Raw genomic sequence first — 70,103 nt, 5'->3', positions numbered from 1 at the left:
TACACTGTTAAATAAAATAAAAAATAATTTAAATGAATGTTAAACTGTAAAAAAAGGTAGGAAAAAAACAAATAAAAACAGTCCTAGGACGGAGCGGCGTTAAATTTCGCCAGCGTCCCCGTTGCCAGGACAACCTACATATCAGGTCACATACATATATGTATGTATGTGACCTGTAATTGTGTCTGTAACAAATTATTTGACTTTTGAACACGCCATAAATATTTCAGACAGTACACTGATGGACTAGGTAATACCAAAAGCTTCTGAAGGAATAGCGTTTAATTTAAAAGGACCATACTTTCAGTATGAAGTTATGAAATTAAAACAGAGCTTTCTGATGCCCTCACCAACCAAGAATGAAGGATAAGTTGAATGACACACAAGAGCTTAACATTAATACAATTAACATGAGCTAACGTGCCTGAAGAAAATGGTGCCTAAACGCAACAACAACACAAACAATGGCCTTCACCAAACTTGCTGCAAGTTTGGGGACATTGAGATCCAACAGCGTGTGAGCTGTGAGGGCCCCTGGTAATGAATGAGAAGACAGAAAACTGGGACTTGCCTAAGGCTGAAACAGGGCTACACTGAGACAGGGCCTTAGCCAGTCTCCCATGGCATCGCTTACAGGGAGAAGAGAAATCGGGGGTTTAGCACTACAGCCACCAGCGGCCCGGCGGTTATACAACTGTACCTAGACGCCATGTACAGAGCATCAATAATACAAAATAAAAAACAATACACTGCTTACAGCCTAAATAAAAAAATGTACCAATATTTAATATTTTAACTCAAAAAGCACATTTCTGTTGAAATTTTTCATCTTCAGCACAATCAACCTGTGGAGTACAAACCTGCGACCTGTGACGTCTCTTTTCCCACTAGCAAAGAAGAGTCTTACATTTTTGCCACATTTTATTACAGTACAGTTTTACAACAATACATACAGTATACCACTTCAACTATTTATGAACATGAAAGAGAATGAATACATAAACAGTTATCTGAAGCCCTCACCAAACAAAGTTGGGGACACAAAGTCCAACAGCACTGCGTGCTGTGAAGGCCTCACCGTTTAGCTAGCTTTAGGATGTATAGAAATGTATTTACATAAAACTTGCCTTGATAAAGGGTGGGAATTCCCCACATACTACAAACCATATATACTATACTTCTATACACCTGAATGAAACATGAGAAGGAAAAAAGCCACAGAACATGGTTTGAAACAATAGATCATAGTCTTGGTTAAGTACAGTGTAAATGTTTCCTATGCACTCTGTAATGCTATTATAGCTCTTTTGTTTGCCGTTTATTCAGTGTCTCTTCCTCATCGCTCAGTAGCAGATTAAACAGTACATTGGGGTATGATAATACCAATACTGGTTTGTCTACTAGCAGCTGAGGACATTAGAAAAGGGTTGAGTGTCCAAACCTATTGAAGAGAGGATGGCAGGCTTCAGTAGCGGGCTCCAGGAGACATGACAGGGGGTCTCATACCCATGGGAGGAGGTGGAGGGGCTCCCTGGTACCCTGGGGGAACCACTGGAGGGGCCTGTCCATATGGAGGCATCCCTCCTGACATCGCCTGGGGTGAACCACCATACTGGCCTGCGAAGAACCACCATACTGGCCTGCGAAAACACAGGTTTTCTGTAGCAAACATCATGTGGATTTTACTTCATACAGCCATGCTAGCGACTCCATGAGGATGTACTTATGCCACATTTATGTCATATGGGATTGATGGTAGGGATAGGAAAGATTCCCATGTTGACGTCTGCCAAGTGTTTGCCATCAAGTCATATGATTAGAGCTGCTTGTGTGGGGATTAAAGTATTGGTCATTGACAATCCAACACCGTATTCATAAAATGTAGCTTGAATCACATTGAACAAACTTTTGCTCATGCGAGGTGTCCACATTTGTTTGATTTTCAGGCCCTCCTATGAATCGCCACCTTAACGTGGTGGAGGAGTTTGAGTGGCTCAGTGATCCTGGGAGCTATGTTGTCCGGGGCATCAGCCCCTGGTAGGGTCTCCCAAGGCAAACAGGTCTCGGGGGAGAGCCCAGACTAAGAGCGGTTCAATAAACCCTGATGATAAGCAGCCCACGGACTGAAGCTACCTTGCCCGGACAAGGGAAACCGGGGCACCCTCCCGGAGCCAGACCCGAGGGGGAGCTCGTCGGCGAGCGTCTGGTGGCCGGGCTTTCGCCCATGGGGCCCGGTCGGGCTCATCCCGAAAAAACATCATGGAGCAGCAGTCACCCTGTGGACCCACCACCCGCAGGGAGAATTATCGGGGTCGGGTGCTATGTAGACCGGGCGACGGGCCAGGCGGGAGACCTGGGCGGGCCGATCGCAGGCTTCCCTCTCACCCGCAACACTTTCCAGCTCATTCTGGGGGATCCCAAAGGCGTTCCAAGGCCAGCCGGGAGATATAATCCCTCCAGCGTGTCCTCGGTCTTCCCCGGGGCCTCCTACCAGTTGGACGTGCCCGGAAAACCTCTAATGGGAGGCGTCCAGGAGGCATCCTGACTAGATGCCCGAACCACCTCAGCTGACTCCTTTCGACACAAAGGAGCAGCGACTCGACTCCAAGCTCCCCCCTGATGTCCGAGCTCCTTACCCTATCTCTAAGGCTGAGCCCGGCCACCCTACGGAGGAAGCTCATTTCGGCCGCTTGTATCCGAGATCTCGTTCTTTCGGTCACGACCCAGAGTTCGTGACCATAGGTGAGGGTTGGAACGTAGACCGACCAGTAAATGGAGAGCTTTGCCTTCCGGCTCAGCTCCCTCTTCACCAAGACGGACCGGTACAGCGCCTGTTTTACTGCTGCAGCCGCACCGATCCGCCTGTCGATCTCCCGCTCCACCTTACCCTCACTCGTGAACAAGACCCCGAGATACTTGAACTCCTTCGCTTGGGGTAAGTAGTTTGCCCCCACCTGGAGTGAGCAATCCGCCGGTTTCCGGCAGAGCACCATGGCCTCAGATTTGGAGGTGCTAACTCTCATCCCTGCCGCTTCGCACTCGGCTGCAAAACGCCCCAGTGAATGCTGGAGGTCACGGTCCGAGGAGGCAAACAGGACCACATCATCCCGAACCGGATCCTCTCCGACCCCTGGCTGTGCCTAGATATCCTGTCCATGAAGGTCACAAACAGGACCGGTGATAAAGGGCAGCCCTGGCGGAGGCCAACACCCACCGGGAACGTGTCTGACTTACTACCGAGGAGACGAACACAGCTCCTACTGCAGGCGTACAGAGACCGGATGGCCCGTGCCAACGGGTCCGGCACCCCATACTCCCGCAGCACCCCTCACAAAAAACCCGCGAGGGACCCGGTCGAAAGCCTTCTCCAGGTCTACAAAGCACATGTAAACTGGTTGGGCAAACTCCCAGGACCCCTCCAGTAATCTTGCGAGGGTAAAGAGCTGGTCCACTGTTCCACGACCTGGACGGAATCTGCACTGTTCGTCTTGAATCCGAGGTTCGACAAGCGGTCGGAGCCTCCTCTCCAGCACCCTTTTCCTGGGAGGCTGAGCAGTGTGATACCACGATAGTTCGAGCACACTCTCCGGTCCCCCTTCTTGAAGATGGGAACCACCACCCCGGTCTGCCAGTCCATGGGCACTGTTCCCGACCCCCATGCGACACTGAAAAGGCGTGTCAACCAAGACAGCCCAACAATGTCCAGCGCTTTCAGCATCTCAGGGCGGATCTCATCTACCCCTGGCGCCTTGCCACTAAGGAGCTTTTTGACTACCTTAGCGACCTCTGCCAGGGATATGGGTGAAACCACCCCAAAGTCTTCCGGCGCTGCCCCCTCTCCGGGGGACATGTTGGCCGGGTTTAGGAGTTCCTCAAAGTGCTCTTTCCACCGCCCGACGATGTCCCCATTCCGGGTCAGCAGTTTCCCCCCCCCCCCTGCTGAGAACAGCCTGGGGTAGACCCTGCTTTCCCTTCCTGAGCCGTCGGATGGTTTGCCAGAACTTCCTTGAGGCCAACCGAAAGTCCTTCTCCATGGCCTCCCCGAACTCCTCCCATGCCCGAGTTTGAGCCTCTGCGACCATCGCAGCTGCAGCCCTTCTGGCCCGCCGGTACCCGTCAGCTGCTTCAGGAGACCCCTGGGCCAGCCAGGCCCGAAAGGCCTCCTTCAGTTTGACGGCTTCCCTCACCCCCGGTGTCCACCACCGGGTTCTCAGGTTGCCGCCACGACAGGCACCGATGACCTTCCGGCCACAGCCCCGAGCAGCCGCGTCCACAATAGAGGCTTTGAACAAGGTCCACTCGGATTCCATGTCCCCAGCCTCCCTCGGGATTTGTGAGAAGTTCTTCCGGAGGTGGGAGTTGAAGACCTCCCGGACAGGATCCTCTGCCAGACGTTCCCAGTTCACCCTCACTACACGTTTGGGCTTGCCAGGTCTTTTTAGCCGACTCCCCCGCCATCTGATCCAACTCACCACCAGATGGTGATCAGTTGACAGCTCTGCTCCTCTCTTCACCAGAGTGTCCAAGACATACGGCCGCAGATCAGATGATACGATTACAAAGTCGATCATTGATCTCCGGCCTAAGGTGTTCTGGTACCAGGTACACTTATGAGCCACCTTATGTTCGAACATGGTGTTCGTTATGGACAAACTGTGGCTAGCACAGAAGTCCAACAACAAAACACCATTCGGGTTCAGATCGGGCAAGCCGTTCCTCCCAATCACGCCCCGCCAGGTTTCTCTGTCATTGTCCACGTGAGCGTTGAAGTCTCCCAGGAGAACTATGGAGTCGGCAGGCGGCGCCCTTTCCAGGACCCCTTCCACCGACTCCAAAAAGGCTGGATACTCCGAAATGCTGTTCGGTGCATAAACACAAACAACAGTCAGAGCCTTACTCCCCGCAACCCGTAGGCGCAGGGAGGCGACCCTCTCGTTCCCCGGGGAAAACTCCAACACAGCGGCGCTCAGCCGGGGGCTCGTGAGTATCCCCACTCCCGCCCGGCGCCTCTGACCATGGGCAACTCTAGTAAAGGACAAAGTCCAACCCTTCTCCAGGAGCTTGGTTCCAGAGCCCATGCTGTGCGTGGAGGTGAGCCCAACTATATCTAGCTGGTACCGCTCCACCGCCTGCACCAGCTCCGGCTCTTTCCCCGCTAGTGAGGTGACGTTCCACGTCCCTAGAGCTAGTCTATGCCGCCGGTGATCGGCCCGCCCAGGTCTCCCACCTGGCCCGCCGCCCGGTCTACATAGCACCCGACCCTGATAATTCTCCCTGCGGGTGGTGGGTCCACAGGGTGACTGCTGCTCCATGGCTCCCCTCCTGGGTCTGGCTCTGGGAGCGTGCCCCGGTTTCCCTTGTCCGGGCAAGGTAGCTTCAGACCGTGGGCTGCTATTCATCAGGGTTTATTGAACCGCTCTTAGTCTGGGCTCTCCCCCGAGACCTGTTTGCCTTGGGAGACCCTACCAGGGGCTGATGCCCCGGACAACATAGCTCCCAGGATCACTGAGCCACTCAAACTCCTCCACCACGTTAAGGTGGCGATTCATAGGAGGAGGTTATTTCAACCCCCACAAACTAAAACACTTTGTCAAATATAATAGAATGAACTGCTTAAGTACACCACAGCAGGCAAACTATACCCAAAGGTGTGCATGCTAATTGTAAAAGTGCATGTTGTCATGGCGTACTTGTGACGTGATAGGGACCAGAGCTTTATGGGAGGCAGACTGAGAGTCTGCACTTGATGAGGCTGCCCATCTGCAGCACAGGAAAGGAGTAAATAAGCAACGTAAATAAAAGTCATTCTTCAGTTAAAGGAGCGGCTTTGAAAGGTCTCCTATATTTCAGACTGTGTGAGCACAGAGAGTTACTTAAGCATCCCGTATTCAACAGGAGACGGTAATGTTCTGCAACATCACAGATGAAAAGTGGTACATGGTGACATAAAGAATTTACCTGTCCAGCAATGGGGAAAAGAGCCTTTGTGACATCCGGCTGGGCTGAGGGGGCAGTGGCAGCAGGAGCATGTCAGCAGCATGTTTACAACAGGGGGAACCTGAGCCATGTGTGGGATGCCTCGGCGGTGGCCCACAGGAGGAGGCATGCCTGACACCAGCAGGACAAATACTTACATAACGGGATCAGTAAAGCCTCACTACAACACTGTATTTACAAATTTCATTAACAAACTATTTTAACGTAACAGAAACAATACCTGTTTCAATAGTACGTTCTATTTTTATTAATATTTTAGTAAAAGAACCTGGCTATATTGGGAACATCTTAATCACAATATTAAATGGCATTTACACTTTTTTTACACCTTGTCTTTGAAACATTTAGGAAGAAACTTTGGTTGAATTCATTTGTTCTAGCAAATACCCTCCATGCCATAAATCTCAAGCTCAATATCTGTTCTTCCAGGTATCGTATTAAGAACTCCATCAATTGTCTCTTTATGTACCTACGATCGAAGTGACAGTCAGACACTGGTAGTGTAACCTCTATGAGATGTCTCCAGGTCAAATGAATCTCATGGAGCTGGGCAGGCTTGTGGTAACCGCAGTTTATTCAGCATCTCTTTAACATACCTGCATTCATCACAAAGGACCACACAGTTGTGTCATGTCGTGTGGACAACAGCGCATGCTCAGTCTAGAAAGACGGCATCACGCTAGTGTTAGCTAGCTGTATTGGAGACATTCTTTACTGACAAAACACGTACAAAACGAATAGTTAACTTAATGAAAACATGGTGAATATAATACAAGACAATTACTATACAAACAAATAAAGCCAGCTCAACTTTTATGTACCTTCCTAATTAGTTAACACTATATTGTCCACAGACATTCATTGGCAAGTTACCTATGTGTGAATCCTCCGTTGCTCTGAGGATTACGCAGAGTCCTTTGCGTCTGTTATTCAGCGCAAGTACATATACAGCAGGTTAGTTTTCCCATTTAGCGGGATTTAACTTGAACCTTTTCAACTATGTTACATACACCCCTCTTAAATCTTGCTAAATTGGGGCACATACAAAAATAAATGTAAAAAATACAATTTACAAAGGGATCAGCAAGGGATCGGCCAATCCCCTTACCAACACAGACCCAAAAGATGCCGTGTACACCTCTCATTTTGTAAACACTGCTCTATGACAGACAACTGTAAGATACCTCAGTTAAGTGTAAAACAACTCAAGTTAGTCTGAATTATATCCAGAAAACATATTCCTAACAAAAGAAAACAAAGAGTCAACTGATGACACCGAATCATCTACAATCTGTTCGTTCATTTCACAAATGAGCCGAACTGGAGGTTTTACAGGTCTACCTGTCCTAGTGCAAAGTGGAGGCGGTTGTGCGCAAACTACCTGGTCCTGTGTGAGTGCACCTAGCTGTGTGTCATTTGCCTGTTTAGGGGAGGGGATCTGTAGAGCTTCCTCTGCTGAGGGTGCATCCTGGAACACCACACATTCAGCAGGGGGCCCAGGGGAAGGAAACTGTGCAGCTTGTACTGAAGGATCCAAGGTATTCAAAACCTCATACATAGCATGTGGGACCACAGTCACTCCAGTCTGAGGGTGGGGCACTCACATCCACAACAGAAGAATAATCGGATTGGCTGGCTGTAGCATCCCCATCACTGGCATCATCCATTTGTAGGAGGCAGTCAATTGTCTTTGTCACACTGTCCTGTACGGCAACAGTAACCATTGTCCACTTCCAGCAACTGAAGAGCAGCTTGACTCCAAGGTGTCGTCACAGGAGGTAGGAGGTTTCTATGGAGTAGGAGGTTTCTATGGACCTTTTCCCCTGATGTTGCAGGATCTCTGATGCTTTAAACATTGATTCCAGGCCTCACAGATGCCACTTCATAAACAGTGGATTCCCATTTCTCTGCAATTTTCCTCTCTCACCGCGATTTGCAAGCAAGACTCTGTCACCAACCGTGAGGGGTGACCCTTTTGCTTTGCGGTTGTAGTTTTTTGCCTGACGAGTCTGTTCTGTCCGACTGTTCAGCCTGGCAATGCGTGCAGCTTCAGGCAGGTCACGTTTCAAGCGAGAGACAAACTCATGCTGGTCAACTACTGCACCATTTGGGAGGGCATGCTGTAATACAACAACAGGCAGACGCGGAATCCTCCCAAACATCAGAAAGAAAGGCGCAAAACCTGTTGTCTCATGTTCAGTGCAGTTGTAGCAGAACGTCAGCATCTGAAGCATTTGTGGCCACCTGGCTTTGGACTGGGGCGGTAGGGCTCTTATCATGTTTCCAAGAGTCCTGTTGTATCGCTCGACAACTCCATTCCCCATAGGATGGTTAGGGGTGGTATGTGACTTTTGAATACCAGCCATCCCCAGAAGCTCTTTAGTGAGATGACTCTCAAAGTTGGCTCCCTGATCCGAATGGATGCGTTTAGGGAAACCATATATGCAGAAAAAGTCATTCCATAGACGCCGGGCAACCTGCTTCGCTGACTGATTTTTACAGGGGAATGCGTGTGCCATTTTGGAAAAGTGATCTGTGACAACCAAAACATCAGTCTGCTCAGCAGTCTAAAAGTCAATACACACTAGTTCCATTGGTTCAGAGGTGCAAATGCTTTCAAGTGGAGCACGTCCATTAGGCTCTGGGCTCTTTCCAACCACACAGCGAAAGCAGTTTCTCACATGATCAGTGATGTCACTTTCCATCCCTATCCAAAAGAACCTCTGCCTGGCGAGAGAAAGTGTGCGTGCTTGTCCTTGATGACCAGATGAGTCGTGGAGGCCATGGAGGACTTGGGCTTTCAGGGAGTCTGGGACAACAACCTGGTGAATGGTCATGTTCATTTGTCGGTCTTTCTTCACCTTGTACAAGATGCCATCCTTTATGGAGAGCTTGGGCCATTGTCTCAACAGTTTCATCACGGCACGAGACTCACCAGCACGTTCCCGCCTAGAGGGCCTCCTGTGACGCTGGACATAGAAGAAAGCTCTGCTTAAGACATCATCCTGTTCTTGCAGGTTAACCAGTTCACTTCTTGGTATCGAATCAATCTGGCTGACGTCAGCAAGCTGGAGACTAGCTGGTTCCGTGCCTCTCACTTGACTGACACCTCCGGAGTCATGTGCATCCAACACAGCCGAGACATCCTGTGAAGACAGGGACCCCTGAGGAGGCGGTGGAGTGACAGTAGCTCCCTCCTCGGACTGATCCACAGCCAATTGGCAGTTAGTAGTACATCTGAATGCATCTTGTACTGTCCTAGCCACCATTCCACTTACATGGTTCAGTAACAAGGCATATGGTTCAGTTACCAAGCGGTGGCCTATGCATGACTGGACAAATGGTTCCCTACTCAGTGCATCGGCAACCACATTCTTTGTGCCAGGGACATAATTTAGGTCAAAACTGTATGCTGCAAGCTTTGAAACCCATCTTTGTTCACATGCATCTAACCTAGGCTTAGTCAAGATGTATGTCAATGGATTATTATCCGTCCAGACTGAGAAACATCGCCCTTTCAACCAATGGCTAAATTTGTCACAGACTGCCCATTTAAGAGCGAGAAATTCCAGCCGATGTGCTGGATAGTTCAGCTGGGAGTGTGACAATCTTTCCATCAGGAGGCAACTGTGAGAGTACAGCTCCTAGACCATCAAAGGAGGCATCAATAGCGAGGATGAATGGTGCATCAAAATCTGGATCGGCCAACGTGACACTGTGCACAAAGCTCATGTTTCAAAGATCTGAATGCTTCCCTGCACTCACCAGTCGTCGGTCGGGGACAGTTTAACATGGCCTCTTTTGAATTTTGGTTTATGGCCTCTCCCTCTTTTGTGTGGTGTGGCAGGCTCAGCAACAAGGTTGAACAGTGGCTTAGCTTTAGCTGAACATCCCTCAATAAAATAATGATAGTAGTGTAAGATTCGTGTTCAAAGGTCCGGGTCCCGTGGCCGCAGGAAATTCAGGATTCGAGTTAAAGTTTAACAATATTTAATGGCAAAAATAATACTCATGTAGCGTTCACGATCGTGGGGCCAGAAAGGAGGAACTCTCCACAGACGGAGTGCAGCTCCCAGGGAGCCACAGACCGGGGCTGTCTCGAGTCTCCAGACCAGTAGAACCATGTCCCCAGAACAAATGCTCGGTCGTTAGTATGGTCATGCAAATGAATTCACACCTAAAGGTTAGTTCCATTGGTCAGTTCAAAGGATGCCGCCATTCTGTTCGCTACGCCAATTTAGTAAACAGGCGAGGTCAAAGCTCACTCTTCCGGTCAAGGACAGGAAGTTCCCCTTCACAATAAAACCCTATTATCCTGCCTTCCGAATAAAAGCAACACATTAGGTTTCAATCGGCATCCATTTTAACTATTGTCTAAACAATAAAACATTCATTCATTCTCATGCATCATACAGTTAATCATTACATTTGTCATTAAAACAGAATAATAAAACAGTGATCCTCTCTTATGTTTCATAATACATTCCTCCAGAATATTCCTCATAATATCCCAAATTAATTATCATATCTTTCTTTATGTATTAATTTAAAACATAAACTTCTCTTATCTACATGTGCAAATATATATAAAATCCACTACAACCTAACAGTAGAGAACCATTCCCAAGAAATATCTGATTTTCTTAGCACAAGGTGTTTTCCCATCACATTCCATCAGGTCAGCTTCCCGCACATCATTTATAGCCTGCACTTTACTTGGATCCGTCTCCACATATGATATGTCCCAGAAACTTGATCGACCGGCGAAGAAAGTGGCACTTCTTAGGCGAGAGCTTCAAGTTGTTAGCAGCAAGGCGTGAGAAAACCATCTGCAGACGCTCAAGAGCAACCTGTTCTGATGGAGCAAAAACCATAAGGTCATCCAGGTAGCATAACAGGCTTGTGAAGTTCTTATCACCAAAGATGGACATCATCATTCGCATGAAAGTGGCAGGACTGTTCGTCAGGCCCTGGGGCATCCTGTTATACTCATGGAGACCGAACGGGGAGGAAAACGCTGTGTATTTCTTGTCGTCCTCGTGCATTCTAACATTGTAGAACCCTGATGTTAGGTCCATTGTGGAGAAGAACACATTGCCACCAAGTGCAGCAAGGGCGTCTGTCTGATGAGGCAACGGATGTGCGTCTTTCACTGTTCTTGCGTTCTGGTGATCTGCTGATACAAAACAACACACCCACCAGGAGGGGACGACGTGAGTTAAAGATGGCGGCTGGTCTCCCGCGTCATAAAACAACACTGCGGCGTTCAGGCGCCCCCTGGTGGCCTCAAACTATTGTATATTTGTTATTAACCATATTTGTACCATATTGTTTTACTATTCAACTCCAAAGTGAAAATATTGGTAACGTAGGTTACTAGCATTCACAATTTCAAGTTAAAGCACATAATTTACACGTATAAAAATAACCTAATATGTCAAAGAAAAAAACGTCTTAATAAAAACCCGTTTCCCTTCAAAGTGTAAAGCTTGGCCCAGGAACAGGGAAGTCGGACATAATTGAGAACGTACACAGATGACGCATGCGCACAAGGTACATCAACGAGAATACCTTTAATACTACTGCTGCAGTTGCTTATGCTGCTACAATTTCACTATCAGTCGGAGAGCCACACGTCAACTATAATCTCTGTCAACACAGCACAGCTCAACTCTAGAAACACGTCCTTGTTTTTTTGTTTTGTTTTTGTTGCCATTTTAGCCAGCTGCTCTCAAGCTCCGTGACATCATGTTTACCTCCCAGACCTCGTCCTTCCAGGATTCAATTGACGTGGAAGAGAGAGATGACTTTGACAACGAGGAAATTTCTGGATACAGTCAGAAAATTCATTTGAACTGCTACTACACCATCTATCTTTATCAGGGCACAAGGTAATGCTCGATACTGCTCGTCCCAGTTTCTGTTTTCCAAAAGATAACAGCTCGGTTGCAACTTTCTGTCTGTGAAGGAGATTTGCAAGGAGCGTTACGTCACGGTGACATGTTATACGTATTATGTAATCTTTTTTAAATTTTTTTATCGTTTGAGTTACATGTTATTCTTCACAGTAATCCTACAAATATTGTAATTCTACAGGACATCACACTGTTACTTAATACAACAAGCTCCCTGGTGTGAGTGTCCCTTTCTGTATCACAGTTCAAATTATTATACGGTCAATGATTCAATTCAATTCAATTCAGTTTATTTTGTATAGCCCAATATCACAAATTACAAATTTGCCTCAGAGGGCTTTACAATCTGTACACATACGACATCCCTGTCCCAGGACCTCACATCGGATCAGGAAAAACTCCCCAAAAATAACCTTTCACAGGGAAAAAAGGGAAGAAACCTTCAGGAGAGCAACAGAGGAGGATCCCTCTCCCCGGATGGACAGATGCAATAGATGTCATGTGTACAGAATGAAGAGCATTTACAAAGTTACATAAACACATTACATGAATATGACAATGTATGATTCCTACCTCCTCTAAAGCACTGTTGAGTATTTGTAGTCCTTTGTTGTTCCTGAACCTGCTGACGGTGACACTCATACAGGTAAAACCAGATATGCACTTCAATCTAACCAGGTGATGAGTAAACTGTCAATTGTTGTAGATCTAAGGCTTCTGGGGAAAATGGGGCATGGAACCAGAGACGAGCAGACTCCACAACCAGTCAGGATGACTTTAGGTAACAAAGGAGCCATCCGCCTACCTTCTCGTTACTTTCAGTGGTCGTTTCTCTTTGGCTTTCACTGTTGTGCATTGGTGTATCCACGGGCTGCGTCCGGACATCCACTCTACATGGAATCAATGCTGTTTTCATTTGTGATTTTGTTCTGATTGGTCATTGTTGTACTGCTGAGTGACATGGCCTTCAGGTCTCTCCCAATTTGAACCTGTCTCCACTTCCAAGTGTCGAGTGGAGTTGGCAGTGTTGAAGCAAAATGGCAAAAATACGTTCTGCTTGTGACTGTGAGCTATGTGACTCAGTTGTGTGTGGTTTGTGGCTAATGCTCATCAGCTTTCTCCATCTGTTCTCCATTGACTTTGGTGGCTTCCGAATTCCTCATTGTCTCCACTGCCCGCTCGTATCCACACTGATCTTTCTGCCCTGCCCACAGCCTGACACTTATTGACAGCAGCCTTCCATCGGAGGCAGAACCTGAGCTGCAGACTTACATTTCAAGGAGGCTCAGCAAAGGTGCCCTGCTCGGAGGCATGAGCAACATCGCCACTGTTGAACTCAGGTGACAACAATTTTCCCTCCCAACTTTTTGCATCAGCAATGCTACATACTAACCAATAGGAACAGACGACTCAACATCATGTTCCTTCCTCTAGGACTGATGCAACACATGTTATAATGGATGATCTGTTTGCTTACATCACAGTAATACAATACATTCAGCTGGAAATGAAGGTTCAGAGGTGGACAAAATAAGTTGATTACCCACAAATATTTTTATTATTGTTATTGTATGTACTCTCCCCAGTATCCCAGAGCAGGCAGTGGGCTGCTACTGCTGTCTCCTGGAGCAGGAAAGGTCTCCTGAACAGCCTGATGCTGACGGAAACGGATATGTCATCTGCTTCATGGGCGGCTCTGAAAAAGGACTGAACTTATATCCTTTGTGCACAGTTGTCTATCGCATAGTGTCCTCATGAAATCATCCTTAATTATTAGCATCATGCAAGGTCCTGCAGCCTTAATTGTATACATAATCCTTGTTCTTTTCTGCATTGTTGTGCCTCCACATTGTTGTAACTTTGACCAGATAAACAGGCCACAGCATAAATTCCTTGACCCAATACACATTTAGATTAGAACTTGATAAATACGTCCAAGGCCTGCATAGCAGCCTGCAAACCCCAGAGGTATGTGGCTGTAAGAACAGTGTAAAGACGTTATATGTTTCCCATTACAATATTAATGCAATATTGATTTGCGTGGGTGGTGCATGTTTGTGTGTCAGCTGCAGAACCTGGAGACAGAGGTGCGTCCGTATCTGAGCCGGTGGTACGAGGAGTCTGTGATGCACATTTATCGGGTGGTGCAGCTGGTCCAGAGCAACATCAGCTTCTTGCTGCATGCTGTGAGTCCCTTTTCTTACCTCGAGAGCATGCCCAATAAAAATGAAGAGAACCTATTTTCTCTCCTGTAAGAAAATAGTCGACAGTGGACCTTTACAATGAAACAAGTATTCTTTGCTAATTGTACTGGTTTGAGCCATAGCAAAGGTTCCTGAGCCTCAGTAAATCATAGAATGCACCTTGGTTAAGGGAAAAAGTGGATCACTGTATTTTTGGGGGGAAATGTCCTTGAAATGCTTATTTACCATATCATTTAAAATACTGCTATCCAATTTATTTATTTCATCATTCACATTCTGTGTGAGTGCATGACCTAACTGTTCTCCAGAACAAAGCGTTTCAGCCATTAAATGTTCTGTACACAGGCGCTGAGTCACACACTTGTGGAGCTCAATAATTCCGATGAGAGGACAAAGGCTGACGTGTCCAGGTGAGTTTGGTGACGTCCCCCGTAACCACACTACCTCTTTAAGACTGCTACACACATAGCAGGTTTCTTGTTTATTTCCATGTCGTACACCATGTAATTAATATATTTGGTATGTTAGATGTTAAATGCCTGTTGTATTCTGTACCAGGTTCATCAAAGCAGCCGGTTTACAGGGTCTGTCCCAACAAGACACAACAACAGCTTCTCTGTGTACGGCTATCTCAGAGGACACGCACTGTGACCTGGTCATAGACTGCTCCACCAGCCCACCCACACTCTTTAACACAGGTAAGCCCTGACACAAACCAGATGAGGACACCTCATTTTGTATCTCCATCCTGTCGAAGTGTCCAATGAAGATGTTTTCTCCCCCAGTCAGTAATCGCTTCTGTGATGACTGGACTCAGGCATTTCTAAACGCTGCGGAGCGTTGTAATCCTTTCCTGCTCAGGCAGATTCTGGAGAACTTCAAACTAAAGGTCAGAAAACATGCACTTAGACAGACTATAACATTTGTAGGTTGAGTGCAGCATACCTTTTTGTATTTTCTGTATAATTTATTTGGACTAGCACATATAGAAATCGAATCAAACTATATAAAAATCCCTCTCGCCCACAAGATTGAGAAATGTTGGACTACAGCTCTCAGTTCCTCTTAGCAGATACACAGTACAACATTGTCTTTCTTCTACTCAGCTGCCTGTCCTTTTAAATTGCTTCCCTTTTTTAAACATCTTGTTTCCTCCTCTCTACCAACCACCACTCGCACTCCGCAGGCCATCCAGGACATGAACAACCTGAAGCGCTTTGTGCGGCAGGCAGAGATGAGTCACTACGCCCTGTTTCGCTGCTGCCTGTTCCTCCAGGGCTGCGGCAATGGGGATGTGTTGCTGCAGAATGCCAGGGCGGAGCACAGCGACCTGCCTGAAGCCTGCAGCATCATCGGCGTGCTGGAGGAGTTCCTCAAGGAGCAATCCCAGGCCCGGGCCCAGGCCTGATACCATTGCAATGCCCAAGTTGTGCTGCTGGCAAGACCGGCACAAAGCAAATCACCTGTTCAGCTCTAAACCTAAAAACACATCCTATGTTCTAATCTGCTTTGGCAGATTCAAAATGTAAATGCTTCTATGCTTCCAACAACAAATGTGTATTTCTTTGGGGGTTAATACTAGTTAATTGAGATATGTAACATCATTTATTTTAACAATGGAGGTCAGTGGAGATGATGGTGAAACTGAATTGATAATGTGTGCAGATCAGTTTAGATCTAGGTGTAGAGTGGCACATTCCCATCATTTTACTCTTGTAAATGTTAGTGCTCTGAGTGTTTCACAATACTTTGAACCAAATATTATTACTAGTGTGGAATTATCTATTACTTATTTAATATCCAAATGTTTTAGTATTGTTGTTGTTGGTACTTGTTTCGTTTAATAAGAAACACATTGAGAATGCACAAATCACTTTCATGCATTGCTTGTAACATAGGCCTTGTTTGTGCTTACATTTAAACACAATACATGCACTACAATATAATTTGTCTCAAGAAAACTGCTACTGTACATACATATGACTGAAATGATATTAGATGTAATCCTTCTGTGAATACAGTGTTCTAGATAGTGTCATTTTTGGATATCATTTTCTGTTTACAAACATCCTAATTGCATTCACCAGCTGAAGACTACATTTACTAAGCATTTGTATAGTTTCAAAGGTTGTACAATATTAATACCCACAGAAAAAAAAGTTTGAAACAGAAGAAATTCAAATGTAGAATAAAAGATGTATAAAAGTGCTTACAGTAGATGTTGTCATGCATTTGTTTTATTTTCCTTTCACTGTACCTGCAAGTTTTGATGTTCATTACACATACTAAAGGCTTTTAGCTCAAATCAGTCCAAAGGGTGTAATACAGCAATATGCTGTGTTTAAACTGTCAAGCAGGTGACATTTAAGTCTTTTGACTATTGTGAACCATAGTGTGACTGTGACCTGACCACACTGCGTATGTGTTAACATGTCTGTGCAGTCTTCTCTAAAGTTATAAATGACTGTTGTTCTTGGTCTTGAATAGAAGCTGAAATAAATACCACAGACAGTTGAAACTATTTATTGTGGTTGTACACGCGTGTGTGTGTGTGTATATATATATATAAAGTTACAGAAAAACAGGCAGCAACAGTCCGCTGTGTCTGGTTCTAAAGTTCCGTTGTTTGGTGACTGAGTCGGTGCTGCTGCTCCCTTCTAGTCCATCGCTCGGGTCCTCAAACTGGATCTCATATCCTCCAGTAGACACCGTCCTCCGGCTGCTCCTCTGCAACCACAAACAAACAGCTGAAAGCTTGCGATATAAAGATGATCAAATGTATGCATACATGTGGCTTTTGTTACATTAATCATTATGTGTAAATTTAAACAACTGGCTGTCTCATAAGAACTAGTGAGAAGACAATAACATGGAGCAGGGTTTACCTAAAGTGTGATCAGGCATGCTCCTTGAGCTCGGTACGTCATAGATGCTCTCTGTGGGCTCTGATATGATGGAGATAAAAAATAAATATACATACACACGTATGTATGTATGTATATGTATATATATATTATTTTGGTATAACCAATGTTTTAAAAGTTAGCTGCTGGGGAGAAAAAGAGAAAAAACAAACATGTAATCTCACTTGGATGTTCAGCAGCCCTCCTGTAGGAGAGAGGGAAGTCATACTCGCCCTCATCCATCTCTGTTGAAGTGTTGATCTCACAAACCTCTACAAAGACATGACACATGTTGGACATTTAAACCTCATCATACTGTATGTTATGACATGTTAAACAGTAAATTTGAAGTGTTTCTAAGATCATACTGTTTCTAAGTGGTAGAATGTCGTAGTCTCCTTCTTGTACGTCCTCTGCATGGTTCAACCCACTGGACCGTTGAGGATTGTCGACACTGTGGCCTGAAAACACAGAAGTTGGTGAATAGAAACAACCAAACGATTACTTGTGAAGCAGGAACTGGGCAAATCAATTTAAAGTTCACCATTGTGATGCTGGTAGCTACGGTCTGGAGGTGTGTTTCCGGAAGCAGTCTCCTCGTGGTTTGACTCTTCAGACAGACGGATGAGGGAGGAGATGCTCCTGGTCTCGTGCTGGATGTGGCCTGAAGGAGCCGAGAGGGCCTGAGCAAGGAGCGACTCCATCACACTGTGTGAGGAGACGGGTGTGCTGCTGTTTAGTCTCTCTCGCTGCTCACACACCTCGAGGCTGAGCAGAAGAGAAATGGTCAGTGGCTGGAATGTGGATTATTTCAGTAAAAGTTTAGATCCGCCATAAAAAGGAAAGCCCTCTTCTAGCTTACTGTGTGCTTCTGGAGTATGTAACCCCAGAGGTAGATAGATTCATGGCCTGCCATAGGAGTCCTAACCACTCCTTTCTGAGAGCTGCGGTCTCTGCTGCCTACACACGCACACACACACACACACACACACACACACACACAGTTGACAGGATATGCTTTAAGTTGGCGCCCTTAAAGCAGACCTGCCACACTCATTGTCTGCCAATTGATTGGCTTGCGGTTGAACCACAGCGATGACTCACCAACACCTTCTTCTTTCCATTTGTCATCATGATCTCAAACATAAAGCGCTTGCCATCAACTCTCTGGACCTCTCGCACTGACTGTACCTGGTCCAGGAAGAGGACAGATAAAGACTTAAGACACCAAAGTAGAGACAAAGCAACAGTGGTGGAGGAAGTACGCTGATGTTTTACATAAGTAAAAGTAGCAAAACCTCTCAATCATAACTAACATTCTAATTTTGACTTAAATAACACAAGTATTAGCATCAAAATATATACTTCTGAACAATATATATTGTTGGATTAGAATAAATTAACTGAAGCTGTCAAATAATGTAGTATAGCCGAGGCATGAAGTAACATGAAATGGAATTACTCAAGAACAATTACTTTAAAATATTACTTTGCTTCCACAACTGCAAAGTGGTTTCCCATAAATCAACAGTGATGGTGGAGGACTTACTGTGTAAATGTAGTAATGGCCTCTCAGGTGTGACTGTGAAGAGAGCAACATCAACACAACTGTTTTGTCATTGAGATCTTTAAAAGAAAGAAAAAATAACACTGTAACCTCACTTCAATTGATTATTTTTGGCTCCAGAAATGAGTTGACAAGAAGAGGCTGAATTCACTATTGTGAAGAATACTAGAGCAAATGTCTACTTACAGCGCTGCCGTTCTTCTGTGTATAGAAGAACAAGGTTGTATTTTGAAGCCTGAACCAATATGTCACCCATCTCAATTTCTACAGACAGAAAAAGTAGATGTCTGGCCACACAAAGTCCCTTTTTATAAACACAAGATAGTTTGCCACTTACCAGAGTGTCTTTTCTTTTCTGCAGGAAGCCTTCAAACAATAATGTAGTCCCATCTACAGACATGTTACCCCTCAGTAGATGGACATAAACCCACTGGTAGCCAAAAAAAAAAGAATATCTACCTGTGTGGAGGGACTTCCTGCTGACAGCAGTATCGCTCACTTCTCTATTCTGCCCACAAGAACAGTTAATCTGACATATTTCATACATCTGCTTTTGAAATGACCACGACTGCTCTTGTCAAGGACACACAAACACAACATCAGTGGCTGTAAATGTCATTTATTACAGATATTTAAAACCATTTAATTTCCCTCGATGTTAAATTAGCCGTCATTTCAGCCAATAATAAGCATACACGGCATCAAACAATTCTTTATTGTAAATGCTGGAAAAAGAGTAGAATGAGAAGAAACACTTTCATAATTTTAAAGGTGGGAGAGGTGCACTGAATGGCTCTTGTTAATAGCATAATATGTTGCTCTATGGTGCTTCTAACTTCATAAAAATATAACATGGAGGGACATTTATTTAACTCTATTTGAAAAACAGAAAAATAAAAACAGAAGCAGAAAATCATGACACACCGCTTCAGACATAATACTAAAGCGATAATACTAAATACAAAAATACATGGAAAATGTAAATCCCTCCGTCTGTTCCACGCGGTGCACTCGAAACAGACAACAAAACAGGTTAATAAATTAAAGCACAAAATAAACAAGTGCATGCCAATCATGATCTTTCTAGTGTAAGATGTATCACTAACACCTCTGTCAGGTGTTGCTTCTGGCTTTTGATGCGGTCTATGGGTCCAATCCTAAAATCTTTGAAGAATACATACATAATATACTGCATATACACATCTATTAACAGGTTCAAGTCCCCTTGTGGTGTTGCTGTATATGGCTGCCTCTCTCTGGTCTCCAACCATCTAACTAATAATACTGACCTGAGAAAACAAGGACTGGATCAGCTGGAAACCTCCAGTGACGAGTAATGTCTGGACTAAACTAGACCAACAGATCACAGAACTCAAGTCAGCATTTACAAAAGTGGATGATGGACACGAGACGTAACCGGCTCCTTTTCCCACAACATTTAAATGCATATAAAAATGTACCTACGATTTTGCCCCATTTGTTTCTTGCTCGTGTTGCATTGTGGGAAGGGGATGAGGTGGAGTTGGGGGCTGAGGCAATGGGCCTGGTCGGTTAGACAGCCAGGCTCTTTGAGTCTTTAGAGTGGGGGTAGGGGTGGGGGTGGGGGTGGGGGGCAGAGTCAACAGGGGGAGGAAGGTAGCGGTCTCGTGCCGTCCGATCACCGCTGTTTGATAAGCGCTCTGTACATGGCGAAGCCCAGCACGGCGAACACCGTGGCCCCGACGCTCGCTCTCAGCCAGAAGGTGGAGTTCTTCAGGTCGGCCTGAGCCATGTGCCTGAGAGGAGGGAGCAAGAGACACAGAACAGATGAGGCAAAAAAAGAAAAAGCAGAATATAACTCGAGCTGGGCCATAATTATTATCCATTATGATTATTTATCGTCTCTCAATATAAATCATCCATCGTGATAATCATTGATTAATTGTCTATTTACTATTTATTTATTGAACTACCTGAAAACATGCCCAATTGTGATATACATCGTTATTGAGATATGAAATGACATAAATAAAGGATAGAAGATTTTGGCCATATTTCCCATCCCTAACACAATATAACTCACTCAACTAAAAATCACAGCGAGATCAGTTGCCAAATGACACAACAAAATCATGTGCTCTTCGGGGGCAAACTTCATAAAATCAGGACCATAAATTATGAATATCAGCGCCCTGCGATCCCAACTTGAAACAGGAACACATGCTTTATCTTGACAGTTGGTTGAGTTTTGGTAGACAAAGGAAAGGTGTTGACTATGAGAAGCAGCTACAAGGATTTTCACTGGGAGGCAGAAAACTAGAAGAACACAGACCTGCCTCACCAAACACAGATCCAACATAAACACTGGGGACCTTTTCAGACTACAATATATACAAGCAATGAAAAATGGCAATGGAGACAGCGACCTGACCTACTGTGGCTGAATAAGGAAGTTGAATCCATCAAACGCATGCTCGCTGGTCCCCCCCACCCCCCCTCTCTCGCTTCTGCCTTTACCTTTCTGGGGGAATTAGCTGTTCAGCAGAAACCTCCATAAAGTTGGACCCCTCCACGTTGAAGACGGCTGAAAGCTGCTGCGTCAGCTGAAATCCTCCTCTGCCCCCCACAGGCGCCCCCCACACCCAGCCTCCACCCAGCCCAGCAGCCTTCAACACACGGTTGCTTGTGTTGTGCTCATACATAAACACACACTAAAGATACAGCAGGTAGAGCTGGGTGATACTTCAATTTAATATTTTCATCAGTGAATAATTGGTTTCTTGATTAATTAATTAGTCTATACAAACAAAAATAGTGAGTAATGTCCACCAGTAAGTTGTCAGAGCCTGATGTGACATCTTCAAATGTGTTATTTAGTCTGACCAATGATTTAACACCAACTATATTCAGTGTATTATCCTGGCAAATATTCACATTGATGCTGAAACCAGAGAATTGTGTGGATTCTGTCTAGAAAATGACTTCAAAAGATCAGAATTGTTTCAGGTTGTTTATGTCATTTGACACATATGACTGTGTGTGTGTGTGTGTGTGTGTGTATATATATATATATATATATATATATATATATATATATATCATGGAGATTTTGGTTGAAGGAGATTCAGTTACTGCATTATATTATTCTGGGCAGAGGAAGTTTAGATTAATATTTTGTTTAAGTATCAATAGTTAAACCAACAATACTGTAAGTTTGCAAAAATAATATGGGGTGAAATCTGATCTGATCCATATCACTCAGCTCTACCAAGCTGGGAACAGAGACCGTAACTGCATATCTGGTCAAACATCACCGCACACACACACGCACACATCAAATTTCTTTGGAAATATAGTTCATCTCCAATTTGTTATCAGTCAGTGTAATCAGTTTATTTCTACTTTCTCTGCCATTATCACTAATCATATACTTGATTTTTTTTTTATTGGTAACAAATTGAAGAGAGAACTGAAATGAAACTAGAGGAAACAGTTGTTATTCCCGCTGCACCAAGTTTCTTAAGTGCCCTCACACATTTTACAATTATAGCGTATCATTTCTGTGAAGATTTCAATATTGCACAATGCTAGACGACTTCCCAGTCAATCAACGCACTATTTAGAAAACACGTTGGGCATTTAATATGGTGTGTCGCCCCCTTGCTCATTAAATGTCATGCTATTGATAGTGCCGATCCCTCCCAGAGATTAAATTAACAGTATCAAGACAAAGGGTGCTGGATGCAACGCTACAGTGAGCAGCACTGCCCGGGTCCATGGACGCCTAAACAAGAGACCTCATTTTAAGCCATTGCTGCAAACACCCAACACTCTTCTGCCCAATCCAACACCATGGACAGCCATTCAAACCCTGTGGTTCAAGAACCCGCCTCCTCTAACTAATTAAAAACACCAAACTCTCAATAATGTAGCGATGGACAGATGAGTGACCGATTCCCAGCGAAGGACCGAGGCATGCCGTTGGTTATCCAGAGAGCAGGTGAGCCATGCAACATAACAGCAAACAGATTAGCAGAGAGTGAACACGTGCAAGAGGAAGAGGATGAGGGGCAGCCAAAAACTTGTGTTTGAACACCTATGGAGTCTAAGGAAAGACACAAAGACAGGAAATACAAGATAGGAAAACAGGATGAAATAACAGGGTGATTGGAACAATAAAATCAAACATTACAAAAACACATTTTGATTTTAAAACATCATCCTGTTACATTTAGGAAGTCTGAACCCAAAGGAGAACAAGTGAACAGTAGTTAATATTATAATTGATTAAAACAAAGGTCCTTTTCAAAATAAAGTGTCTCCCGTGAGTGTAGACTTCAGTATTAAGAACGGAAATGAAGACAAAGGGAGACTGAAAACATCAATGATAATGAGTCAAGCACTCTTTGATAATGGGTTATGGTGGTTGACAAAGAAAATTAAGAATTTTAATACTTAATCACATATCAAACATGCAGACATCAATGACGTTTTCAGTTTGGCTGAAGCACAAACTAAAGAGAACGGCTGGTTTCTCTCTCTGTGCAAATATGTGCCTGTTAGTCAAGATTTACAGTTTGCATATCCACTATATATATATATATATATATATATATATATATATATATATATATATATATATATATATATATATATACATACATACACACACACATATACATACATATATATATACCACTGAATTAAAATATTGTTCAAGTTAACATATTTGTGTTTTATATGGGGGTTAGTATAGGTTAATTTGCACTGCACAAGCAAACAGCATCATGCATGTTCCACACGGATTCCCCACACAGTCACCTCCCTGGCTAGCTGCCTATGCGTTAGCTGGCACAGCACGGTCACACTTCGCTGTGTCACACCGTACAGAGAGCGGGTGGGCCGGCTGCAGCTGGAGCTGGAGCAGAGACCAAAACACCTCACGTGACCAACAGGTTTTAGGCAAATTACAAATAAATGAATGAATTCTGAGCTCACTATCATCCATCTAGGATTCCTCCAAAGTGGCGCTCAAAGTTCTCAGCTAAGAGTTTTCTCCAAAGAGCATTTCTCTCTCCTACGCTAAGAGAGGGGAGAGAGAGCTATCCTGGTGCTGTGGATTACATTGTGTTTGATCAGTGAACTACTCACTATGTCGACAGTGATCGGTTGACAGGTGACAAGACTGTCAGTGAATGTGAAATAAAATATTGATCAGTATTCAGGACCACAAAGAACATTTTCCAAATTATATTTAAGTTCTGATTTGTTTTGCTAGTCAGTTTGAAAAAACAGCAGTAACAATAATGTCTTGGACCAATGGTTGATCTTTTGGTTTGAGAGAATAACATTGAACTATACAACCAAAGATGGTTCAACAAGCGTCACCTTGCTTAGGTAGACCTGAGCAAATCAGTGAAACCCTACGGATGACAGTTAGTGGCAAAGCAAAGGTGGCATTTTTCTAAAAGGAAATCTAAAGAACATGCTTTGTCCCAAGGGATCGCCACCACCATGTTCAATCACATTTTAAAGTCCCTTTCTTCTCTGAAGTGGATATGCAGCGTAAACCTGAGCCCAGGAGAGTACTGAAGGAAAGTGGAGAAGCTGTCACCATCACCAGTGTTAGAGAGCTTGGGTAAAAAATGAGCCTCTCTGTCACCCAGCCTGGAGGTCAGACCCGAGAGTGGAAGACAGAGAGAGGAATGAGTCTATATTAAAACACTAGAGCTTATTCTAGGTATGGACCTGTTGAACATGACCCTGCGGAGTTGGGCCTTAAAACTGCGCAGCAGCTCCAACTTGAGGAGGTTCTGACACAGGCAGTATGTGCACCTGTTGGAGGCGCACATGCAGCGGAGATGGGCATGGCTGCGGAAAGACACACAGAAATGCGTGTATTCACCATCACAGAAAGACAACATGTACCAAACAACATAGGGAGGGATGAGGAGGCCAAATCCATACTAATAACACATACTGTACTTCTGAGCTGAAACCTGCACTGCTGCCATTTACCTTCACTTTTTCATCTCATAACAAAGTAAACAAAATTAAATATATTAAATAAATATCTAGAATTGACGGTCAAGGAGAATAAACACAAGAAGAGGAAAGTATCAATCAGAGAAAACAAACAAAATAAATCCTCAGGGGTAAATAAGGCAAATAAAAAAGCTCTAAAATTCTGTAATTTTTGGTTCTGAGCACTGGAACATTTCTGGAACCAATTTTACCCAACAGTTACATACAAAGCATCAAAACACCACTAAGAACAAAGATGTTTAGCTTTATCTACAGTGTTAGGACATTCTTAATTATTATTTGAACTATTTTAAACCTAAAAATTGAGCCCAGGCGTACTCAGATCCATGATCCACGAGCCATATTTCCATGGTAACAATCAGTGGCACCAATTGATGGGAACATGGCTCATAAGTCATTAATGAGAACGTCCTTAGAGATCGCAGAAACCACATGGAAATATAAAACAGTGAGGACATTGTCAGCTCAGAAGAACTGAGCGCTGCCACATCATGACGACACAGCATCTCAGTCTGCCATTTTATGTTCATGGACTTTTACCGATTGCACTCCTTTTCCCCATGATATACATGTTTTGCTGGAGTTAATGAAGCTCAGAGGTTTGATGAAATAAATGTCTTCACTGCAAATTGGTGCAACCTAAGACGAGATGAACATCTATTTGAACTGTGACTGTTAGTTTGATCTGAGACCTCGTCAGAGCTTACCTTTATAAATGGCCCTTTATCGTAATATTACTTAGTTTCATAAAGGTTGGGATGATGTATGTGTTTTATGAATATATGTAGTCCTGGTAATTAACAATGCTAAATGTGTAAATTATTTTCCACAAGAAAAGAGGTGTAGCTATTTTAACGTTATTTTTTGTCTAACATAAATATATTAAAAAGCACCTCAGGATTGAAGAAGTCCTGAGCTGGGTTGACATCTTAAAAAGGAGCAATGTGTAGGATTTAGTGACATCTAGTGGTGACCTCTGCTCACTTCTCCTTTTACAAGCATGTCAGAACTACGTTGGTGGTAACGTAAACACAAAGTGTTTGGTTTGTCCATTCAGGGCTACTGTACTGGCTACTGTATTGCAAGACATGGCAATGCAACATGGTGGACACCGTGAAGAGGACCTACTCCCAAATAAATAAACTACAATTATGAACTAAGGAAAACAGTTATGAATATTCTAATGAATATTGCAAATAAATCCCTCTAAATCCTACACAATGTTCCTTTGAATAACCAGTTTATATTCACTGTTTGAAGCAGAAATCCTTGAGCCTTATTTAAAGCCATGCCCGAGAATGCAGCAGTTCCAAAGCTTTCATTCAAATGTAGACAAATATGACCTGCTTAAATGAGATTAAGTGGTCACGTCTCATTGAGTGATCTGATCATGAGGAGTTATGACACTGTAGGTTTGATTAGGTTATAGGATTGACCTCAAAGAATTTCAGCCAGGGATTGCATTATTGCACGCACACGACACTAACCTAAAGCATAAGAGACCCAGAATATGCATATTACTGTGGGTAGTGAAGGAAGTCAAAGTCCTCATCTACTGACTGAAGCAGCTGGAGGAGTCTAAAATTCAAGCACCGATTAGAGACCAGCATTAAACTTACTTAGCAAAATAAAGAAGATTACACTTTACACAGCATTGAAGTGGATTAGACGCACACATAGATACAGATGTGCATGGTGGATATGGTTCACTCAGAGGTGTAAAGGGTTAAACTATAGGAGACCACTAAGAGGTTTAATACTCACGGATACATGGCCATGGTGGTGATTCTCGTGTAGATGTCTTTGTTGGGTGCGTCGGTCACGCTGCATGTGAACGGCTGGGGTGGGTGGAGCTTGTGCTTACGGCAGAACTCGTGCGGCGAGAGACTGTAGTGCTGCCGTACTTCGTGCAGGTCCGACTTGGCGGCGACCACCACGCATGGAGTCTTGCTATCGATGAAGTATTGCTGCCAAACACAATCGTTGAATGTTACTAGTTAGACCATACGCAGCAGGACACACAAGCCTAGGTGCATCTGATCAGCATACATACCTTGTACACTTTGGCGCAGTATTCAAAAGAGCTTGGATTGTTGATGTCATACACCAGGCAGACAACATCACAGGCCAGGTCCGCCTCTGACAGGAAGTCAAAATCTGGCATCACCTCATGGAGCTGAAAGCGTGCAGACGAGGAGGAGATTAAAGTGTTGCAGAGTATTAATACTGATACACGATGAAGTGTAATACGCACAGATTATGTAACAGTAATCCGAAATCATCGAAAGATGAGTAAATAGTTCTTACCAGCAGGTACTTCTCCTGACCATAGACATAGGTTGTACTGATGGCATAGAAGGACTTGTGGTCTTCTCTAATCCGCCTCTGTCCCTGTGGTGGACAACAAACAAGGTCAAAAACAGACACCCATCTAGACTATTTACTTTTTTCTAAACATGTAAATACACTGGTTTAAAGAGGGACTTTTCAGCCATAATTTCCACTGACCTGCAGGTTCTTGCCCAGGAAAGCTTGGAGGAAGCCACTCTTCCCGCTGCCTCTGTCCCCCAAGACGTTGCAGCGGAAGACGCTGCGCTGGGTCTGTTTTTTCTGAAGATCGATGCGCTTGTTACGCGTCACTGACAAAACAGGGACGGCAGATTTTCACAAGCAAGAATATACATGATCAACTGTGCTGTAAAATCCATGCAGTTCTTTTGCATTAAACGTGATATAAAAGCAATACTGTATTTTTATCCGCACAGAAATCAGTCTGTCACTATTTACTTGTTTTTGTTAGTCAATCAACATACAGTGCCGCTTCGTTTAAAACACAAAAATAGAGTTGAAAATAATTAAGATCTTTTACCTGTGATGGCTGCAGCCTGGGACTCCTGTTCATAGATGATAGAGTAGCCAAGATAACCGAAGTACTCCAAACTACGCTGTACATCTAAATATGTTGTTAACCTACCACAGAAAAAATTATGAAACCGACAGCATGAGAGATTTACACAAGCATGACTTTGTAAACTGATCCATGTTCTCTACATAATCACAGTACTGTGAGTGTGTCCAGGTTGTATCTGCAGCAGACGTGTTTGAGTATGTTTATTAATAAATGTGTGCCACACTCACGTCCACTGGGAGAGGTATCCCTGGTATGTGATCCATCCCTGTTCATTAGTGCCAACAGTGTGGTTGACATCCGGACCCCAGGGCATGTAGGGAAACACTTTGAACAAGTCCTTCACCTCCTCTGGCGACAGCGCACAATCTCTGTCCTGGATCACACCGAGCGCATAGAATTTATTTTATAAAACACATTTTGCAGAAAAGTGGCTCTCCGTAAAAATATTAACTCGATCTCTAAAAAGAAATAAAAAATAATAAAAAAAGGTATTTAAATTCATTTCTAAATCTTCAACATTTTTACCCACTCACTTTGTCGTGCTTGTCAAAGACACTCTGGAGGAAGAGGTAAGCGTTGTGGTTAAGCTCTGTGGTGCAGTCTGGGGGCATCTTTATCCTTTGGCACAGGGACACACAGAAACAATCATTCAACAGAGCGCTCTGGAGCTTTGAGGCACTCGATTCTGCTTTCAATAGTGACAAAGATAGAAACAATTTGCCTGAATCACTGCAGGTCATATCGGTCAACCAGAGCAACAACGATCGAGAGGAGGAAACGATATGTGATAACAAAATGAGGTCATTTCAAAAGAGGAACATCAATACGATTATAAATGATAACATAAAATCGCCATTATGTCCACACTAAACACACTATTGGAGTGCACTTTTAATAAATTTAACATGAGGGATGCAATGATGTTACTCAAAACAATCATAAATGGCAGGAAAGGGATTTTGTAAAAGGATTTATTTCGCAACATACAAATCCTCAGCATCTATTTCTTTGGGATTATTATTAATATTATTAAGTGTTTTTGTCAAATAGTTCCAACTTCTCAAATGAGAGGATTTTGATTATTTTCTTTGTCGTTTATGATGGTTCGAGACAGTTGTTCAAATCAAAGAAGCAATTATAATACATCTCATTAGGCTGTGGGGAGATTAACCAACTTTCATCACTATCTGACATTTTATAGACAAAGAAAGTTGATTAAGAAAATAACCTGAAAATCATATGACAAAGTAAATAATCATCAGAAGCAGCCCTAAGCGTAGAATTATAATACATGCGTTAGTGATATACTTGGCATACAAATACTGAAATACTTAGTTTGCAATGCTTTTACACCTGGTTAGTGAGAACTGGTCAACTCGTCAGAATAAACCCTCGTAGCATCAATACTGTAAAACCATCAGACAGCTGATTCAGCAAAGACAGCTTCCTCTTTCCTGCCTCCACCGTACCTTGTAAATAACAATAATAATAATATCATAAAAAGACAAATTCCGGTAAGCGCTACAAGATGGACGTGTGGTGCTGAGCTCCTCAGAGACGGTTATTCAATATACCTCCTATTAATATAAAGCCGCTTATATATTATACTAAGTTGAATGTAAGAGGAGGGAGATTTCAAAGGAAGTGTAAGTCTGACAAGAAAATGAATAAAAACAAGAAAACACGGTTGTTACTGAAGTCGGCAATCTAGAAGACGGCGGTAGAGACGACTTAGAATCAGCTGCAGGTGAAGAAGCAACCGTAGTTAACCAAAACGTGCTGCTGGAGGGCCTTGCACAACTGTCTAAGGAGCTGAGAGGATTCAAACAGGATGTGAAACGGGACCTTGGTGAATTTCGAACAGATGTCAAAAAAAACTATAAAGGAACTATAATGACTTTAAAGTTGAAGTCATACTCGAGCTGCAGAGCCAACAATGAAGCATTGCCGAGGCACAAACCCGTATAGTAGACCTGGAATCAGCTTGCCTGGAGATGAAAAACACGCTACTAACTGTGGTGAAACAAAACTTGAGCATGCACAACAAACTTGTTGATCTGGAGAGACGTTCCAGGAGAAGTAATCTTCGTATTTACGGAGTCCCAGAAGATAAAGAAGGAAGATCGGTCATTGAATTTGTAACCGAGCTGTTTAAAAACAATCTTACGCTTCCTGGCGGCTTTGAACTCCAAATTCAGCGGGCTCACAGAGCCCCAATCCCGAAGCCAGCTACGACTACAACCCCCAGATCGATAATAGTTAGCTTTGTACAGTTTAATGTTAAAGAACTGCTACTTAAGAAAGTGTGGCAGCAGAAGATTGAACTGAATGGCAAACGATTGTTCTTCGTCAACGATTACGCAGCCGACATCATGGAAAGACACAAAGCATACGCGCCGATCAAAGCAGTTTTGAAGGAGAAAGGGATCCGGTACCAGACACCCTATACCAAGATGCGGGTGTACTGGGACGAAAGCACCGACGAAGCTGCACGGGACCTGAACAAACGTGGGATAAAGGTGTCGGTGACAGAGAGGGCGAACACCGCGGCGGTGGAGGAGAAGCTGAACAAGCTGTTGCCATGGAAAGTACCGACGCCACTGACAGCGCAGCTCGGCGTACCAGAGAGAAACTCAGCGAGTTCAGACGGAGCAAACCGCCTTAAAACTATGGACTGAAATGAAGTAACAAGGTAAGTAATAAATACTCTAGATCTGAACCGGGTTTGCTCTTTTCTCCGCCTTATACAAACTAAGCTGGGACAAAAACTATGTCACATAGAAACGGACAATAGGAGAGACGGAGCCATATTTTAGCTACTTATACTGCTAACAGCTAATTTCCAACCTGAAGACTGGAGGCTGAGGTTTTTTTTGTTGTTGGAAAGACTTACGACTCAGTTAAATATAAATAGGAAACCGATGGAGGAAGCACTTTATGTTCGTGCCGAATGTTGGACACTCCTAGTATAGGTGGAATATCTGTTTGAAGATATTTTTTCACCACTGGGGAAGGCCCCTACAGTAGAGAGGGACTATATCCTCCTCCCACCAACAAGGGTGGGAGGAGGTGCAACTTAGGTGCAACAGGGTGCAACTTGCCATCCCTTGGGTTCCCTACCCAAGGGATGGCAAGTTGCACCCTTTTCTTCTGAAGTCACCTTGTTTTTTGTTCAAATAATGTTTTTTTGGTTCATGTTTTGTTTTTTTGGGTACGGATTTCAACTTAACCTTAGAAACACAAAATGATAGATAACAATATCCAGATACTGTGGTTGAATGTAAACAGTTTGAATAACCCTGTTAAACGTCGGAAAATAATGACAAAATTAAGGAAGGATAAGGCACGGATTATATATCTACAGGAGACACACTTGTCTAGGCACTTGTCTCTGTCCTTGAAACAGAGGGAATACTAATATGTGGAGGTGACTTTAACATTGTTATGAATAGTAGTCTAGACACAACAAACCATAAGAAAAACCCTAATCATGTCACAAAAACAATTAATACCTTATTCAAAGAATTTGGTATAGTTGATATTTGAAGAGAGCTACATCCAACCAAAAAGGACTATACACACTACTCGGTACCTCACAAAAGTTATGTTAGAATTGATTATTTTTTTATAAATAAAAAGGACATCTACAGAGTTATTGAGTGTGAAATTGGAGCAGCAGATGTGTCAGACCACTGTGCAGAGAAAAAAACATTATGGAGGTTAAATGTTGAAATATTAAATCATAAGTCAGTTGTTGAGGAGATTAAAACATACCAAAGAGAAAATGATAATGGAGAGGTTACCCCACAATCTTGTGGGACGCTCTTAAAGCAGTTATGAGAGGGAAACTTATTTCTAAGACAGCAGCTATTAAGAGAGCTAAAGAAGAAATATATAAGAAAGAAAAGGAAAATTTGCTTGAACTCGAACGACAACATAAAAATACCCGTGATTCGACACTGTTACCAAAAATTAAAGAAATTAGAGACAACATAGATAAACTACTAAATACAGAGATAGAAAAGAAAAAAACTAGATTTCTTCAACAATCTTACTATGAGGTGGGACCAAAAGCAAATAAACTACTGGCAAAAAGACTGCAAAAACAACAGGCTGACAGGACAATCCATAAGATAAGGGATACAGCTACAAATCAAATAGCCTATGAACCCTAGGTGATTGAAAATATTTTCAGGAACTATTATTTAAATCTGTATAGCCAACCTCCATCTGCTGACAAGGAACAAATTAGATCTTTTTTAGACACTGAACCTACCAGTAATTGGGAAAGACCAGAATGACCTCTTGACTTTATCCTTTACAAAATTAGAAATAGAGAAAGCTATGGGTAGATTGAAAACCAATAAATCCCCAGGCACCGATGGTTTACCAGCCGAGTGGTACAAAACATTTAACTATACACTTGCCAATGGGGAACTCCCACCATCTTGGAAAGAGGCTGTAATAACATTGATTCCCAATGGAAAGAACAGTGATACCTGCTCTGGTTACAGACCCATATCAATACTTAATATAGACTATAAATTATATACCTCAATTATTGCAAAAAGATATGAGCATTTCATGAAGGATATTATAGATGAAGACAAGACAGGCTTCATCAAGGGGCATCAAGCCCAAGATAACATAAGGAAAACCCTACATATAATTGAACATATTAACAATAAAAATATCAATGCAGCTCTAATATGTCTTGATGCAGAAAAGGCATTTTACAGTGTAAACTTTCTGTATCAGGTACTTGGACTAAATGAAAAAGCTATTCAATGCGTTAAAACACTCTATCAAAATCCAACAGTAAGGATAAAAATAAATGGTAGTATAGTATATTACTACAACGGTCCACCAGGCAGGGATGTTGTCTTTCACCGACTCTATTCGCAATTGTTATAGAGCCTCTGGCACAAGCAATAAGGCAGAATAAAGACCTTAAAGGGATAAAGGTTGGAAAAGAAGAACACATCATTGGGCTTTTTCTAGATGACGTGATCTGTTACTTAGAAGACCCTGACAAATGCCTGCCTATATTAATCAACCAACTCGAGACGTTCGGCTTCTACTCTGGATATAAACTGAATCTGTTAAAAACAGAGATTTTAACACTAAATTACAAACCATCCGAAATTATACAACACACTCTTAATTTAAATTGGAGTTCGAAAAGAATGACATACCTCGGGGTATCTTTAACAAAAAGTATTGATGATTTATATAAATTCAACTATACCAAAGTAGATCAGGACATTAAGAGTGATATGGAGAGATGGGCTGTTCTCCCACTAGATTTCACTTCACGGATAGATATTATAAAAATGAGCATACTTCCTCTATTTATTTAAATCACTACCAATCGAGATCCCTGAGAAACAATTCAGAGCCTGGGATAAAATCATTTCAAGGTTTATATGGAACGGCCAAAGACCATGAGTCAAATATGAAACACTACAGATTGGGCAAAATAAAGGGGGCATGGCATTACCAAACCTTAGAGCATACTTCCATGCAGCTCAAATTCGACCAGTAATATACTGGTGTACCAACGATTATGAAGCAAAATGGAAAAACCTTGAACAATATGTAGAAGGAAGGGAAATTCAAAGCCTTATTGGAGACAGAAATATAGCAAACGATTTACTTGAACAGATGGATGCTGTCACCCGATTTACATTAGAGATGTGGTTCAAATTGGTACGAAAATATAAATTAGAAGAAGAGCTCAGAATTCTGCGATGGATAGCCTATGATAAACATTTTATTCCAGGTACCCTCAACCAGAGGTTTAAACAATGGATTCCATATGGAATAACAGCAATATGCACAGTTACTAAAGATGGAAATGTTGTGAGTTTCCAGGAGCTGAAAGATAAATATTCATTAAATAACCAGGACCACTTCAGATACCTACAATTAAGGGAGTTTTTTGACAGAGAAATAAAGCACAAAATTAACTTGGCAATTAAAGAATGGCATACTTAGAACCATAATAGGAGTTTACAACTTCAAAGAAATATAGGACCATATCAACTTTATATCAAAATCTGATGGAAAAAATAGGAAATACAACATTTTATGTAAAACTGAAATGGGAACAGGAACTCGGTGTGAATATTACAGAGGATGAATGGTTGAATATTTGGAAGACACAACAATCCTCAACATCTGCACGAACTTGGAGAGAACATTGTTGGAAAAATATAATTAGATTCTTTATTACTCCCCAAATTACAAGCAAATGTCTGTCTATTGTTCAACCATGTTGGAGGGAATGTGGGGCAGTAAATTTAGACCATTGTCATATATTTTGGCTATGCTCAAAAATTGTACAGTTTTGGGGAAATGTCCATAAGGTTACTGTCAAAATTCTAGGCTATGACACACCTAAGTCCTGTACGTTTCTTTACTTTGGTAATATGACATCAGATACCGTGTTAGGGGAAGACAGTTATCTGCTGAAAATTCTGCTAGCAGCTAGTAAAAAGGCTGTTACGAAGAGATGGTACACGATTGAACCACCATCACAAGATGGATGGTTGACAATTGTGACCTAATACATGATATGGAGGTGTTAACTCACAGAATAAGAGCTCAAGAGGAGCAATGTCGTGAGAAGTGGGCGAAATGGACAGTGTTTACACGTCAACGATAACACAAGAAAATAATGCTTGAATGGTTATCAGGATTTATCAAGTTTTTGAGAGGACAGAGCAAACCAGACCCCCTTTATTTTTTGGGTTATTTTTACTTGCTTTTCATTTCTGTATATATATATATATATATATATATATATATATATATATATATTCTATCTGTGGTGAAAAGACCAAATAAAGTGTAAAAAAAACAAAAAAGACAAATAAACTGTATGTCTGCACTCACATGGGGAACAGGTACTCCTGTGTGAGTTCCAGGTCATCGTCATAACCAAACCTCCGCAGCACCGTCCAGGTGGTCTCGTGTCGGCCTCGCTGTATGAAGAGAGTGTGCAGGAACAGGAAGCCTACAACGAAGAGCCAAAGACAGGAGAGTGGATGAGGTCATGTTCATTAACTAAATGGATTAAAAAGATAAGGAGAAAAGAGGGATTGTCGAGGGGACATGGAGAACGATACGCAATGATGTGGCGGAATATGAAAACAAGCAAACCGCAGGGTGTCGGACCTTTAAGTGAAAGTCCGTTGTCCTTGACTCCATCCGTCATGTTCCTCCTGACCACGTTCTTTACATCCTCTAAGGCCTGAGGCGCCAGCGGTGTATTGAAACAGGTTCTCTGTAGACACACGCAACAAGCGAACCATTAACTTGTGTCTCCAGAAAGGTTTTTTCAGCTTTCAGATATGTTACCACCTGCCACCTGAAAGCAGTCGAGACGTTTTACAAGTGATGAAAACGTCCACAGTTTAAAAATCTTAGTACGAAGTGGAAAACATTACCTGGAAGAAGTTGAGCTCGTTGTCATTAAGGATGCCGTCGTTGTCCAGGTCAGACACTTTGAAGATTCTAGTTAAAGACTTAATGCAAGAAGGCTTCAACTGTAAAAGGGAAGAAACATAAATCACTGAGGTGGTCGCATGAACAACATTAAGCTTTGTGGAAGTCAACTTATTCTTATGTAAAGGCAATGTGAGGCCCTCTGCGAGTTGGGTAGCTCATATTATACATTCAAAATGTTTCTTTTTCCCTTTGGCTGGCTGGTAGTGACTGGGGCTCTTCAGTTAACTCAGAGTATATTTGGGGCTCCTGTGTAGCAGTGTTCGATGTCGACTTTGTAGAGCTACTTTTGGACTGAGAGAGAAACATTTTGCCTAATTGGTTTTGCTGAGGATCATTAAGCCGACAACCTCCAAATGTATTCATTACCTTTTAGGACCACCTACAAAACTGGGAACAAAAACATCTTTTTTTATGAATGTTGCCTCTGCTGGCCGATCGTGGAGCCTTTGCTTGAGCTCGACACTGATTTTGACTCAAGGTAAGCCTAAAAATACCCACTAACTGACTTCAATGTCTTTCCTTTTAATAATTTTTGTATTTTCACTGAATTTTATAATGACCTTTGCAAAGACACTATGTAAAAGGCATGTGCAGCCTAACTTCAGGAAGGACCATTTTACACTTCTGCCAGACTAGTTCCACAAAAAGCATTTTGACATGCCACAGTAGAGAAAGCACAAAATAATGACAGCTGAGTTGCACTTTGCTGAGTCCTCTTATACACCTTTTCAGACCTTTTTCAACTCTGAAATGTCTCCTGTATAGAGCTCACCTCCTTCTCCTCTGGGCAGTACAGGGGTCCTGTCGGGTGGAGAACAGCCTTCTGGGCGTAGTAGAACAGCTCAGAGATGTTCTTCAGGTTTTTGGCAGAGCACTGAGGGAAAAGTACATGTGTGTGAATGTGCTGAACAAGAACGAAAATAAATAAATAAATAAATAAATATATATATATATATATATATATATATATATATATATATATATATATATATATATATATATATATATATATATATATATATATATAAAGAACTATAAGAAGAATAAAAAGTATTTCTAAATTGTAAAATATTTGAATGCATTTTTCGCACTGAAAGAAACTTGGAGAAGCAGGACACAACTTGGTCGAACACTGAGTCCACATGAAACATGTTCATACGAGTCTAACTCTCACCAGCCTTCTCTCAAGTCCTCTTGTCTCCGTCTTTTTAACTTTGTAACGAGATGTGTGACTGAGGGAAATTTTGAAAAACAGTAATGCAGAGATGCTTCCTCCGTAACACACAAGCCTCTCAACACACTCACATTCCATCAGTCAGCAGGCCTTGGAGCGACGGGTTCAGCAATGTAAATCTATAAATGACTCAGTCAGAGTGTAAGTGGAGTCCGGAGCTGGAGTGCAGCCCGAGAGCAGCTGAGGGCCAATCGGCCCTGCACACAGCCAGCAGGTCACTCGTATTAGAGTTCATATTTCATCTGACAATTCATCGCTGCTTTGTCAAAGTGCTTTCTTTGACATTTAACTGAGTGCCTGCCTAAACGGATTGAATAGGTTTATATATGCATGTTTTTATTAATCCTTTACCTCTACACAGGTCTCGATATCCTGGTATTGATTCATGATTGGCAGGATGGTCTCCATGCTGCTGTGTTCCACCAGGTCCGACTTGTTGCCCACAAGGATCAACGGTACCCTGAAGAGAAGCCATTCATCACTGCATTATAGAGCTACAACGTTCAGTCAATTCATCAATGAGCTGATAGGAAAATAACAGGCAGCTATTTTGTAAATAGATTAATCATTCAAGCAATCATTTTTCTATATTGCTTGATGTACGCGCAGGTTCTCCAGTGAGGATTTGCTGGTTTTCAAACTGAATATATTTAAGTTTTTAACTGTTGTTTGAATTAAACAAGAAATGTGATGATGTCAACAATGACCCAAGTAAGAAGTGAGGGGCAATTATATATATATATATCTATTATATCTATATCTAGTCATTTTATAGACTAAACAATTAATCGAGAAAACAGTCTGCTGATGAATCGATGAGGAAAATAGTCAGTACTACTACATTATGTTCTCATATAACCCCAGATTGGCTTTTATCACGTTGATGACATCTTTAAACAAAATCATTGCTCAGCACAGCATATCAACAAATCTATATTCATGCATGTAGTGTATAATTGTGCAAAGGCAAAAACAGGACTAACGATACTATATAATAATAATATATAATAAATAAAGTTATTATATTTCATATAGTTTGGCAAGAAGTTTAGTTTGCATCAACTTTTTTTAATGTAAATCTCTGATATGAACCTTGCAGATGCAGCACCATCGAGCTGACGAGACCCACAGTAAACACACAAACACACATCTATCAAAGTGACAAGAACACACACCTGCTATCCTTGTCCGTTCTGTCATTTATTAGTGGAATCCAGTGGCTTGTCACCTAGTGGAGTAAAGCACAACTTCAAACACTGCAGCCGCAGAAACATTCATTAGAATCATAAATACTTTTTCTCAGATTAAGCGGATGACATACTGCAGTTATGTATTTGATTGACTGCGCTGAGAGAAACCAGGCTCACCTTTTCAATGGACTTCTTGTTGTTGACCGAGTAAACTATGCAGATAACATTTGCCTGTCAAGACAAATAGCAATATTAATACTTGGACTACAGACATTACAAGCACAGATGAGTGAGAATTAAGTGAAACCAACCTTCGATATTTCTTGGTACAGCTGCTCGTCTGACTGTTCTGCCTCTGAAAAGGTGTCAAAAAGACACATCAGTACAGAGTTTTACATGTCATCAAGCCTTCCAGTTAAATCAATCTATTGCTATTAATATAGACCAGGTCAACCTCGAAAAAGAGATTTTTAATCTCAATGGGACTCACCTGGTTAAATAAAGGTTTCCATAAAAAATAAAATAGGAGCAGTATTAGAACTATAACATTGTTCTGTATCATAAAAAAATGCATATCTCCATTTTCCAAAATGAAATAAGCATATTGTGTCCATTACTTCTACCGTTAGTTTGAGCCAATAGAAAATCGAATATGATTGTAACATGTATCAATTACTTGATTATTTCTTATGTAAAGCAATTAAATATCATTGTAATTTTCCTCGTCGTGGGATGAATCAAATATTATTTTATTTTATCTTATTTTATTTTTTATTATTATATTATATTATATTATATTATTATTATTATTTTTTTTTTTTTTTTTTATTTTATTTTATTTTATCTTAACATTCAACATTCAATTAAATTATGTTTATAACTATGAAACAGGTCTGATGCATTTAGGTTGAAACGTTTTTTTGAAGATAAATCGTTCCAATAGCATATAAGAGCACAAATCATGCTAAGCAGATGCTTTGTGTGTGTGTGTGTTTGTGTGTGTTTGTGTGCGCATAGTTACCCGAATAGTCCACTATGTGTGTGGGAACCCTCTCTGGGGTGACATCAGCTGGGATGGTGATCTCTTCAGCTCGGAGAGGAACCTGGAAGACAGAGGACAATGATCCAAACTTCTGACAACAAGGAAGCCTCAAGCGATATTACATAAGTCCTGATTTTTCATCCCTTTACTCTCATGGTTCTGATTTCTACAAATAACAGTCAGACAAATCTAAAAATTGAACAGCTACCAGGTTGATTTATACCGTATCTTTGATACATACCTCATCAGGAAACTCCTCACTAACCAGAGACATTATCAGTGATGTCTTCCCCACCTTGGCTGTACGGGCAAAGGGGAAAAATATATTTTATTACAATCTGACGTTACACACTTCTTTTACTGACACTGGGTCATTGTCATGTGACCCCTCTACAATTTGTATTGAGCGGTCTGGGTAATATGTTAAATGGCAGGGCACAGATAAGAGCATCTGAAGAGTTGAGATCTGCAGCAAAGTGCAACGCTTCTCAAACAAACACTCTAAATTCTGTCTCTAAATAGTGTCTGAAATTAAGACCATGATAGGTAGATTGGACAATGAGAGGCACGTTATTCAAGATTTATTGGAATACGTACACATTCACCACATTCCCTTTATAATTATAAAGACACAGCTTCTATCAGCAAAAGAACAAATGCTACGAGAAAACAAGCATAGAATATCAACCAAAACAACAACAAACCATCCACCACGACTATATTATATAGTGATGTCACTATTCATATTAACAGATACATATTTGACAGCCATAGCCTGCTGGGCCTTTTGTATTAGAGGAGTATTTGCAGTAGGGTTGAATGTATTACTTACACATATTTGGCAGAAAATGCCACATATTTGCTTCCACCTTACAAAATGTTAGGAGTAGCTAGTCTGTTTATTATTTTTGTAAATTAAATAACTTTCAGTTAAAGGACAAACTGAAGATCAGTATTCAGGCTGCAACTCTCTCAGTACGTGGCGGTGTAGGCCAACTTGACTGAAATATAAATAGTACTGACAACAGATATGCAAGCTTTAAAGAGAACAAACAGACCAGGTGAAACACAGTTAGGTTAGGTTGGGATCTATTGGCTGTTTGGTTTAATTCTGCCCTTACTCCAGGGTCCTGGGAAAGGTCACGATCTTGTAATTAAATATTATTTACCCATATTCTGTTTAGTATACAGTGCATCTCTGTGCCAACAATAGCTGGAACAATTAGTTGATAAACAGGAATTTTATTGCCAACTATTTTCAAAATGTATTAATTGTTAAGGTCATTATACATTTTTTAAAGTGAATCGCGATATGTTCTGCTTTTATACTGTTAGGGTGTACAAAACAGGTGATTTTAAGACACCACCTCAGACTTTAATAAATTATTGTTGGGGCAATTGTGACTGTCACTGTTTTCTGACATTTGTAGGACCAAACAATTATCAAGAAAACAAATCAACAGATTAATAAACAATTAAAATAAAAATGGTATTCAGTCTTAGAATAAAACTGACTTTATTGTCTTAACCTACTTTTCACAGGTCTATTTTTCTGTTGATTTATGTTACAGGTCCAATACAGAGTTTATATTAAGTATTTAAGGTACAATCTAATCAAGTCCATCACTACAGGGTTGCAATAAACACCACCTTCATAATGCTCATCACAGGAGGGCATTCACAGCCTCTTCCTCAGATTATATCTGGTCATTATAAGTAATGTATAGAGTATAAAGACATGGAAGTACATGGAAACACTCGTGATTAACACTCGTGCACCATGAGATACTATGAACCCCAGGCAGAAATCAAAGCCCTCGATATGTGTTGTTGAATATTGACTTTCCCAGCCCCTCACCGCTCATACATAATCCCAGGTGTGAGTACATTGTTGGATTCACAGGGTTCATCTGTGAATCCAACAATGTACTCATTCAACTGTAGCTTCTAGGTCCCCACTAGCATGTTAGCTGGCTCATAAAGCATTCACCCGCTTCGGGACTAAAAACACTTGTTACTTACGTTCCCCTACAAGTAGTATCCTCACGTCCTTCCTCATGTTTGAGCTTGCTTCCCGCTACAAAAAGGACAGTCTTTATTATCTCGTGAAGTCCTTTGGAGGCCGTCCTCCTCCAGCTGCCTGAACGTCAGGCCCGCGCGGTGAAGTCCTGCCGCTGTCAAATCTTTGTAGGACAAACCGGACGCACAGTTTTAGGTGCTGCTCCGAGGTTTCCACCCGCTTCTACTCAACGTGGGACTAATCAGCTCCTGAGTAAATGCTATGTAAACAGTAGTTTGTGGCACATGTCGTTGTAATTTCATGTCAATCACACACTTTTCGGCGCTTGCATAGCATTTCGCAGTAGCTGGGCAGACCCGACCTCCAACACCCGGCAACTACAGCCAGTCAGAAGGGACAAACTTCAACTAGGATTTAAAAACGCGTTATGCTGCTCTCTGGCGCCAAAAGATTTTACATTCTTATTACATATTTCCTTACAAGTAGAGCAACTGCATATATATTATCAATCATCAACAATAAATTCAAAAAGTTTTTTTTTTTTTTTACTTTTATTAAGAAATAACATTCAGAATAGGATATTCATATTTGTGACATTAGTGAAGGAGAAATAGTCAGTTTAAAGTGAGTGGGTGAAAGTCTCAAATCCATCCTGTGGCACAGAGGACCGTCAGGATGCATTCCCACAACACAAAAATTGAGACTCAGTTCTGATACAACTGATTGGCTACAACAGTCACATTTGTGTTTTCAAACACTGAAGTCTTCTCCCCTTTGTCCTGTTGGCACACCTGTCTGTTGTTCATCTTTTAAATTGAATGTTGGCTTCAACTGGAATGAGAAACGAGGAGTATTAGAGCAACGCTTGAATAAAACATAAATGAGTACAGTATTTAAGTTTTCATGAGGCACACTAACAGCAAGGCTTTACATGGATGTAGTGCCATGGAGCTTTCTACAGACATTTGAGGTCCCCAGAGGATGAATCCTACTATTTTGGTGTGACCCTGGCTGTTCCTTTGCATGCATCCAACCATCCTCTCATACTCCACTGGACAGACTCGAAATGCAACAAGTTTAAGCATCCCCATGACAGGAATGACCATTATGCCCACTTTACACTGTTGACGTGTTTACTGCATTTTGCAGCCTTGCTTACTGGCATAATCCTGCGGGGCCATGGGCCTAGAGAGGACCTGACTGAGGGCATCCAGCCACTCCTTCTGCTCCCCCTCCTGCTCACACATGAAGATAAACCGTCGCTGGGGCGTGTCCACCGTAACGCCACACTTCCACTTTCCCCGACCATGCTGTGGGACACACTCCTTCGCTGAGTAACCTTTGTTCTCTGTGCCGATGAAAATGACCCCCAACTCTTCTGCATCCTGTACTTCACAAGCATGAAAACACATTCAAACATGATGGTGGTTAAAGTGCTGGACAAACATCCTCACAGCGATGCACGGCACATTAGAATGAGAAGTCCTCACCAGCTGGTCTTTGAAGTACAACAGCTTCCTGTTTTGAGAGTCCAAAACAAACCACCTCTTTTTGAACTGCTCCTTTTGCTGTTAAAAAAAACACATTTAATGCTTCATATGAAAAACTACAGTATGAATTGAAACATTTTCTTCTATCTATTCCAATCTATTCTTATGAAAATGTGTTTCAAGCGTGTTTGAATATGTAAGAGGAACCGAAACACACCATCAAGTGTTCTACGACTGTGACTAACTCTGCTGGTAGAAGCAGTTGAGTGCTGACAAAATAAATGTACTAACAAAACCTATAAAAACAGGCATCTGTATATGTTTAACGTGTTCTTCTTTATTAACTTACCAATGGCCCCGTCTTTTCCATGTATCCCTCTTTGAGGTAGTTTCTTGTTATCTTTGGTATCAGCTGACAAAGAGGTGTAAAGGTACACAAGTGTTAAGCTTAAAGCTATAAAAGCTACTTTGCTGAAAGGGAACATTTTCTTAAAATATGTAGAGTGTATTTTAAAGTGCATAAGGAAAACTTTTTGTCTGTTTATTTGGTTATGAGAAGGTTTGATGCTCACTCCTTCGTCGCTTCCAGTCGGGTACGCCATCCTCAGGTATGCATAGCGAGCCGCACGAATGGCGTTGAACCATGTCACTATTTCCTAGAGTAGAAGAAGAGACCCTGAGCGTCTCCACAGCCCTATATGACAATCAGTACAAGACTTGCTGGTTCCTGTTATTTATACTTCAGATGATCATGCAGTCCCACCTCAGGGCTCTTGTGATAAACATAAAGGTTCCTGGTGTGACTGCCGTCTTGATAGATGATCTGCAGCCCTTGAGGATGACCAATCTTCTCCGGTTGAAAGGTGGCGTTGAGGTCCTTGATGGAGATTATGGCTTTTGGTCCTTTGGACTCCTGGATCACAAAACATAGCACATCAGATATTGTAGAAAGGACACAACAACTGGATTCAATTAACATGCAGCTGTTTGTGCACTCGTTTTTTTTAGCCATGATAGCAACATCGGATGGCAGAGTTGGCCTCACAAACTATTCGATGGATTGTCATAACATTTGGTGGAGACATTCATGGCCCCCAGAGGATGAAGTGTAATAACTTCAGTGATCCCCGTCCTTTCCTTTTTGGCCGCGAGGTTAAAATGTAAGTTCCTCCAATACTATTTTTTGTTGTCCTGATACTTTCTAACACACTAATTTGTAAATATCAGCGTCTTATCCAGTTGGAGAAATTGGTAAACATTATACTGACTAAAAATAACCATTGTTACTGTGAGCATTTATCTCAAAGCACCACTGCGCCTCACAGTAAGTTACGGTAGAAAGAGATCCAATCAAATAAATGGGCACACATAATAAATAATAATATAAACTCAACATCTTTACTATGAAAGAATATAAACGGTTTGATTTATGTTGTATGTATAAGTATTATCGTTTCTTCTCTTGTCTTTTGTATGCCTTTGCAACTAAATACCACCGGCCTGTCACATCCCTGGAAAGGTCCTCGGGATCAGATTTGGGATCAGCTCATGACCAACTGTGGTTCAATTGTGTCCGAGCTGCCGGGAACTCACATCTTCCTTGTTGTAGTAGGTCAGGGTGAAATCTCGCTCTGAAAGGACAAACTTCCTCTTCAGAAACTGGGTGTTCTCTTTCCCTTTCTTCCACAGCACCCCTTCGTAGAAACCTGGTATCAGATCCAAGAACATAAACTGAGTCACTGCGTTGTAACGTTTCACAAAGAGTGAGCAGCTTTCACTTCCTGGCTGTTCTGTTTTGCAAAGAACAGGTTTTTCTTGTCAGGTCTGCATGTGTATGAGGAACCACATCAGCTTTACACCAAAAGACTGATTAGGTTTGATGTTCTACGACATGTTAGAAAACAGTGAAAACATCACCTGTGGTGTATGAAATTGGTGGATACTTGGTTTCTCCTGTGAATTCCATCCTTTCATATTTAGCCCGAATCCACTGCTCTCTTAAGACTCTGCGGTGCAAAGGCGAACATAAAAATCATCTTAGACAGGCAAAACACAGAAAGCCGTGAACATACGCTGCAGTCACCACAAGAACGTGATCTTTGATCTCGCAGTTTCCTGAAGAAATTTCCTTCTGGAAAGTTACTTACGCACAGTCATGTTCCTGGGGCCGATAGTAGTACGCGGGAACAGCTTTCTCAAACAGAGCTTTGGCGCTGTCATTGCCATTCGACTTCATGAACTTCCCAGATCCCCCCCCAAAAAACGACACACATGAAGATTACACAGCGACACAATTGAACTGCTATGTTATTACCATAGGAATGACAGCAGAGGTGGGGACCATACCTCCACCAGCTCATCCTCCCAGAAGTCCAGCGTTACGGATTTGACCCGGCTGCACAGGCTGCGATGGATGCCGGAGCAGTTCAGACACACAAACACCCCGAGCTTGTAGGACGCCCACTGTGGATCTGGGGTGTGCAGACAAGGCGGGATTTAGATTCAACACTTTGCAGCCATAACCTCTGCTCCTCACTCTGTGGGCCATGAGTACAATGCATTCCTATGCTGGAAATGTAGTTTCGTGCCAGGTTTTTAAAATTTTTTAAAATAAATCTATTTCGGAATAAACACAAGAGTATATAATAACTTTGAACCAATATCTTGACACAAAGACCTATTAGGCTTATATTATAGTAGTTCATGTATTAAAGTGTGCATTGTTGTTCAATATTATATTAAATCAAACCAGTAGAGGACCTGCCTGGCATGCTTTGACAAAACGACAATCACACTCATCTGAGAGCTTCATAACTGTCAACAATAACAAAACTCTGAAACTGCCTGTTGGATGTTGTTCACTTACAAACTCTGTACCAGGAACGTTTCTGATAAATATATACATGTATGTATATTTGAAATAAGCTTGAAAGAGAAAGCCTAGTAAAGCACATAAAGACGTCTTACCCGGAGCTCCGCAGTCCGCGCACCGGCCGTTGACCGGCCGCTTCAGGAGCTCCAGCAACAGCCTCTTGTTCCGCTCGTGATTCGCCATTTCGGCACCAAGTCAAAGTTTCTTCTCTGAAACGACGATGAATCTGAACTAAACATGGTGGTCACATAGTTGCGCACGGAAGTGTGGTGTTTCTTTCACTCTCTCTCTCTCTCTCAGCGTGAGGACGGAGGTTGTGAGCTGAGAGCGGTGGTGTGTGAGTAAATGGTGTTTTTTGTCTGTTTTTCTTGTTGGAGTGGTCGACAGAAGGCAGTGTATGTTGTAGCGTGTGTGGTAGTGTGTATTGTAGTGTGTGGGGTTATTGTGTGCACGAGGGGGAGACGGAGGTGCTGCAGGACGAGGACGCGACGGAGAGGGACCACCTCTTAGATTTATTTGTTGTTCTATTTAGTTAATGTGTTTACAATGTGTGTGTTTGTTCGTATATTAGTTTTTTTCATGTAAAATAAAGATTTTGTAAAAATCTCTCTCGCTCTCGCGTGCTCTCTCTCGCTCTCACACACACACACACACACAATGCGCTCACAGCCAAATACCAGCCACCCTATAATCACTGAGATCAGGATGGAACGTAATAATGCACATACACGGTGACACCGTTTCTTTATTTAGTTGTCACAACAGATACCCACTGTGAATAATGTGTACTACTTAGGACTGAAAAATACATTTAAAAAAAAAAGAAACTGACGAATACAGCAGATCTTTCACACCGCCTTTACAAATTCTATTTTACACGTTAATCTCTTACATTATTGATACACGCTTCGCAAAATAAACTTCTACGAGATAAAAACACTTTGCGAGATGCAAAGCAAATTAAGAAGAGGCGTCGACGTATAAAACACTATTGTACAAGAAAGACACACGGCTTAATATTATAAAAATCATATAAAGTAAAAATCTTTATTGCATTCTTTGAAAGCACCACAAGATGCGCTGAATGAGACAGCATTTGTGGTCAATTAGCCGTGAGCCCTTCAGGTGAGAATGCCTTCAGAATTCAGTCATTTCCATCTCAGAAGAAATATGTGGAACCCGACTGTCCTCTTTGCACACGCAGCGCTGACCCGCTCATCTAACGTCGAGGTCATGATCATAAAGAGACAAAAGGCAACAGTGAAATATGTTGCTGCCTGACCTCCTCGTATCACAACACTAACTGTAAAAATGTTCCTTCCTACAAGTCTGTAGCCAAAACGCATGGACCTTATAAGTGTTACCACTCGGAAGGGAATGTTTGTTTCGGGCCTCTGTGTGATCAGGAAGACACGTCTGATCTCCTCTCTGCTTCAGGGGAAGTCTTCAGCAAGCTGCTGTTGAGTGCTCTTTTCAAGACCCAGGTGGATCGCATCTAGGTAGTGCAGGAACCTGGAGGGGACATGAACAGCTCAGTTTTCTGTGGACCCATTTCCTCAGACATGGTGGCATTTATACGAGCTGCTTGCATACAATTACAATTCAGTTGACACTTGAACACATGTATTTGTAGCCAGATGCTTGGTTGTGAAACTAAAACTTGTATCATTATACGAGTCGGCTACTGGCTGCCTGTGATGAGGCGTTCCACCACATCCTGCCCACACTTTAAACAAAGATCTGGTGGCACTGGCCAAGTGACAAGCTACGGTTTCCGCATGCTCACCTTCGTTTAACTTTGCCCTGCTCCTTAAGCTGCTCTGATCTGCAGATGGTGCGAAGGGCTGGCAAGTAGTCCAGAGCCGCTGCTGGTCTGTTGGCCGGAGTACCAAACACTCCTCTGAGCATCAAACTCTCCATCACCTCTCTCCTCCGCTGGACCAGCCTGGAACATATCAGTACGCATTACCTTTCTGTGCTCTGGTTTAACTCGCCAGGATTAGAATTCTTACTGCGACCAATATCATGCTGCTGACTGGGCCCCAGTGCGTTTATGTTGTACAGAAGATGATATTAAAGAAAGGCTAGTAGGACTCACTGTGGTTGACTGGGACCGTCCTGAGTGAAGCTGTAACCTTCTTGATGAGCGGCCACAGGGAGGGTGAGTTCTGCTGCAGCCTCCTGTCCCACCTCGCCCTCTAGCTGTTGGACCTTGTCCCAAGCCGCCGCTACTGAAACCTGACACTTGTGGAAGCTCAGAGCCTCCACAGCAGCCGGGATCTCCAAGACGTGCTTTACTCTTTCCCAGCTCCCCCGGTCAATCTCAGCCCTCGACTCGTCCGTCATCCCGTCTTTCACCACTGCACCTACCGGTGACATCCGTTTTGGATTGTCGACCCCTTCTGGATGAACCATCAAAGAGTCCATGTACGACATGTTGTCAAAAAAGTCAGCTATTGATTCTAGACACTGGGAGATCGGGAGATTTTTTACCCGCTCCTCAGGAGTCAGTGGCTTTCTCTTTACCGCCTCTGAAACTAAACTCCTTTTGACGTCCTCTTTTGCCCGAGTGGCGTCCTGCGGCTTGCAGAGAGATAGAAAACTGTCTTCTGAGTCAGAGTGCAGTCCATCCTGGTCGGGTAAACTGTGCCGCTTCTTGCTCTTCCTCATTCTATGGGACATTTTGATTGGACTGCTGTCGTCCGAGCACTCCGCTGACTCCGCCGCATGCAGCGATCCTGCATGTGGAGGCATCTCTTTTGGATTAGCAGAAGTATGGTCTTGCGATGCAGAAACAAATTGCCCTGGTTTGAAGGTGGAGGTAGTCAACTGTGTGTGCGGTAGAGGTAAGAGTGTCTCAAAGTTGGAATAGAGCAGGTCCACTCCTCGTCGCTTGCTATTGGCCAGCAGCTCCCAGCACAACATCTCCTCCACCGGACTCTGTTGACAACGCATAACAAAGAAACACTCACGTTATACATGTTCTTAGCTCAGAAGTGTAATGTAGGAAATGAAGAGTGTACCCGGAGCCGCTCCCAAATGTCTCCCTCAGGTTCAACGTTCAGCAGACCCAGCATGCTGTCAGTGCAGCCGGTGTCACAGGGAGGAAGAGTGTCAGTCACTGCACACACAGACTCTTCATCAGTCTCTGGCTTTAGTTCAGCTTTTAATGCAAATCAGAGGGGGCAGAGGGGGGGAATACTCATTAGATTAACAAGGTAACTTATTTGTATCGTCTCAGTTCAAATAAAATGTTGTGCGTTGCGGTTTTTTTAAGGTCTACATTTAGGTGAGCAGTAAAAGTTCTTGTCGCCTTCTCTGCCCGTGTACATACGAGCTTAGCTGGTCAGAGAATTGACTTGGAGCTTGGTGATTACTATCATTTTAAACTGTTTTCTGAAGGAAACACCAAGCCAATGAAGGGATGAGTGCAGAATACAAAGTTACAGTAAGATGGGATGAAGTAAAGGCATGAATAACTTTCTCCACGTCAACAGCACACAACAGCAAAACTAAGTGACCAACATTACTATTCTAACTTGTTCATAGTTTTCCACCAGCGCAGCTTCTTACCATGTTTGCCAGTGTGCGTCAATGGTCTGGTTACGTGGCGGCCTCCTGCGCTCCGAGCCCAGAACTGCAGCTGCAGTAAACTCTGCCGGATGTCACATCCATTGAGTCTGAGCAGAGAGCCGATGTCCTCTCGGTCGGTTCTCGTGTCCTCCGTCAGACACAACAGCTGCAGGAAGCTGCCGACATCCAACTGTACCAGAGAAGGCGAGAAACGGACAACTGAAAACCGACTGAAACTTTTTATAACCGATCTCTCCCACTTATTAATTAGCATTACAACATTTGTGATGAATAATTGTCCACTCACCACTGAGGGCCTTTTGAAAAGGATCTCTTCAAAGTTGCCATCAAACATGGTGCTGAAAGAAGGATCTAAAAAAAAAACGCCCAAGATTTAAATTAAACTCAAAAGACAAGAACGAAAGTATGAATAAATCCAATGAACATTTGAATGTTCTCCCCATACTCACCGCTGGTAGTGAGGATGACCGGCCTCTTTGTAGTGGTCATAAAGGTCTTGATGGCAGCTAGAAACCCAGAGTCATCATCAAAAATAACATCCACTTCTTCAAACAGGATAAGTGAGGTGGCCGTCTTCTTGCTCTGTTCTTCATTGTTCTTCTCTTTAGGAGTGGGAGCTGATTTGGGGTCTTTTTTCTTGTTATCACACTCATTTGCTTTTATAACTTTCTTGGAAGCCACTATGTGAAGAGATGTGGGAGAGAGAAAAGAAACACTAAAATACTTACTAGTCCTGGCATAAACTTTTCATGAAGGTTACCCCATCAGGTAAGTAAACAATTAGCACATCTGAAGATGAAATTAACCTGTTTGTTCGTTCTTCTTATTAGGTGTTTCCTTGGTGGGATGACCAGTTTTGAAGAAGTTCGCTAAAGAGGTGGGAGCCAGACCTCCTCTTTTAGCACCTCTTGGGGACTGGGGACGTTTCCTGGGAGAGGAAACCACTCTACGGGGAGAGTTAACCTTTTCTGGAAGATGAAGTTGACAACCAGGAATACATTTACAACAGTTCCAACCAAACAATATGCAAAAAGCAATTCCTCAATCACAAGCCACTCATTAGAAAAAGGTTATCAATGTTAGCCTGCTACGTACTGGGCGAGGATCCAAGCTTGAGAATGCCAGCACTGCTGCTTGTGCCGTAGCTGTTGAAGTAGGTGGGTTTGTGGGCGTTGACCCCCTGACTGTCCACCTGGTGAGACTGAGTGGCTTCCTTCAGCTGGGACAGAATGAGACGGCCACTACGCTGAGATGAAGCATTCACCTCAAATACCTTGAGGGACCAGAGAGAAGTTAGGAAATGAAGTTCCTACACAAACGTCACAGTTATGGAGCTTGACGCTTTTGTACCTTGAAGCCCAGCTCCTGGGCACAAGCATAGACTGCAGCAGTCTTTCCTATTCCAGTCGGTCCTGTGATAAGCATCGTATTACACAACATGTCCTCTCCATCCTGGGAGTCCTCTTCTCCACAGTCCCAGTCCGAGTCTGGAGACAAAGCGACATCATTCAGTCAACACAAACACACTACAAGCCAACAAAACTAGTTATAAAAGAAAGAAAAAAAAAAAAAAAGGGATATTAATTTCTTTAATCTCCCACCATTGCTACCTTCCTCTTGTTTCTTGTCTTTTTGCTTCTTTCTCTCTTCTCGGTCTGCACGGAGTTTCCATTCCTTTAGCCAGCTGAATAAAATGAGAAAAATTAAACATTTGCCTAAACGTTCCTTATACGATGGCCCCAAGTCCATATTGTGATTGTATTTATGCAATAGGCCGATACCATTTAAGAGTTAAGAGAATAAAGCAAATATGGTACATGATTAGTGGACTGAAATTTGGATTTCTAGACTTCAGACCACTTAAAGTGCTTTACACTACATGTGCATTCGCACATTCATACACTGATGGCAGAGGCTGCCATGCGAGGGGCCACCTGCCCATCAAGACTCTAAACTCATTCAAGCATATTTGCACACCGATGGCACAACCTCCCGGAGCAATTTGAGGTTCCTTGTTTTGCCCAAGGACACTTTGACATGTGGACAGGAGAATCGAATCGCTTGGAAGCCGACCCGCTCTACCGCTGAGCCACAGCAGACCTGTGCAAGAGTGGCTACTGTATCAATGCAGTGAAGTTAAAGCTGTTCTAGTTCCTCACCTGTGCAGCCTCCTCACTGAGGCAGTGTTACCTATGATGTCACTGGAGTGCTGGGGCTGATATTTGTCCGTCCATAGCACGTCCTCTCTTCCCACATCTGTAGAACCAAACACGTTCTACATTACTTATAACAGACAATGACATGAACAGACAACTACTGGATCAATTAGGCGAGCAGGTTAACAATGAGGACACTAGTCATCTCTCATTGGCGTACCTTTGAGAATCTTCTATAATGTTCTTTTTATAGAAAGTTGTGCAAGGTGTTTTCCTCGTGGTGGTTTTTGAGATACTTACACATTGTTGTGGTGCAGTCAATGACAGTAGCTCGATTTTTAGTACTAAACCTCTACCTTCAAGTTTGCCCACACTTCACTATGAGAGCCAATCTAACTGTGGCTTTAATAATAATACTACTACTACTACTACTACTACTAATAATAATAATAATAATGACACATTTGCAACAAAAGCTAATTCTGGAAGAAAAGTTGAAAAAACAAAAAACATTAAAGTAAAAACAGTTTTAGCTGAAAACATCAGCCGGTTCCAAGACATTTAAATATATTTTCTGTCTTTAATTGCAAGCTTACATTGACTTATTGTAAGCAAGAGTTTCCATTTATCTACTTATGTCATTTATGTTGCTTTCCCATCGACTGATTTGCCATATTGTGTATTGATCAGAAGGACTTTCGGTTGGCCTCAAGGAAGTTCTGGCAAACCATCCGACGGCTCAGGAAGAGAAAGCAGGGTCTACCCCAGGCTGTTCTCAGCAGGGGGGGGGAACTGCTGACCCGGACTGGGGACATCGTCGGGCGATGGAAAGAGCACTTTGAGGAACTCCTAAACCCGGCCAACATGTCCCCCGGAGAGGGGGCAGCGCCGGAAGACTTTGGGGTGGTTTCACCCATATCCCTGGCAGAGGTCGCTAAGGTAGTCAAAAAGCTCCTTGGTGGCAAGGTGCCAGGGGTGGATGAGATCCGCCCTGAGATGCTGAAAGCGCTGGACATTGTTGGGCTGTCTTGGCCGACACGCCTTTTCAGTGTCGCATGGGGGTCGGGAACAGTGCCCATGGACTGGCAGACCGGGGTGGTGGTTCCCATCTTCAAGAAGGGGGACCGGAGAGTGTGCTCGAACTATCGTGGTATCACACTGCTCAGCCTTCCGGAAAAAGCTTATGCCAGGGTGCTGGAAAGGAGGCTCCGACCGCTTGTTGAACCTCGGATTCAAGACGAACAGTGCGGATTCCGTCCCGGTCGTGGAACAGTGGACCAGCTCTTTACCCTCGCAAGATTACTGGAGGGGTCCTGGGAGTTTGCCCAACCAGTTTACATGTGCTTTGTAGACCTGGAGAAGGCTTTCGACCGGGTCCCTCGGGGGTTTTTGTGGGGGGTGCTGCGGGAGTATGGGGTGCCGGACCCGTTGGCACGGGCCATCCGGTCTCTGTACGCCTGCAGTAGGAGCTGTGTTCGTCTCCTCGGTAGTAAGTCAGACACGTTCCCGGTGGGTGTTGGCCTCCGCCAGGGCTGCCCTTTATCACCGGTCCTGTTCGTGACCTTCATGGACAGGATATCTAGGCGCAGCCAGGGGGCGGAGAGGATCCGGTTCGGGAGTCTCGGGATCGCCTCTCTGCTGTTTGCGGATGATGTGGTCCTGTTTGCCTCCTCGGACCGTGACCTCCAGCATTCACTGGGGCGTTTTGCAGTCGAGTGCGAAGCGGCAGGGGTGAGAGTTAGCACCTCCAAATCTGAGGCCATGGTGCTCTGCCGGAAACCGGCGGATTGCTCCCTCCAGGTGGGGGCAAACTGCTTACCTCAAGCGAAGGAGTTCAAGTATCTCGGGGTTCACTAGTGAGGGTAAGGTGGAGCGGGAGATCGACAGGCGGATCGGTGCGGCTCCAGCAGTAAAACAGGCGCTGTACCGGTCCGTCTTGGTGAAGAGGGAGCTGAGCCGGAAGGCAAAGCTCTCCATTTACTGGTCGGTCTACGTTCCAACCCTCACCTATGGTCACGAACTCTGGGTCGTGACCGAAAGAACGAGATCTCGGATACAAGCGGCCGAAATGAGCTTCCTCCGTAGGGTGGCCGAGCTCAGCATTAGAGATAGAGTAAGGAGCTCGGACATCAGGGGGGAGCTTGGAGTCGAGTCGCTGCTCCTTCGTGTCGAAAGGAGTCAGCTGAGGTGGTTCGGGCATCTAGTCAGGATGCCTCTTTGACGCCTCCCATTAGAGGTTTTCCGGGCACGTCCAACTGGTAGGAGGCCCCGGGGAAGACCGAGGACACGCTGGAGGGATTATATCTCCCGGCTGGCCTCGGAACGCCTCGGGATCCCCCAGAATGAGCTGGAAAGTGTTGCGGGTGAGAGGGAAGCCTGGGTCGGCCTGCTGAACCTGCTGCCTGTGACGGTAAAAATATGTGTTGTTTTGTGAACTGGTTCAAGGGCAGAGCAACAGGGAGGATGGGGAGGAGGACAGATGGCCATATGCCTTATCGAAGCCAATACACTCTGTTCTTTGTTCTTCTCAATTCTTATCCAAGACATTCACACGGTTTCTTCGTTTGTCGTCATAGTGGGCCCTGGGGGGGGGGGGTGCATGTGCTTGTATAAATCACGATGTAATACAATGTATGAATGAAGAGATTTCGGCAGCTCACTGAGATACGTGGCTGTTGAACCCTTTTCCCAGCTTGCAAGCTTGAATAAACGGAAAGACAACTTTGATTCCTTCGGAGACTCTGTTTGTTGCAATTGAATATTTGAACCACAACTCTCCACCTGATCAAACATAGAAATCTTCCACCACAACTTGGTGTCAGAAGTGAGATCGTTTGAAGCTCCATCGGGACTCCGAGGTCGTCCGGGTTGGGGCCCCTTCAGGATACACCAAAAACTGATTCTGCCCCATACCTCATTAGACAAGGAGAGAGGGGACCGGCTTCCAGAGAGACCTGATTGACTTCACAACGATCCAAAACAAAGAAGTAATTTCTTCAATCCGGGTAAGAAGTTGATATTCTAAATTTCAAATTGATTTTAATGCAAACAGGAGAAATACAAACTCCGTTTAGTAATTAGGGTCTCTAATGATGATAATTTGTCTTAACCGGATACTTAAAATGTGTATTGATCAATAAAATAAGTGTAACAGGTTTCTGGTCCATCATCATCCACATTTCTTTTTACTTGGAAGATAGGAATGATTGATACGTTATCGTATTTAATCACGACCTTGACCAACAAGGAAGATAGGAATGATTGATACGTCACTTGGATGAATATTAATTTGTCTAAGATCTGATTTAATCACGACCTTGACCGACAAAGGAAGATAGGAATGATTGATATTTAATCACGACCTTGACCGACAAGGAAGATAGGAATGATTGTTTAATCACGACCTTGACCATAGAGGAAGATAGGAATGGTTGATACGTTAACGATTGCACTTGGATAAATATTATATTTGTCTAAGATCGTATTTAATCACGACCTTCACCATAGAGGAAGATAGGAACAATTTACGAACAATTTACGAACTAACGATTGCATTCAGACAAAACTCTGAAATCGTATAATTGCGACCTTGACCTACGTAATCGATAAAGAGTATACTCCTACCACACCTGAAAGATGGGTGGTACACAGGGAAAAAGTAAAAAGGAAATGAATCCTCCGGAGGGTCCTATTGTGGGTGTGATGAAACAGAAATATGAGGATGAATCTTTAGACTGTTTGCCTGAGTGGACAAAAGTTTTTGGGTTCCCAAAAGATGGTTCTTTTAGTAGTACAAAACTGGGGATGCTACGAAAAGACATAGAAGAGAAGGAGAAAGATTTAAGAAGTCAGAAAAAGATAAAAATCAAAGACTTAGAAAATATTGAGAAAAATAAGACATGTCTATTATTTTGGGAAAATGGATGAGCGAATATAACAAGAAAAGATAAAGTACAAAGGTTTTAACGATGGCTCAGGTGCCACGTAAAAATGATAAAAATAAACCGCAGAATCTAGGTGAATTCAGCCCATATAACCCGTTTGTTTCTGTTCCCACGTATCCGAGTCTTACAGGAGCGGGAGGGCCTCTCCTTGACATGTGCACTCCTCAGCCCCCACCCTACCAACTCCCACAGCAGCCCATCATGAACGCGCACGCCGTGAACGCGCCAGCACCAGTAGCAGCACCAACAGCAGCTGTGCCCACAGCAGCAACAATATATGATCTGAGACACGCACCTCCGAAAGAAGAAGTGCCAGGGGTCATGGTAACTCCCCTGGCATGCACTCAACGCTGTGCCAAAGGCACTGGAGGACATTTCTTCCCCCCCCCCCGCATGTCCACCTCCTCTCCCTGCTCCCCAAACAACACTTTATTTATACACAAAAGAAGCCTTCAACAACTGGAGAGGCAGAGGAAGGAGAGGAAACAAGGGACGTGGAAGATGTAACTTTAACAGCACACAACATACATCCTCAAATGTATGTTTCAACTGCGAAAAAGATGGACACTGGGCAAGAGACTGTCGCCTACCGGACAAACGTCAGAAGAACAATCATGATGGCAATGATGGTCGAGACAGCAGGAACCAATACCATGGTTCAGACTGACTTCAAGAAGGAGGGGAGGGATGTGCACGTGGGGAGGAGACGACCTCCGCTCCGCCAACTCATCATGATAAGGGAAGTAAAACACACACACACACACCACCGCCTGCAATGAAGAAACGCTTCCTGCACTAACCTCACACATACACACACACACACACACACACACACACACACACACACACACACACACACACACACACACAGGAGCAACAACAAGCTCTCATTGATATCATAAAACATTTAGAGAAACAACAAAAGTTTATTCTTACACACACTTATACAAAATTGTTAGAATGTTCTTTTAAATATATGACCACTGCTATGGTTGAAATACAAGGGAAACAATTATCTTTTTTAGTTGATTCAGGAGCAACACACTCTGTGATGCAACAAAAGCATTTTCCTAATCAAAAGGTTAGTGGCAGACATGTTTACTCTCAAGGGGCTTCAGGGTTAACAGTTGTTGAAAAACTTCACCACACCTATGACAAGTACACACACTTACTCAACTGACGCTGAACCTGACATAACGACGAAACATTAATTTCTGTTGTCCTCTCTCTGTCCCATTAATCTAATGGGCAGAGATCTCATGTGTTCTTTTGGCATCAGCTTTATCTCTACTCCCACAGGATTGCGGGTAGTAAGACAAAGAATAGTCACTCAGATGGTGAAATCAACCCTTTGTGATCCTCTGTTTGTGTACCAGTGGTGGATCCCTGTCTCGTCTGACTGCAGAACGCGTCCAGGCTGGAGCACAGTGCATGGCCTCTTCACATCTCCATTGTACAGCACATGTGTCACATGAGCCAGATAAATCATATGAACAGTTGTTTCTGCAGGATTTAAATTATTATATTCAGTGTTCTACACTGTTTTGGTCTACATTTAAATCTGCTGTTTCTGTTTCTCTCACCTCCTCACAGCAGCCCCTCTTCCAGGTGCCTGGTTCCTTCCCACACATCTCCTTGTCCAAAGCCACGATGGACCAGTGGAGAGACTTGGGTCCTTTTGTCGCCACGTGTGAGACACTGACAGATTGGCAGTCTACAGCTGACCCAACCATCATGCGCTCTCATTCGACAGGCTTCTTTAAACAACCATTTGCATTTTCCACACCTGCTCTAAGATCTATTTATGTCATGGATGAAAATAACACATTACCTGACGCACACACTGACATGTTTGTGACTGATGTCTCCTCTATTTCCCCTGCCCTCAGCTCTGTTCGAGCAACATTGTGGGCATCGCATAAATATGACGTGGGACTCATCAAAAACTGCCAACCTGTGGTCATCACACCTCGCTCAGACTTCCGTCCACATAAACATCAATACCCACTGCGCCAAGAGGCCATTGACGGTATTACACCAGTGTTCAACTCCCTCTTACAGGCCGGGGTCATTGTTCCGTGTCCTGACTCTCCGGTAAGAACACCTATTTTTCCTGTTAAAAAGATCAGAGATGCAGACAAACCAACAGAGTGGGGCTTTGTGCAGGACCTCAAAGCAGTTAATGCAGCCGTCCACCCACAAGCCCCAAATGTCCCCAACCCATACACCATTATGGCACAGGTTCCACCTGATTCTCAATGGTTTTCGGTGGTTGATCTCTCAAATGCTTTTTTCAGTGTCCCAGTGGACAAAGACAGTCAGTTCTGGTTCGCATTTAATTTTAATGGCAAGCCATACACTTTCACTCGTTTATGTCATGGCTACACAGAATCACCTACTATTTACAACGAAGCAACAAAGCTTAGAGAGCCTCACTCTGTCTCCAGGGTCCGCTCTTCTGCAATATGTTGACGATTGTCTCATTGCAGCTCCAACACAACAACAATGCCAGCAGGACACGCTCAAACTTCTTAAACATCTTGCAGCAGAAGGACATAAAGCCAGCTTATCTAAACTACAGTTTGTTTCACAAAACGTCCATTTCCTAGGTCATGACATTTCCGGTAAAGGCAAAACACTCTCGCCAAAACGCATTGCCTCAATTGTGACACTTCCAAAACCTCAAACAAAGAAACAAATGATGTCATTTTTAGGAATGTGTTCTTACTGTCGTTCATTTATTCCAAATTACTCTCAGGTTGAACAACCTCTCTCTGCATTGATACACGGGAAAAATCTCACCGCTCATGACAAAATTCAGTGGCTCCCAGCAGCCTCAAAAGCTTTCACAGACATGAAATGCGCCTTACAGACTCCACCCACTCTCGGTCTGCCTGATCCAAAAAAGACGTTTACTCAAACAGTTGATGAACGGTCCAGCTGTATGACATCGGTACTCTTACAGCCTCATGGTGATAAATTGCGTCCTGTCGCATATTTCTCCGCCAAACTCGATCCTGTCGCTGCAGGTTTACCACAGTGTCTCCGCGCAGTGGCTTCTGCAGAAAGGGCTCTTATAGCCTCTCGTGACATAGTGGGCTATGCTCCACTAACTTTACTAGTTCCATACTCGGTTTCGTTAATTCTCCTAGAACAGAAATCGTCTCACCTTTCTGCAGCACGTTACCTACGTTATCACACATGTCTCCTCAACATGCCTAATGTCACGGTTAGACGCTGCAATGTTCTTAATCCTGCATCTCTACTCCCCATCCCTGAGGACGGAGAGGAGCATAACTGTTTGGCTGAGCTCCAAGCTCAGTGCACTCCTCGTTCTGACCTCTCGGACACACCTCTACTCAACAGTGACTGGGTAATGTATGTTGACGGATCTGCTTCACGGGATCCTTTGACTGGTACTAATCTTGTGGGTTTCTCTGTTGTTTCAGACTCAGCTGTTCTCTGTTCCGGACCTCTCCCGTGTCACCTCTCAACCCAAGCAGCAGAGCTAATCGCACTCACAGAAGCTTGTAAACAGGCAAAGGGTAAAACTGCAACCATTCACACAGATTCCAGATACGCTTTTGGCGTGGTTCACGATTTTGGCGCATTGTGGAAACACAGAAATTTTCTTAAATCAGATGGCAAACCAGTGCTACATCACACACTGATAGCAGAACTATTGGACGCAATTTTGTTGCCCACAGCTATTGCTGTTTGCAAATGTAGAGCGCACACATCAAACACCGACGACATCTCAAAGGGAAATGAGCGTGCAGATTTAGCTGCAAAAGCTGCTGCTAGACGTCTTCTCCCCAAACCTGTTTGTGTCATGGTTTCACTGCCCTCCTCTCTTACAGCCATGCAGTCACTCTCTACTTCGGATGAGAGACGCCTCTGGTCCTCCTCCAACTCCACACTCACTGACGGTACTTGGTATGGTCCGAACGGTAACCCTTGTTTACCTAAACATTTCTTCCCACATTATGCGAAATTGACACATGGGTTAGACCATGTGTCAAAAGGGGGAATGTTAAGTATCATCGATGCAACATGGTTCACAAAGGGCTTTGCAGCTTATGCACAAACATTTTGTCAAGCATGCATTACATGTGCAACACACAATGTAGGTCGCCCAGTGCCAGTATCACATCGAGCAGCACATCCACCACCTACAAGGCCATTTGAAAATGTAATGATGGACTTGGTGGAACTCTCCCCATCGGAAGGTAAGAAACACTGTCTAGTAATGGTAGACATGTGGTCCAAATGGGTTGAAGTTTTCCCGTCCAGCAAACAGACAGCGGCCACTGTAGCAAAGGCACTGATTTCAGAAATCATTCCTCGCTGGGGAATCCCAACTAAGATTTCCAGTGACAATGGTTCACACTTTGTTAACCAAGCAATCACAGAATTGAGTGCATACATGGGTATTGACTTAAAGACACACTGTGCATACCATCCTGCCAGTGGAGGAGCGGTGGAGAGAGAGAATGGAACACTGAAAACAAAATTAGCCAAGTGTTGCACAGACACAGGTTTATCCTGGACAAAAGCGCTGCCTTTGGTTCTGATGTACATGAGGATGAGGAAACGAACACGCAGCAACTTGAGTCCATTCGAAATCCTTTTTGCAGTTCCTCCCCACATTGGTGTGGAAGCTCCAGGAACACCACTCCCTTCTACTACACTGTGTGAAGATGACATGCTGACCTATTGCACTAACCTCTCTTCCACTTTGTCTGACATAAGGAAACAGGTTGTAGCGGCACTTCCCAAGGAAGCTACGGGTCCGCTGCATAAACTACAGCCTGGTGACTTTGTGGTGGTGAAAGACTTCAGAAGGAAGAACTGGAAAGCTAAGCGGTGGCAAGGCCCATTCCATATCCTGTTGGTGACCCACACAGCAGTTAAAGTGGCAGAACGAGCCACCTGGATACACGCCACCCACTGCAAACACGTCCCGGCTCCAGCTGAACCAACCAACACAGCTCCTCACTAAAAGAACAAAAGATTCTGTGACCGACAGACTTTCATAGTTCTGTGTCACCAACTGCCGAAGCGGCTGACGGCTGTCAGCTGCCCACGAGGGTGCAACAAGTGGATAGCCACCACCAACGAGGGAGCTACCCATTCAGCACCACACCCACAAATACACATATAGTAGCACACACACGTAAAGAGTGGTGTATACAGTGTCTCTGACAGTTTTCTGTGGAAACCTCACGGTGTCAACATAAACAGAACTGTTCACATAAACCAGTTGCTCGGGTGAATTCCATACAAACTGGTTGGCTGTAAACACCATTTAAAAAATCATGCCTGAAACACAACGTCCATGGAGTCCACTCATTTGGGGCACCCGGGGAACATTAACTGTTATTTGTGTTGCAGCCTTTTTGACTGTTCTGCCTATTATTCTGCATCGTATTCACCACCATAACCTGAACACACCGACTTTCAACTCAACGACACACAAAAACAACACAACGACAGCATAACAACCAACGTTACGGCACTAAAACGGCGCAAGAGACTGGCAGGTGTGAGTTTGGAACTTAGCTGGCTTGACAAAGGCATATCACCCACAAATCCTTATTATATGAACATGTGGTGGCGCTACGCACAGTTCACGGCAAAAGAAGCCAATGTTACAAATTGTTACATATGTTCTCTGATACCATCTAATTCTCATCAGCCTCTCATTACGGCTAGTCCAATTGGCCCATCTGAGGGATGTTTCTCCGATTTGGCAATCAAAGGGTACCACCATGCGCTCTCATTTTGGGATCTCCTGAAAGGGCCCGAATGTGATGGCCAACACATGATTAAAAGGTTCATTGGCAATAGCTCATCAACCTCATCTTTTGTGACCCAGGCGTCCCTAGATCCAAAAACACGTTTTACAACATGCTACGCTCGAAATGGCACCGTTCCAGTGGGACGTCTGAGGCTCGATGTCTGCGAACATATCGTTATAGAGGGTAAAATGGCCTTTGACTTTGATTGCAATATAAATATATACCCTGCTTATCGTTTTTCATGCGTTAACATAACAGGACACAACGTGACACATTGTCAAGAATTAGCAAATCAGGAGTTAGCTTCGTATCCCGTTTACTGGAATGAGACTGTTTGGTCCTGTAGAGGTTTCAAGCACGTGGCCACCAACCCATTCGATTGCCCCACTGATGCCAACTGTTTTGCTGCAAGCCAGGACACAATGGCACATATCCTGTTACACAAGGATGGTGGTTATGTGATCATTCAGTTTATGCATCTCTCCCACCGGAATGGGACGGAGTATGTGCACCTGTTCGTATCACAGATCACACATTCATTATCTCCGCCGCAGCAACAGCAACACGTAAGAAACGTGAGACAGACAAAAATCCGTATCTAGATTTTAAACCCCACGACTCAGTTTGGGTTTCAAATGTCCCAGATGAATTTAAACATGCAGGGACAGGTAAAAAGGTACTATGGGGTCTGTTCCCTTGGGTAGGAGTGGACAAAAATACTTTGCGTATTGAAACAGTTGACTATCGTTTCAAAAGCTTTGTGAACATGACCTTAACTGTAGTAAAAGGAATCCGCGAAGAATTGACCTCCATGCGATTAATGATTATGCAGAACCGAATGGTGTTAGACCAACTCACAGCAGCCCAAGGGGGTGTTTGTGCTATCATAGGTGAACACTGCTGCACATTCATTACGGAAAATGACGCAGATGGTGGCATTATTCATCAGGCAATATTAAACATGACTAAATTACAAGACGCGATGGCCAGAGACGACACCCCAGAGCCTGATTTCTTCATGCGCCTATGGCATACCTGGAAGAGTACACTGATCTCTGTAGGAATTATCGTGTTGGCTTTCTTCATTTGCATAACCTGTTTCATACCAATAAGTCGCCGCCTCATTATAAACACGCTACCTGTGCAACATCAACTGATGACAAAAACGACCGAACCCGACCTGTACTCCTTACCCGACTATATCACTGACTCCGACGAGGATTCTGATTCACATTAACAAATGACACAAATGGTATAACATGTTGTATTTGTTCCCGCTTGTCGTAGAATAGAGAGATATCATTAGTCTCGTGAAAACATATTTTTGGCAATATTGTATGATTATAAAGTAATCAAAAGAGTGGAATGTGACGGTAAAAATATGTGTTGTTTTGTGAACTGGTTCAAGGGCAGAGCAACAGGGAGGATGGGGAGGAGGACAGATGGCCATATGCCTTATCGAAACCAATACACTCTGTTCTTTGTTCTTCTCAATTCTTATCCAAGACATTCACACGGTTTCTTCGTTTGTCGTCATAGTGGGCCCTGGGGGGGGGTGCATGTGCTTGTATAAATCACGATGTAATACAATGTATGAATGAAGAGATTTCGGCAGCTCACTGAGATACGTGGCTGTTGAACCCTTTTCCCAGCTTGCAAGCTTGAATAAACGGAAAGACAACTTTGATTCCTTCGGAGACTCTGTTTGTTGCAATTGAATATTTGAACCACAACTCTCCACCTGATCAAACATAGAAATCTTCCACCACATGCCACCGCGACCCAACCCCGGATAAGCGAGTGATAATGGATGGATGGATGGATGTATTGATCATAGAGAGACTCATTAATAAAAATATGTTGATTGAGACGTACAATGTGATATTTCACCTTTTCTTCCAGTGTTCCCTCCCAAAAGCGAGTCATCAATAAAGACCACAGAGTCGTCATCATCAGACCGGACGGGAGCAGTTTCGACTGAAGGCAGAGCTTTCTCATTCTCCCCCTCCTCCGGACTTGCTCTCCTTGCTCGTCTGGTACGGCCCCTCCTTTTTGTTGGCTCAGGCCCGGATTTCTTTTCTTCTGCATAGTAGGCCCGTTGCTTCTTGGCCACCTTCACAGACATTCCCCCCTCGTCATCCATCCTCTTCCTCTTCCCTCCAACTGGTTCAGCCGGCAGTGTGATACTCGTGACTCTGGTTACAGCCTCTGCTTCTAGTAAGTAACATGCATTAACTTATTAAATACTGAACATATTTGTACTTCGACAGCACATTAGATAACAATTCAAAGAGCCCTGTTCTTTTTGCAGATGCCAGTGAATAAATATGGGATAAACACTGAGTAGTGTGAACAATTAAATAGGAAATCAAGCTTAACAACAGCCTAATACAAACTGTTCAATACAACACATCTAAGCAATGAGTGCCTAGCAGACTGACCTGAGGCTGTGCTTTGCTGCTGCTGGTCAGCGCGTCTCTTGAGGAAGCGAGTGGTAAACAACTGAGCGGGGAAGGGAGGGTTACAGGCGCTGACCTCCTCCATTAGAAGCTGCCGAACACTTTCAGAGATCTTAGGCCTCCAGCCAGAGCCCTTCAAAAAGGAAAAAGATACTTCCATCAAATATTGGGTTTGCTGTTTAACCCGAATACGCGACAAGCGACGTGATGCTCAAAAATACAAACCAAGGTAGAATTCAAGTATTAAAGTGGTCTCTCTTTGAGGCTTTTCTAAATACAACATGGGGATACTGGCAACAGGTAGCAGGTATTGTTCCTGCTAAACATGAGACTAACTCATTGCAGTCATTTCGACATACCCGTTCAAAGAAGGTTCTACGTTCTGGTTTCGTCTTCACACAAAGGGAACCGCTCACAGATGGAATTGAGTTGGATGTTTGGCACCAAATCTCTTTCAGATGAACCAGTAACGAAGACTCAGGCCACAAGAGACTCCAGAGAGGGCAATCTGTCAATACACAACAAAAACAAGTTATGCCAAGCTTTGTCTTGATTCATCTGTACTTACTAGTCCTCCATAATAATAAATAAATTAGGTAATATATTTAAGTTAATGCAACATCAAAATGTAGAAATATTCTGTAAGAAGTTAAAAGTCCTGCATTCAAAAGAATTAGCTAATTGTACTTAAAGTACCAAAAGTAAAGAGTACTTATTATGCACAACGGCTCATTTTAGAATAATTAATATAATATTAATGAATTAAAGCTGACTATAATTATCAGTTTTTTTAATGTGTACATTATTTTACTTTCACTTTAATGAATGTGAAGCTAATTGTTATTGTATTTGTATCTGTAATAATAGATCATAATCTAATTGTTATTATGTTTTTTTTACTTAATCTGAACATTAAAGTACTAACATTTTGTAATGTTTTCCTCTTAAAATAATAAATAGGAATAAAAGTTAGTTTCCACCACTGTCAAATGAAGATGCCAACAATTATATATGTTTATGAAGATTGTGAGTTCACCGTTTGATGGTTGCTTCATGTGAATTACTGGTTGAAAGGAGGAACAGGAGAGAGAGTAGGTCTCCCTGCTGGCAGCCGTCTTAGCGATCTGTTTCCTGAAAGACTCGGGCAGGCCACTCTTCAAGAACTCTTTGCGTGCTTTGAACTGCTCATCATCCTGGGAGTTTTCAGAGCTGCTGTCATCAAAGATGGAAATCACCGCAGATGCCTTCCGAGCAGTCTTCTCTTGGCCCAGCGAGGCCCCTTTGGAGCCTGTGAGAAAGAAAATACAGAACCAGATTAGATTTATACTAAAGGCTAAACGGTAAATGAGGATTTTAGAGTGGGAAAGATTACCTGGGACAGCCTTGGTCTCTTTGCCAACAGATGCTTTTCCAAGAACTTCATTTAGACTGCGCAAAGGCTTCCGGCGTTTACTCTTTCCTGGAGCCGTCTGGTCCTCCTCCAGGCAGATGACAGAATCCTGAAAAAACACACCACATAATAATGAGAAAGAAAACATGAGTGAGTACACAACTTACTTTTTGTGTTGTATTGTGGACGTGTCCCATTTTGCCAATGTGGACAAAATCAAAACAATACAAGATGATGAAAGGGTCTGAGAGAAGAATCAGTTACACCAATGATTTGATATTAAATTAGTGAATTGGATTAACTTTTAAATTGCTTTATGGGTCTATAAATATTTGAACGGCAGTCATTACTAAAGACTGGGTGGGGACCGACAGGTGGGTCTCATGAGATGTTTTACCGTTGCCCAATCATTTGCATAATTTATTTCATAATCTTGAATTTAACATTCATATCTGGAGTACACCTTTGAGCCACACGAGGGAGCCATATTAATTTGTTTTACTAATGAGGGGAATAAACAAGAGCCTATTAACACAGACAGAATGCATTTATTTGGTTTCATTTATAAAGTATTTAACATGTGAATACATTTAGAATAACACATGCTTCAAAACAAAGTTGTCCAATTTCAAAATTACTGGTCAGGAACTTTAATTTATGAACAACTTTGTTCTTCTCCAGATTTATAGATAAGGGCCGTTTCTCAATATGCGTTTTTGTCCATACTTGTGTTCTCGTGGACTTGTGAAACGTCATCAGTCGCGGCCCAAGTACTGTTCCAATTCAAAAGTCCGCTTCTCGCAAAGCGCGGTAAAAATGCCCAGAGGGGACTTGATGCATCAGAGGAGACTTGTGCGTACTTTGGACAGCCAATATCCCACAATGCATTTTGCACCAGCGACGGGGAGCAATGGCGAAGGAGAAAATACTCAACTGAAAGTTGACTTTTTCTAAATACTACTGTTGTTGAGTCACGGAATGTAATTTTAGGATGTTTTCAGGCGAGAAGTTATTAGTTTAAGCATCAAATCTGTGGTCGGTTTGTCGAGATTCATCAATATAATGGCCTTTCAATAACTCAACCAATTCATCTACAAAAATGCAGACCACCCCTTCAACAGTGAAAAGTGATTAATCTTTTGTTTAACTGTACCTCATCTTCACAATATCTCATCTTGGTGGAAGCCTCAGTTCGTGTCGAACGTCTTATGGTGCCCTTTTCCTTGTCAGCTGTTTTTTTACTCTGCTGAATCACTCTGGCTTTCTCCACCAACTTCTTTGCTTGCCTCCTTTTTGATGTCTGATCATTTGATGTCTGAAAAAAAAAAAAAAACATAATAAATATGTTGTTTCTTGTCATGTCAGCACAGCAAAACATAACATTAATAATCTGTAATAAATATCATTCTTACTTTAGTAGCCAAAGAAGTTTTTATGCCACTTCCACTTTCCGGCTTGGTCGTGGGAACGTTTTTATGGACTCTGGTAAATTTAATTCTTGTGAAAAATAAAACATAGAATTAGAATATGAAAAAACTTAAGCAACATTATACATACACACGCAGTTTATTGGGTCGCTAAAACTCATGAGGCAAAATACAATCTTTGTTACAATGTTCTGGTGTTTAAACTTTTATAAAGATGTTGATTGACTGTTTGAGAATCTAGTTTGAGGTGGTGTTAAATTGTATTGCATTACCGACAGGTGTTTCAAAAATGTTGTCCACGCCGTTCATATCAACGAGAGTTCGCAAAATAAAAGAAACAACTCACAGCATAATGAAATTCAGTCCTCCAAAATGTCCGTACAGTTGAATAAATACTTCTCTAAAACAGTTGCACTAACGTGTTTTACATTATAACCTTCATGAATGCAGGACTGTTGTATTAGACTGCAGTAGTTTGAGCTTTGTTGTACCTAATAAATTGGCAACTGAGTGTATACATGCATCCCAAATGTTTTTCAAGAATGTGTAAATGTATGCACGTGTCACCTGATTGGGCTTTCTTTTGTGTCAGGTGGGCACACCATCTCTGCTACAAAGACTGTGCGTTTGGACCGGCGTCTCTTTTGGGTGGACATGTTTGCAGGACTGTCATTAGATGCAGCAGCAGCAGCAGTGTCCTTCGACTCGTTGCGTTTCCTGGTTTTTCTGATAGGGCTTATTGGGATGAGCTCCGGTGCTTCCCGGATTACAGCTTCTCTTTTGGACCTCCTCACTACCGGGATGGAGGGAGTTGAGGTGATATGAATCTCTTCTATTTCATCATCATCAACGTCACCAACTGCGACCACTGTTTCTTCCGCAGCATCATCCGATGGAGTGGTGGTTGCTTCATCTTCTTCTTTAGCTTTCTTTTTTACTTTTCTGGTTGGTTTCTTTTTAACTACTTTGTCTTCCTGAGAGGCAGCAGGAACTTGCTCAACAGAGGGTGGAATTACATTGTCTTCTTCAGTAACTTTGTCTGCATCATCCCCAGCCTTGTCTCCGGGTTGCTTCTGATTGCTCTGGCTCTTAACAGTTTTGGCTTTGGACCCATCCTGACTGGGCTGTTTGAAGGCAGCCATGAACTGCTTCCTCTCTACCACACTGCACTTGGGCATGGATTCACTCTCAAGCACAGACAGCTCTAGATCCTCCTCTTGAAGAACCACATTGGATTTACGCTTGATGGTCAGAGAGGAAGGTGGAAGTTGGTGTTCGGCCTCCAAGCGAGGAGACGATGCAGGGCTCATTGATCCTTTTCTCCTGGTGAAGATAGAAGCTAATTTCCCCTCCGCCATGGCTGCTTCTTGTTTTAGTGAGATTACATGCACTTCAGCCTGGATGGTGACAGTTCGGGGTGAGACTTGAAACGGTGACTGATAAGAAGCAACATTTTCTTTAGCTTTGGGGATGGCCAACTGGTCAGTGTCCATTTCTTCTGCCTCTGTTGAGATATTACTTTTGTCTTCTCTACCCTGTTCATCTTCTGTGTCCTCTTCCCCACTGCCCTGCTTCTGACTCCGCACAAAATCTTCAAAGGAGATTGTGACTGTGCTGTTGTTTAACATCGAGGCCTCGTCCACATTGACCTCCATACTAACATCACACAAGGAGCTCTCTTTTTCTTTCTCCTCTGGTTCTGAATGCCTTGCCTTCCTTGAATTTCGTGCAACAGTTTTTACTTGTTTTGCTTTGTCTTTTGAAGGTAAGATTGGAGATAATTCAACACAGCTTAATTCTGGAATAAGTTTGACATCGTTCGCACATTTGGGACCATCCTCTTCAAACGGCTCCACACTGACAGTCTTAGTGGCAGGGACACAAGCCTCGGCAGTAAGCTGGGCAATGAGGGCAGCTGTATCACTGCCCAGCATACCACAGCTGCCGATTCCTTCAGCTGCCAAGTCTCTGCCATCATGTGGTTTCTCTACAATCGGGCTGTTCTCTGCGCAGCTAAAGGTTTCAGCCTCCACAAGTTTTCGCACAGCTTTGCTGGCCTTTCTCCTCTGTTTCTGAGATTGCTGTTTCACGGCTGCCTCTGGGCCTGTGCGTTTTTCTGCGAACTCAGGCGTCTGACAGTTCTCTTTCAATTGTTCAGGGGTCTTTTCTTTAGAGGACGGTGCCTTCTGGCCAAAGTAGTCAGTGATGTTGTTGGAGCGAGGAGATGAAAAGGGTTTCTCCGCAGGCTTGGGCACGGGAGAGAAATAGTTTGTGATTGTCTTGACAATAGGACTGCCACCATCTTTGCGAGATTTCTTGCAAGGCTGTCAAGAGTGAAAATACATAATGAATGAAAACATTTTGTAACAGCTACCGAATGCTATATAAAAAGGTCCAAATCACAGTTATAAACATACCTGGGTGTCAAAGTCCTCAATGACGGATGCCATAGCCACAACACCAGCCATCATTTAAGAGACCTACAGCAAAAATAAATATTATGCAAATGCACTGAGCAGACATTAAGTACTATTATCCAAACAGCAGTGGTTTATGTTGCAAACTCATTATCCCGGTATTAAACTCAGTTGGAAAGCTTTATCACGTTTACATTTCCAGTCACTCTTTTTCCGAGTTATTAAATAAAAGGCAAAAGCTCCATAACAGTGTTATTATACTCAATTATTATTTTAGTTTTCAATAACCTTTCATGCTTTATAACCTAAAATGTAACAGACGGGTAAATAAGGAAACACTCACCGATTAAAGTGAAACGGTAACTTGCTGCTACTTCAAATAATGTCTTCTTGCCCGTTTCCCGTTTCTTATTCAGTTCCACGAGTGAGTGGCTGAACAACAGACGCAGCGTTAATTGTGTGATGCGGACATCTGTGTGCGCAGCCGCCACACAGATGAATTTCACTGTAAAACAACAAGCTAGCAAACTTCGGTCGACGCTCCTCTCGAAGCAGCTTCGCTCCTCGCGGGTCCCAAAAGTGGTCCAAACATCTTCAACGTGTCAGCCGCGGACATACGGGCGCCAGCTGGAAAACGTTACGCGGATAATTTCCAAATTGGTCCGAGTAGGAATACAGAATACATGTTTCTTGACGTATGTCGGTCTTTCAAAAACGCGCCAGAGTCTGTCGAGGACGAAGAGCGCCAAAAATACGTGACGTGTTTTGCCTGACCGGATTCCACCAATCACAGGGAGGGAACTGCCTCCGTCATCGCCTGATGGAGTTAGCCCAAAACAAAGATGGCATCTGGGTTTGCATTTAATGGGGAGGAACAACTGACAGCTACCTCTGCTGGCTGCGCCAAGCCGACTTCTTCTTCTTCTTCTTTTTTGAGTTTTATGGCGGATGGCATCCAACTAAATGTACATTACCGCCACCTACTGTACTGGGGTATGGACCAGAGTTATCTATCCCTCCAAAATTAAAATTAAAAAAATAATTAACACCTAACCATCCTTTCACTCAACCCGGTTTCCTTCAGATATTGCAGCACCTTTCCTGCCCCCAATGTTAATGCATCCTTTAACTGAATTTCCTCCACTGCCAGCTTCCTCTTCAGCCTGTCTCTCTCAACTATGAACTTCTGGCAATGGCAAATGATATGCTCTACTGTTTCCGGCATATTGCAGTGTTCACATAGTCCTGTTGGGTGTTTATTTATTATTGCATGGTTTTATTCGGCCTTGTGTGTCCAATTCTGCTGCGTTCACAGCAAGTTCATAACAAACGCGCGACCAGATCCCATGCAAAGTCAATGCACAGACGCGTATAGACGCGAAAAGGGGGCGTGGCTTATCTCCGTGGCCATGAAATAAATAACAACTATTTATACTTTATACTTGTTGTGGAAATACCACAAACATCGGAACATCAGACGCCCTGTATTTGGGTTCATAACATCGCCCGTCGCCACAGCTCGGTGAATTTCACCGTCTTCTCTAGGAACTGCGTCTGGATGACTGCGGCTTCCAGCACTACTTGTAACCTGTAGTTGTATTGAAGAGATTGTGGTGTCCGCAAACCACTATGATGTACTTTTTTTCTGATTCAACAACGCTGATTGGCTATCGCCCGAGGCGAATTTTTCGCCAAAGTTGAAATATTTCAGTCTGGTTTATATATTTTCTTCTGCAGTGTTTCCTCTGGTTCTCCTGTCTTTGCCAACTTCCTTCTGAATAGCATAGAGGTGTCTTCCTGTGCCCCCAGCGTCCCAACTGTGCTGCCATTCCTGGATGATGTTTCTTTTGATTATTGATTTAGTTTCTGTTTTGCTGAATAAAATAAAATAAATAAAATAAAATAAAAAGTCTTGTTCTCACAATCCAATGCTTTCTTCGCTAATTTGTCTGCCACTTCATTTTCCCTATGTGCTGGCACCCACATGAATGATACCAAAATACACAAATGACTAAGTCGGAACAGTGTTTCGTA

General features: G+C 43.1%; 5 protein-coding genes across 13 annotated transcripts; 1 reads left to right on the top strand and 4 right to left on the bottom strand.

Annotated features, from left to right (window-relative positions):
- The first annotated feature begins 11,533 nt into the window (after positions 1-11,533).
- c8h17orf75 (chromosome 8 C17orf75 homolog) lies at positions 11,534-16,333 on the top strand. The gene is made up of 10 exons (XM_034540119.1): positions 11,534-11,888; positions 12,619-12,693; positions 13,127-13,252; positions 13,499-13,627; positions 13,820-13,880; positions 13,979-14,098; positions 14,462-14,526; positions 14,675-14,814; positions 14,902-15,005; positions 15,303-16,333. Exons 1-10 carry the CDS (start codon positions 11,746-11,748, stop codon positions 15,522-15,524), a joined length of 1,185 nt encoding a protein of 394 aa, XP_034396010.1. The 5' UTR covers positions 11,534-11,745; the 3' UTR covers positions 15,525-16,333.
- Positions 16,334-16,565: 232 nt separating this feature from the next.
- LOC117735478 lies at positions 16,566-19,014 on the bottom strand. 3 transcript variants are annotated; one of them, XM_034540121.1, is made up of 10 exons: positions 18,924-19,014; positions 18,773-18,850; positions 18,569-18,645; positions 18,124-18,210; positions 17,882-17,979; positions 17,564-17,787; positions 17,388-17,480; positions 17,205-17,291; positions 17,002-17,061; positions 16,566-16,843 (listed from the first exon to the last, which is right to left on the bottom strand). In XM_034540121.1, the coding sequence occupies exons 2-10, from the start codon at positions 18,840-18,842 to the stop codon at positions 16,806-16,808; spliced, it is 834 nt and encodes a 277-aa protein (XP_034396012.1). In that variant the 5' UTR covers positions 18,843-18,850; positions 18,924-19,014; the 3' UTR covers positions 16,566-16,805. The 3 variants fall into 3 exon arrangements, with proteins under 3 accessions (XP_034396012.1, XP_034396011.1, XP_034396013.1); XM_034540120.1 differs by having other exon boundaries at positions 18,569-18,601; positions 18,924-19,008; XM_034540122.1 differs by lacking the exon at positions 18,773-18,850 and having other exon boundaries at positions 18,569-18,601; positions 18,924-18,991.
- A 268-nt stretch (positions 19,015-19,282) lies between these two features.
- Positions 19,283-40,896, bottom strand: rhot1a (ras homolog family member T1a). 3 transcript variants are annotated; one of them, XM_034539128.1, is made up of 21 exons: positions 40,522-40,896; positions 38,741-38,799; positions 38,479-38,560; positions 37,769-37,812; positions 37,635-37,688; positions 37,443-37,495; positions 36,619-36,727; positions 35,806-35,907; positions 34,973-35,071; positions 34,701-34,809; positions 34,419-34,539; positions 28,055-28,139; positions 27,749-27,894; positions 27,480-27,580; positions 27,119-27,249; positions 26,918-27,001; positions 26,664-26,786; positions 26,375-26,577; positions 24,314-24,436; positions 23,400-23,477; positions 21,661-22,670 (listed from the first exon to the last, which is right to left on the bottom strand). In XM_034539128.1, exons 1-21 carry the CDS (start codon positions 40,556-40,558, stop codon positions 22,595-22,597), a joined length of 2,019 nt encoding a protein of 672 aa, XP_034395019.1. In that variant the 5' UTR covers positions 40,559-40,896; the 3' UTR covers positions 21,661-22,594. The 3 variants fall into 3 exon arrangements, with proteins under 3 accessions (XP_034395018.1, XP_034395017.1, XP_034395019.1); XM_034539127.1 differs by lacking the exons at positions 21,661-22,670; positions 23,400-23,477 and adding an exon at positions 19,283-20,361 and having other exon boundaries at positions 40,522-40,574; XM_034539126.1 differs by lacking the exons at positions 21,661-22,670; positions 23,400-23,477; positions 24,314-24,436 and adding an exon at positions 19,283-20,361.
- Positions 40,897-41,053: 157 nt separating this feature from the next.
- On the bottom strand, positions 41,054-45,387 carry adap2 (ArfGAP with dual PH domains 2). Of its 3 annotated transcripts, none has more exons than XM_034539508.1 (11): positions 44,977-45,384; positions 44,356-44,480; positions 44,157-44,248; positions 43,927-44,015; positions 43,603-43,715; positions 42,773-42,922; positions 42,582-42,665; positions 42,359-42,421; positions 42,010-42,087; positions 41,679-41,909; positions 41,060-41,350 (listed from the first exon to the last, which is right to left on the bottom strand). In XM_034539508.1, exons 1-11 carry the CDS (start codon positions 45,062-45,064, stop codon positions 41,270-41,272), a joined length of 1,194 nt encoding a protein of 397 aa, XP_034395399.1. In that variant the 5' UTR covers positions 45,065-45,384; the 3' UTR covers positions 41,060-41,269. The 3 variants fall into 3 exon arrangements, with proteins under 3 accessions (XP_034395400.1, XP_034395399.1, XP_034395401.1); XM_034539510.1 differs by having other exon boundaries at positions 41,061-41,350; positions 41,679-41,904; positions 44,977-45,381; XM_034539509.1 differs by having other exon boundaries at positions 41,054-41,909; positions 44,977-45,387.
- A 210-nt stretch (positions 45,388-45,597) lies between these two features.
- Positions 45,598-68,850, bottom strand: atad5a (ATPase family AAA domain containing 5a). 3 transcript variants are annotated; one of them, XM_034539504.1, is made up of 22 exons: positions 68,413-68,850; positions 68,070-68,132; positions 66,220-67,976; positions 65,638-65,722; positions 65,379-65,540; positions 64,208-64,334; positions 63,872-64,123; positions 63,195-63,343; positions 62,818-62,968; positions 62,252-62,590; positions 50,635-50,731; positions 50,077-50,159; positions 49,826-49,962; positions 49,571-49,748; positions 49,282-49,443; positions 48,925-49,155; positions 48,762-48,826; positions 48,455-48,644; positions 47,905-48,044; positions 46,980-47,821; positions 46,668-46,826; positions 45,598-46,393 (listed from the first exon to the last, which is right to left on the bottom strand). In XM_034539504.1, exons 2-22 carry the CDS (start codon positions 68,121-68,123, stop codon positions 46,315-46,317), a joined length of 5,439 nt encoding a protein of 1,812 aa, XP_034395395.1. In that variant the 5' UTR covers positions 68,124-68,132; positions 68,413-68,850; the 3' UTR covers positions 45,598-46,314. The 3 variants fall into 3 exon arrangements, with proteins under 3 accessions (XP_034395395.1, XP_034395396.1, XP_034395398.1); XM_034539505.1 differs by having other exon boundaries at positions 50,086-50,159; XM_034539507.1 differs by having other exon boundaries at positions 62,267-62,590; positions 68,413-68,849.
- Positions 68,851-70,103: the final 1,253 nt, after the last annotated feature.

This window comes from Cyclopterus lumpus, chromosome 8, assembly GCF_009769545.1.
Source record: "Cyclopterus lumpus isolate fCycLum1 chromosome 8, fCycLum1.pri, whole genome shotgun sequence".
Classification (NCBI taxonomy): Eukaryota; Metazoa; Chordata; class Actinopteri; order Perciformes; family Cyclopteridae; genus Cyclopterus; species Cyclopterus lumpus.
Note: the sequence above shows the minus strand (reverse complement) of the source record. Positions and strands in the feature narration are given on the sequence as shown.

Coding starts and splice junctions, on each gene's coding strand:
- c8h17orf75 (XM_034540119.1), top strand. CDS start 11,746: ATGTTTACCTCCCAGACCTCGTCCTTCCAGGATTCAATTGACGTGGAA. Junction 13,881..13,978: donor GCAGCCTGCAAACCCCAGAG/GTATGTGGCTGT, acceptor TTTGTGTGTCAG/CTGCAGAACCTGGAGACAGA. Junction 15,006..15,302: donor TGGAGAACTTCAAACTAAAG/GTCAGAAAACAT, acceptor CGCACTCCGCAG/GCCATCCAGGACATGAACAA.
- LOC117735478 (XM_034540120.1), bottom strand. CDS start 18,986: ATGTCTGTAGATGGGACTACATTATTGTTTGAAGGCTTCCTGCAGAAA. Junction 18,602..18,772: donor CACAGAAGAACGGCAGCGCT/GTAAGTAGACAT, acceptor CTCTCTTCACAG/TCACACCTGAGAGGCCATTA. Junction 17,481..17,563: donor TAGCTACCAGCATCACAATG/GTGAACTTTAAA, acceptor CTGTGTTTTCAG/GCCACAGTGTCGACAATCCT.
- rhot1a (XM_034539128.1), bottom strand. CDS start 40,558: ATGAGGAAGGACGTGAGGATACTACTTGTAGGGGAAC. Junction 37,813..38,478: donor ACACATAGTGGACTATTCGG/GTAACTATGCGC, acceptor ACACCTTTTCAG/AGGCAGAACAGTCAGACGAG. Junction 35,908..36,618: donor ATATCGAGACCTGTGTAGAG/GTAAAGGATTAA, acceptor CTTTTCCCTCAG/TGCTCTGCCAAAAACCTGAA.
- atad5a (XM_034539504.1), bottom strand. CDS start 68,123: ATGATGGCTGGTGTTGTGGCTATGGCATCCGTCATTGAGGACTTTGAC. Junction 64,335..65,378: donor TGAGATATTGTGAAGATGAG/GTACAGTTAAAC, acceptor GTGTTTTTTCAG/GATTCTGTCATCTGCCTGGA. Junction 50,732..62,251: donor AAAAGGTGAAATATCACATT/GTACGTCTCAAT, acceptor TTGGTTCTACAG/ATGTGGGAAGAGAGGACGTG.
- adap2 (XM_034539508.1), bottom strand. CDS start 45,064: ATGGCGAATCACGAGCGGAACAAGAGGCTGTTGCTGGAGCTCCTGAAG. Junction 43,716..43,926: donor ACCAATTTCATACACCACAG/GTGATGTTTTCA, acceptor ATCTGATACCAG/GTTTCTACGAAGGGGTGCTG. Junction 41,910..42,009: donor TGTACTTCAAAGACCAGCTG/GTGAGGACTTCT, acceptor ATGCTTGTGAAG/TACAGGATGCAGAAGAGTTG.